Below are 72,089 nucleotides of genomic sequence, written 5' to 3' on the forward strand. Positions count from 1 at the left end.
TCTCTGTATCAGTTATCACAGTACCTGGCCGTCCGTTATAATACATTAGATTCTGTCACAGTTACTACTGAACTAGACGCTGCCTCTATTTATATTACCATACACCCAGTTTCTGTCAATATTTCACTAGTCCTTGTGCTGTTTATATTACACTAGACTCTGTCTCAGTTTACATTGCACTAGAAAATGTTAACGTTTATAATACAATAGATCATGTATTAGTTATTATTACAACAAGATATCCTTTATTATGTTATGTTGAACCGTGACACAGTTTATATTATTCTAGCCACTGTCTCTTTATAATAGATTGGCCCTGCCTCTGTTTATATTATACTAGACCCTGTCTCTGTTTATATTACACTAGCCCCTGTCTCTATTTTTATTCACTAGACCCTGTCTCTGTTTATATTGTACTAGAACCTGTTTTTTTTTATTAAACTCGACACTGCCTCTGTTTATATTAAACTAGACTCCGTATTTTTTATGTTACACTGGACCCTGTATCTGTTTATATTACACTAGACGCTGCCTCTGTTCATATTACACTAGACGCTGTGTCTGCTTATTTTACACTAGACCCTGTCACTGTATACATTACACTAAATGCTCTCTCTGTCTATGTTACAATTGGACCTGTCTCGGTTATTACTACACTGCAGCTTGGGGTATAGATGTGTCTACATAGTTCAAATTGAACAATCCGAGTCGCTGAGGGTCATAGGTCGCATTAATGTAGCTATGGCGACCAAGTCACGTTGATGACGCTGCATTGTTGTGAACAATGATGTCACCCATTGTTTACGTGTTGCTGACGTGAACATGTCAAACAGGCAAAAACGAAATGCAAGTTTCAGGAAGGTGCACTGATAATAACATTTTTCTGGGATAGTGATGTCACACTGTGCCATCAAACATTCCCAGGGCACGTACAGCGCGGGTCTATGCAGAGTAAAGCTCCCTCAATGCTGTCCCAGCAAACACTCCCAGCGCAGTTACAGCATGAGTCGAGAAACAGTAAAGCTCCCTCTACATCGTCCCATCAGACACTCCCAGTGCAGGTACAGCACGGTTTAGATAGAGAGTAAAGGTTGTTCTGCACCGACCCATCAAACTCGCCCAGGGCAGGTATAGCACTGGTCTATGCAGAGTAAAGCTCCCTCCACATTGTCCCATCAAACACTCCCAGGGATGGTACAGAACAAGTTAGCTACAGAGTAAAGCTCCCTCTACCCCATCTGATCAAACACACCCAGGGCAGGTACATCAAGGGTTAGATGCAGAGTAAAGGTCTCGCTACAGAGTCCCATCAAACACCCCCAGATCATTGAGTTCACACAATATATTTTATTATAATGCTGCCTCTCCGCACACCCACCAATTTGGTTTGAGGCCTGGAAATAGACCTTAGGGAACATTTTTGTTTGACATTGACTTCGTATTGTGAGGTAAAGATAATGACGCATTCTTTAGAGGCAAGGCAGAAGGTGGGGATAGCAGAGAGAAGCAGAGAGGGAGGGGAAACAGGGAATTGCCACTAATACATTGAGCTGTCACTATATACGGTGACTAGAATCTTTCCCCATTCTGACCGTGGATATCATCGTTGATTTGTTTACTAATAACTGAAAGAAATCTCCGAAACATCAATTGTTGCTGGAATCCGTTGAGACATTAGCATTTCTCTCTCTGTTTATTTCTATTCTGTATTGATGAGGAAACATGTATTGTGTTTCTATCATTCAATACTCTAATCTGGGACTTATATTTATGTGTTTATTTACATAAACACCTCACTGGTTTCCATGACGTGTTCATGGCAGCAAGACCAGATCCACAAAGTCATTAACTGATTAGTTTAACTCACAGCACGGGTTTATTTTATGAATATTGACAGTTGGTATAAATAAATGGAAATATCTCCAGCAGTGACATCGGTTTTTGGTTTGTTCAATTAGAAGAGATGTGATTTATATCAAAGGGAAAATATTAAAATAAAAAATTCAATTCTGAATATTCTGCTACCAAAGTCAGTGGATCTTCTCTGAACAATCAGTAATTCACTGGATGTCCATTTAGCATAAGATTCCAGCCATTTAAACTAAACAAGTTAAAACTGCAACAAGAGGAGTAACCCATTGCAAAGTGTATTTAAATGTTGACATTTAGAAATAACTTTCACAACTTTCACGTCCTCGGACTGTCCAAAAGCACTTTACAATGAAGTACATTTGAAGTGTAGTCACTTTTGTAATGTAGGAAACGTGGAGTTAAATTGCGCACAGGAAGCTCCCACAAACGTAATGTGATAATAACCACAGAATCTATATTTTAGTGATGCTGGTTAATGGATAAATATGTGTAATGGACATCGGGTTGAACTCCACTGTTATTTAAAATCGTGCCATTCAATCTCTTACATCCAACTGTGAGTGAAGACTCAGCAGATGTAACGTCTCATCCGAAAGACTGCACTACCGAGAATATACCCTCTCCCCCCCCCCCCGCCACCCCGGTACTGGTACCAGGAGTGTCAACCGAGATTATGTGCTCAGTCTTTGGAGAGGGGTTTCAACCCACAGCCTTCTCACTCAGAGGCTACTGTAATTCCATTATAGCGGGGCTTTAGTACACCACAGCTTTATTTTTTAGATATTGTAATTTAGTTCCGAGTGTCCAAAGTTCAGTGCCTGAGACTAGTCCTGCACAGTCGGTTTATTTCCCGGGGATAATGCTCTTATCTTGCCTGGGATGATATTCCGGCACTTGTAAAATGTGATTTCCATATCAAATCTTAGCGACTTCGCATCTGGATGTCCGTGAGGTGCATCAGTCGAGCAGCTGGAAACTGGGACGGTGCTCCTTAGATCCGAGAATGTTAAGGGTGATTTAATAGGGGTGATCAAAATTATGAGGAGCTTTAATCGAGTAAATAGTTAGAAATCTTTTCCACTGGTAGGACGTACATTAACCACAAGCCAGAGATTTAAAATGTATTACTGCACTAGATCATGTCCCTGCTGAGATTACACTAGATCCTATCCCTGTTTACATTATTCGAGACCCTGTCTCTGTTTATATTAACTTGGACCCTATCTCTCTTTACATTACACTGGATATTGTCTCTGTTTATAGTACACCAGGTCCCGTTTCTGTTTATGTTACACGAGACCCTGTCTCCGTTTATATTTCACGAGACTCTGTCTCAGTTTTTACTCCACTACACCATGTCTCTGTTTATATTACACTAGACCCTGTCTCTGTTTATATTACGCTAGAACCTCTCGCTGTTTATGTTATACTAGACCCTGTCTCTGTTTATATTTCACCAGACCCTGTCTCTGATATATTACACTAGACCCTGTCTCTGTTTATATTACCCTAGAACCTGTCTCAGTTTATATTGCACGACCCTGTCTCTGTTTATATTACACTAGACTCTTTCCCTGGTTAAGTTACACTCGCCCATATATCTCTTTATATTACACTAGAACCTGTTTCTTTTTATGTTGCACTAGAGCCTGTCTCTGTTTATCTTGCACTCGGCCCAGTCTCTATTTAAATCACTCTAGACGCTGGCTCAGTTATAATTCATTGCAACTTATCTATGCTTATATTAGGCCTTACATCTCAGATGGAATATTATTGACAATTTTGTGCACCACATTTCCATAACGATGTACAGACACTAAAAAGGGTACTGAAGAGGTGTAACTGGTTGTTACCAGCGATGAGGGACTTCAATTAGAGAGTTCAAAAGTTAGAGCTGTTCTCCTGTAAAAGAGAAGTTTAACTAGCGACCTAATAGATGTCTTCAACATGATAACTAGTTTTCTAATGTAGAGGAAATATGATGGGACATGTCTTCACCGAGAGGGTGGTGGGGGTCGGAAACGCACTATATGAAATATTGGTAGAGGCAGGAATTCTCACCATATATAAAAGATTCTTGAATGTTCAGTTAATGTGTCGTAACCTGCAGGCTACTGAACACGAGCTGGAAAGTGGGATTAGGCAAGATAGCTCTTGGTCGGCTGGCACTATACAATGAGTTGAAATGGCCTCCTTCCATGCTGTCAATTTCTAAGATTCTATGATATATTATATTGGCTCCCACTAAGCAGAGGTCCTAGATTTAAAAGCATTGACATAAGATCAGGAGCGGAGAAGAGCAGAATTGGTTTTCACTCAGGGTCAGCAGAGGCACGATGGACCGAATAGCTTCCTTTAAGCTGTAATTGTCTGTGACACTATGAAATCACAGCAGATTGTTTCTCAGTTTTTACTCCACTACACCCTGTCCCTGTTTATATTACACTAGACCCTGTCTCTCTTTATATTACGCTAGACCCTCTCGCTGTTTATGTTACACTAGACCCTGTCTCTGTTTATATTGCACCAGACCCTGTCACTGTTTATATTACACCAGACCCTGTCTCTGTTTATATTACACTAGACCCTGTCTCTGTTTATATTACCCTAGAACCTGTCTCAGTTTATATTACACGACCCTGTCTCTGTTTATATTATACTAGACCCTTTCGTTGGTTATGTTACACTCGCCCATATATCTATTTATTTTACACTAGAACCTGTCTCTTTTTATGTTACACTAGAGCCTGTCTCTCTATATCTTGCACTAGGCCCAGTCTCTATTTAAATCACTCTAGACGCTGGCTCAGTTATTAATTCATTGCAACTTATCTCTACTTATATTAGGCCTTAGACCTCAGATGGAATATTATGGGCAGTTTTGAGCACCACATTTCCATAAAGATGTACAGACACTAAAAAGGGTACTGAAGAGGTTTAACCGGTTGTTACCAGCGATGAGGGACTTCATATAGAGAGTTCAAATGTTAGAACTGTTCTCCTGTAACAGAGAAGTTTAACTAGCGACCTAATAGATGTCTTCAACATGATAACTAGTTTTCTAATGTAGAGGAGATATGAGGGGACATGTCTTCACCGAGAGGGTGGTGGAGTCTGAAACGCACTATATGAAATATTGGTAGAGGCAGGAAATCTCACCATATATAAAAGATTCTTCAATGTTCAGTTAACGTGTCGTAACCTACAGGCTACTGAACACGGCAGGATAGCTCTTGGTCGGCTGGCGCTATATAATGAGCTGAAATGGCCTCCTTCCATGCTGCAAATTTCTAAGATTCTATGATATATTATATTGGCTCCCACTAAGCAGAGGTTCTAGATTTTAAAGCATTGGCATAAGATCAGGAGCCGAGAAGTGCAGAATTGGTTTTCACTCAGGGTCAGCAGAGGCACGATGGACCGAATAGTTTCCTTTAAGCTATAATTGTCTGTGACACTATGAAATCACGGCAGATTGTTTCTCAATTTTTACTCCACTACACCATGTCTCTGTTTATATTACACTAGACCCTGTCGCTCTTTATATTAAACTAGACCCTGTCTCTGTTTATATTACACTAGACCCTGTCGCTCTTTATATTACACTTGGCCCTGTCTCTGTTTATATTACGCTAGACCCTCTCGCTGTTTATGTTACACTAGACCCTGTCGCTCTTTATATTACACTAGACCCTGTCTCTGTTTATATTGCACCAGACCCTGTCTCTGTTTATATTACACCAAACCCTGTCTCTGTTTATATTACGCTAGATGCTCTCGCTGTTTAAATGACACTAGACCCTGTCTCTGTTTATATTACACCAGACCCTGTCTCTGTTTATATTACACCAGACCCTGTCTCTGTTTATATTACACCAGACCCTGCCTCTGTTTATATTATAATTAGACGCCGTCTCTGTTTATATTACACCAGATCCTGTCTCTGTTTATATTACACTAGACCCTATCTCTTTATATTTCATTAGACCCTGTCTCTGTCTACATTACCCTCGACCCTGTCTCTGTTTACTTTACACTAGACCCTGTCTCTGCTCATGCTACACTGGATCCTGTCTGTGTATATAATATACTAGAGCCTAACTCTGTTTATATACCATGCCTCTGTATACATTACATGAGGCCCTACCTCTGTTTATATTACACCAGGCCCTGTCTCTGTTTATATTACCCTAGTCCATGTCTCTTTATATATTACAGTAGAGCCTGTCTCTGTTTACATTATACTAGACCCTGTATCTGTTAAATTAGACTGGACCATGTCTCTTTATATATCACACGAGACCCTGTCACTGTTTATTTTACACCAGATCCTGTCTGTGTTTATATTGCACTGGATCCTGTCTCGATTTATATTGCACTGGATCCTGTTTCTTTTTATATTACACTAGACATTGTCACTGTTTAAATTACCCTAGAACCTATCTCTGTTTATATTACACGAGATCCTGTGCGATTTTAAAAAGGAGACTGCAAAAAGCAGGAAACTATAGGCTAGTTAGCCTAACATCTGTCGTTGGGAAAATACAGGACTCCATTATTAAGGAAGCAGTAGCGAGATATTTGGAAATGCATAATTCAATTAAGCAAAGTCAGCATGGTTTTATGAAAAGGAATTCATGTTTGACATATTTGTTTGTGTTCATTGAGGATGTAACGATTAGGGTAGATAAGGGAGAACCAGTGGATGTGTTATATTTGGATTTCCAGAAAGCAATCGATTAGGTGCCACATAAAAGGTTCCTGCACAAGATAAAAGTTCAAGGGGTTGGGGCGAATGTCTTAGCATAGATAGAGCTTTGGATAACTAACAGAAAACAGAGAGTCGGGATAAATGGGTCATTTTCCGGTAGGGAAACAGTGACTAGTGGGGTGCCGCAGGGATCGGTGCTGTGTCCTCAAATTTTACAATCTATTTTAATGTCTTGGATGAAGGGACAGAGTGTAATGTAGCCAAGTTTGCTGATGATAAAATGATGGGTGGGAAAACAAATTGTGAGGAGGACACAAAATATCTGCAAAGGGATATAGACAGGCTAAGTGAGTGGGCAAAAGTTTGGCAGATGGAGTATATTGTGGGAAAATGTGAGGTTATCCACTTTTGCTGGAAAAATTAGAAAAGCAAATTTTAATTTAAATGGAGAAAAATTGCTAAGTGCTGCAGGACAGAGAGACCTGTGTGTCCTTGTGCTTGATACACAAAACGTTAGTATGCAGGTACTGCAAGTAATCAGGAAGGCAAATGGAATTCTGGCCTTTATTGCAATGGGCATAAAGTATGTAAGCAAAGGAGGCCTGCTGCAACTGTACAGGGTATTGGTGAGGCCACACCTGATGCACAGCGTACAGTTTTGGTCTCTGTATTGAAGGAAGGATATACGTGCATTGGAGGCTGTTCAGAGAAGATTCAGTAAGTTGCTTCCGGATATGATGCGGATGACTTGTGAAGATAGGTTGAGTAGGTTGGGCCTATACACATTGGAGTTAAGTACAATGAGAAGGGATCTTATCGAAACGCATAAGGTAATGTGGGCCTCGACAAGGTGGATGCAGAGAGGATATTTGCACTAATCGGGGAAAATAAAATTTGGGACATAGTTTTAGAATAAGGGACTGCCCATTTAAAGCTGATATGAGGTGGAATTTCTTCTCTCAGAGGATTGCAAATCTGTGTAATTCGCTGTCCCAGAGAGCTGTGGAGGCAGGATCATTGATTATATTTAAGGCGGAGATCGGCAGATTTTTGAGCGATAAGAGAAATAACGGTTATGGGGAGCGGGCAGGGAAGTGCAGCTCTGTCCCTGGTCAGATCAGCCTACACCTGCTCCTATTTCTTATGTTCTTCTGTTCTTACGATTCTATGACAATGTTTACACTGGCAGGAGGGCTATTATCCGGAGGACACAGCTATTACTGCCCAAGACCATGCCTCAGGTTATATTGTACTAGGCAGTGTCTTTGTTTTGATTTTATTAAGACCTGTCTCATTTATTACTGCACAGGGCCCTGACTCCGTTGATATTATATTAGACCCTGTCACAGTTATTTCTGCACTAGACTCTGTCTTTGTTTATATTAGATCAGAGCCTGTTTCTCTTTTTATTATATTAAACCCTGTCTCAGTTATAACTGCACTAGTCCAGTCTATGTTTACATTACACAGAACCTTTCTCTGATTTCAGGGCTGTAGGCACAGACGCAGTTACCGTTTTGCTAAACAATGTTTCTCTTTATATTACATTCAACCGTGTCTCTGTTTATATTACATTGGGCCCTCTCTCAGTTATTACTGTACTAGGCCCGTTTTTTTAAAATATTACACAAGATCTTTCTGTTTATATTGTACTAGATCCGATCTCTGTTAAATTACACTAGATCCTGTCTCTGTTTATATTACACTAGACCCTGTCTCGTTTATATTACACTAGATCCTGTCTCTGTTTATACTACGCTCGACCATGTCACTGTTTATATTACTCTACATCCTGCCTCTGTTTATATTACACTAGACCCTGTCTCTGTTTATACTACGCTAGATCATGTTACTGTTTATATTGCACTATATCATGTCTCTGTTTATATTACACTAGACCACGTCTCTGTTTATATTACAAGAGATGCTGTCTCAGTTTACATTATACTACAACCTGTCTCTGTATATATTACACGCGACCCTGTCTCTGTTTTTATTACACTAGACCATGTCTCTTTTTATAATACACTCGACCCTGTTTCTGGTTATATTACACTAGACTTTCTGTCTCTGTTTATATTACACTAGACCACGTCTCTGTTTATAATGCACTAGATACTGTCCGTATTTATATTACACGAGAACATATCTCTTTTTATATTACACTAGATCCTCTCTCGATTTATGTCACATTAGACCCTGCCTCTTTTTGTATTAAACTCGAACCTGCCTCCGTTTATTTTACACTAGACGCTGCCTCTGCTTATATTACATTACACCCTGTCTCTGTTTATGTTACATTAGGCCCTGTCCCTGTTTACAATACACTAGACCATGTCCCTGTTTATATTACACTCAAATCTGTCTCTGTTTATGTTAAATTAGACCCTGTCTCTTTTTAAAGGCCTCTAGGCCCTGTCTAAGTTACCATTCTGCTAAACCATGTTTTATTTTACATTACATTCAACGCTATTTCTGTTTATATAAAGTAGGGCCCTGTCTTAATTATTACTGCACTAGACCCTGTCTTTTGTTATATATTACACGAGCCCATTTCCCTGTTTATATTACACTAGACCCTGCCTATGTTTCTTTTACACAACGCCTGTCTCTGTTTATATTCCACTAGACCTTGTTTCTGTTTATATTACACTAGAAGTTGTCACTGTTTATTTCATGCTAGATCCTGTCGCCATCTAAAAAAGGACGTAGACAAAAGCAGTAAACTATAGACCAGTTTGCCTAACATCTGTCGTTGGGAAAATGCTGGAGTCGATTATTAAAGAAGCAGGAACGGGCATTTGGAAAAGTATAATTCAATCAAGCAGAGTAAACATGGTTTTATGAAAGGGAAATAATGTTTGACAAATGTGTTGGATGTCTTTAAGGTTGTAACGAGCAGGCTGGATAAAGTAGAACAAGTGAATGTAGTGTATTTGCATTTCCAGAAGGCAATCGATTAGCTGCTACATAAAAGGTTCCTGCACAAGATAAAATTTCACAGGGTTTGGGGGTGATATATTAGCATAGATAGAGTATTGGTTAAATAACAGAAAACAGAGAACTGGCTTAAATGGGTCATTTTCCGGTTGGCAAATAGTGTTGTGTGGTGCCGCAGGGATCGTGCTGTGGCCTCAACTATTTACATTCTATATTAATGGCATGGATGAAGGGACTGAGTGGAATATAGCCAAATTTGCTGATGATAGAAAGATGGATGGGAAAGCAAACTATGAGGAGAATACAAAAGATCTGCAAAGCGATATAGCCAGGCTAAGTGAGTGGTCAAACATTTGGCAGATGGAATATAATGTCGGAAAATGTGATGTTATCCATTTTGGCAGAAAAAATAGAAAAGCAAATTCTAATATAAATGAAGAAACATTGCAAAGTGCTGCAGTACAGTGGGACCTGGGTGTCCTTGTGCATGAAACACAAAAAGTTAGCATGCAGTTACAGCAGATAATCAGGAAGACAAATGGTATGTTGACCTTTATTGGTACTGTACTAGACTCTGCTTATGTTAATATTGCACAGTGCCCTGCCTCATTTATTATTGCTCTTGACCCGGTGTCTAGTTATATTGCACTATGCCCTGCATCTGTTCATATTACACTGGGCCATGCCTCAGTTATTACTGCACTAAGCCATGTCTTTGTTTATATTACACAATGTTCTCTCTGTTATACTGCATGAGAACACGTCTCTCTTCATAATACAGTAGGCCCTGTCTCAGTTATTATAGCACTGCGCTGTGCCCCTTTTCATATAGTCTTATATTAAATACTGTCTCATTTGTTGCTGCCCTCTGGTATGTATCTCTCATATTACATGAAACCTTGCCTCAATTATAATGTACTAAGCAATGTCTATGTTTATAGTACACTGGGTACTCTCCGTTATTACAATCGATACCATCTCTCTAGTTATATGACATTCGGCACTGTCACAGTTAATACTACACGAAACGACGTCTCCTCTTTATATTGCTCTAGTTTTTGTCTCTGTTAATAATGCATTAGACCATTCTTCTCTTTAAATTACACGATACACTTTCTCAATTAGTACTGAACTATGCCATGCCTCTATTCAATTAGATGACGGATGATCGACATCTTAACTCCATCGACCAGCTTTGGTTCCGTCACCCGTAATCTCCTAACCGAACCAAAATGTACCAATCAATCTCTGGCAGCAATTAGAAAATAATGCCTCTGCCTGTTATAGCCTTCCTTTTATGAAGGGATTTGATACGGTTAAAAGTGAGACAGTGTTTACACTGACAGGAGTGTCGGTAACCAGAAGATACATTTTTAAGATCATTTGCAACAAAAAAACAGAAGGGAGATGTGGAGATGTTTTAATGTAGCAAGTGGTTCTGATCTGGAATGCAGAAGATATACACTATCGTTCGTTTTTATGAATAGAGATATAGGGTGCAAATGCAAGGAACATACAGCTAAGCATCTGTAAAATATTGGTTATACTCCAGCTGGAGTATTGTGTTTAATTCTGAGAGCCACATTTAGGAAAGATTGAACGGCCTTGGAAAGGGTGCTTGGGGAATTTACTAGAATAGTACCTCGGATAAAATACTTCAATTCAGTGAAGACACTCGGGGCATTGAGATTGTTGTCATTAGAGCGGAGAAGGTTAAAAGGAGCTTTTACAAACATGTTCAAGACCGTGAATGATTCTGACACTTGAAATAAGAAGACAATTTTGCAGTGGCTGACGGGTCTGTAACCAGATGACACACACTTAAGGAATTGGCAAAAGAGCCCGAGGCGAAATGAGGAAAAAGAAATACACAATGAGCTGTTATGATCTGGAATACTCTATCTGATAGGGTGCTGCTTTCGGTAATAAATTTCAAAAGTGAATTGGATAAATAATTGAACTGGAAATAATGCAGGGTTATTGGGAAATAGCAGGGGTAGTGGGACCAATTGGTTAGCTGTTTCAACTCAGTCAGGGATAGGCACCAGAGAGCTGAATGTGCACGGTGTGTGCTGTATCATTCTTCCATTCTGCGTTTCTATATCTACATCATCTCTCGGTTCATATTACACTAAGACCCCTCTCGGTTTATAAAACACTGGTTCCTGCCGCAGTTATTATTGCATTGGTCAAGGCATTTTTTTATATCACGCTAAGACTTTGGAACAAAAGAACATAAGAATATAAGAAATAGGAGCAGGAGTAGGCCATTTGTCCCCTCGAGCCTGCTCTGCCATTTAATAAGTTAATGGCTGGTCTGATCATGGACTCAGCTCCAATGCCCTGCCCGCTCCTCCTAACCCTTTAATCACTTATTGCTCAAAAATTTGTCCATCTCTGCCTTGCATACATTCAATGACCCAGCCTTCACACCTCTCTGTTGCAGAGAATTACACAGATTTACAAGCCTCTGAGAGAAGAAATTCCTCCTCATCTCAGTTTTAAATGGCAGCACCTTATTCTGAGATTAAGCCTCCTAATTTTAGTTTCCCCTGTGAGTGGAAATGTCCTCTCTGCATCCACGATCTCGAGCCCCTTCATTATGTTATAAGTTTCGATAAGATCATCTCACATTCTTCTGAACTCCAACATGTATAGGCCCAACCTACTCAACTTTTCTTCATACATCAATCCGCTCTTCTCCGGAATCAACCTAATGAACCTCCTCTGAAAAGTCTCCAATGGATGTATAACCTTCCTTAAATTCGGAGAACAAAACTTTACGCAGTTCTCCAGCTGTGGCCTCACCAATACCCTGTAGAGTTGTAGCAGGACGTCTCTGCTTTTGTACTCAATTCCCTCTGCAATAAAGGCCAACGTTCCATTTGCCTTCCTGATTACTTGCTTTACCTGCATAGTAATATTTTGTGTTTCATGCACAAGTACACCCAGGTCCCTCTGTACCGCAGCACTTTGCAATTTATCTCCATTTAAATTATAACTTGTTTTCTTATTTTTTTCTGCCAAATTAGATAATCTGATATTTTCACCGTTATAATCCATCTGCCAAATTTTTGTCCACTCACTTAGCCTGTCTATATCACCTTGCAGATTTTTTTAGTGTCTTCATCACAATTTGCTATTGCACCCAAAATGTATTTTTACCCAACCACTTGAATGGCCCCATTAACTCCGTGTTGTGGTCAGTTTAGTCATCCTCCCAGCAGTCCCTCTCGTGGTTATCTATGCCCTGGACCCTGTCACAGTTATTACTGCACTAGACCCAGTCTCTGTTTATATTACACTGGACTCTGTCTCTGTTTAATTAACACACGTCCCTATCTCTATTTATATTATACTAGACCTTGTCTCTGTTTATATTACATTAGACCCTGCCCCTGTTTCTATTACACCAGAACCTGTCTCTGTTTATATTACACTAGCCCCAGTCTCTGTTTATATTACACTAGACCCAGTCATGGTTTATATTACACAAGCCCCTGTCTCTGTTTATGTTACACTAGGCCCTGTCTCTATTTATATTACACTCGTCCCTATCTCAGTGTATATTACACTAGACTCGTTCCTTGTTTATATTACACTGGACCATGGCTCTGTTTATATTATGCTAGGCACTGTCTCAGTTATTCCTGCCATAGACCATGTCTGAAATATATTATAATAAATTCCTGTCTCTCTTCATGTTACTTTGGATCTTGTCTAAACTATTAGTGCGCTGGATCCTGTCTCTATTTCTTATACCATAGAACCTGCCTCAGTTATTACTGCACTTGCACATGCGTCTGTTACATAAGCAGACGATAAAAAGAGAGATCGATAGATATTAATATAAATAAAGATGTGTATATGTGTAGGTGTGAGGATGCAATACTTTTTTGTTTGGAAGTATATGTTTAGATTTGTTAACAGCTATCAACACGTGTGTGCAATCTCTAATTGATCTGGTATTATGACGGTAATATTTGCGTTGAGAGGATGGGGTGAATCTTGTAACAATCTCCCAGTGATGGACTGGGATTGAGGGACAGGACGGAAGGTGTGCACTTTGAACTACTGGCAACATCCGTGTGTTGGAGGTTACTAAATCACAATGTGTTTTCCTGTGTCTATTTCTCCAAGTTCTTTAACGTTAACGATTGTTTTTCATCCAGTATTTTCTATTTAGCTGTGACGTGACCGACTGAGTATGTCAGACAGAGCCTGGAACCGTGACCTCAGAGCACGGCCGGATGGGCGGCCGCAGGGTCCTAATATCCACCGGAAATAAATTCTCACCTTGTGAAATGAACAACTGAAAAGAGAACACATAAAGTGCTGGGTATATGTGTATGTGTGTTTGTGTATATGTACGTTTGTGTGTTTATGAATGTGTGTGTGTGTGTGTGTGTGTGTGTGTATGTGTGTGTGTGCGTGCGTGTGTGTGTGTGACTGTATGTGACTGTGTACAAAACAATTGCAGACATTCATAATGTGTGCAAGTGCATTCCACAAAGATAAATGATTAGCTTCAGCCAATATTTTCCAGCATTTTACTTTATTCAAAATGCAATCACAGGTCGTTTAATAGCTTTAAAATGTATTGATAACCCATTCTCTTGCTTGATCTTGTTTAGAAAATGATGTCACTCTGACCATTCTGTTACCAGATGACCATTTCTGTCAGCAGTATTCAGTGTGAAACGGGATTAAATCACACCTAGGATAATGAGCATCCAGACGCCAGTCTCTGCGCTTTATCGTCTTGTAATCACCTCATCATCACCCAGCAAACGCTGATGTACTCCTTGAGGGAGCGCAGCCAAAGTTCACAAAACTGATTTGCGGGATGGCAGGATTGACATATGAAAAAATATTGGATTGACTAGCCTTATATTCGCTGGAATTTAGAAGAATGAGAGGGGATCTCATAGAATCATATACAATTCTGACGGGATTGGACAGGTTAGAAGTAGGAAGAATGTTCCCGATGTTGGGGAAGTCTAGAACCAGGAGTCACAGTCTAAGGATAAGGGGTAAGCCATTTAGGACAGAGATGAGGAGAAACTTCTTCACCCAGAGAAATGTGAACCGATGGAATTCTCTACCACAGAAGGTTTTTGAGTCCAGTTAGTTGGATATATTCAAAAGGGAGTTAGATGTGGCCCTTACGGCTAAAGGGATCAGGGGGTATGGAGAGAAGGCAGGAGTGGGGTACTGAAGATATATGATCAACCATGATCATATTGAATGGTGCTGCAGGTTCGAAGGGCCGAATTGCCTGCTCCTACACATATTTTCTATGTTTCTATACTACTATGATTAGTGCCCATGATGGTAAAAATGAAACTGCACCTGTACCTGGCAGGAGGTTAATAAATCCGTAATTATCTGGCATTATTTCTCTCATTACACCAGATCCCGACCCCGTCGCAGGTTTTATTGCACTAGACCCAGTCTCAGTTTATACGGTTTATGTGGTGGACTTCTAAAAGTTGTTTGATAAAGTGCCATAAAAATTTAAACCCATAGAATAAAGTGGACAGTGACAGCATGACAGAGTAGTGGTTACCAGTTATTTTTTGCTGGACTGGGGGAAGGTATACTGTGATATTCTGCAGCGTTTGGTACGAGGAATACTGCGTTTCTTCATTTATATTCATGACTTAGACTTAGGAGTACAGGATAAAATTTCGAAATTTGCAGATGATACAAAACTTGGAAATAGAGTGAACAGTGAGGAGGATAGTGATGACTTCAAGAGGACATAGACATGCTGATGGAAGGGGTGCACTCGTGGCAAATGAAACGGAGAAAAGTGTGCAATTAATCACTTTTATAAGACGAATGAGGAGAGGTAAAATAAACCAAAGCGTACAATTCTAAAGGAGTTGCATGAACACAGTAACCTGATGGTATATGTGCACAAATCATTGAAGGTCGCAGGGCCGGTTGAGAAAATGGTCAAAAAAGCTTACATGATCCTGGGCATCAAAAATACACACATAAAGTACAAAAGAAAGGAAGTTATGATGAACGTTTATAAAACACTGGTTAAGCCTCACCTGGAGTATTGTGTCCAATTCTTTAGGAAGGATATAAGGCCTTAGAGAGGATTCAGAAAATATTTACAATTGTGGTTCCAGTGACACAGTACTTCGTTTAAGTGGATAGTCTGGAGAAGATGGAATTGTTCTCCTTGGAGCAGGAAGGTTGAGATGAGATTTCATAGAGGTGTTCAGAACATAAGGGGACGAGACAGAGTAGATATCGAGAAACTGTTCCCATTGGTGGAAAGACCGAGAACAAAGGGCACAGATTTACGGTGATTAGCAGATTGGAAAACTGCAAATATAATGCCCATATTTGCAGGCAAAAAGCTGGAAACTATAAACCAGTTAGTCTAACAGCTGTGCTTGGGAAAATGTTGGAATCCATTATTAAAGAAGCAGTGGCAGAATATTTGGAAAATAAAAATTCGGTCAGGCAGAGTTAGCATGGATTTATGAAGGGGAAGTCATGTTTGACACATTTTCTGGAAATCTTTGAGGAAGTAACACACAGGGTGGATAAAGAGGAACCAGTGGATGTGATGTATTTGGGCTTTTAGAAGGCATTTGACAAGGTGCCACATAAAAGGTTACTGCACAAGATAAACAATCACGGGGTTGGGGCTGATATTATAGCAAGGACAGAGGATTAGCTAACTGACAGAAAACAGAGAGTCAGGTTCAATGGTTCATTCTAGGGTTGGCAATCAGTAAATTTTGTGGTGCTGCAGGGATCAGTGCTGGGAACCCATCTGTATACAATCTACCGACTTTGAAGAAGGGATCGAGAGTAACATAGCCAAGTTTTATGATGATACAAAGATGGGAGAAAAAGCAATGTGTGACGAGGACACAAAAATACTCCACTACATCTCAGTAGACCATTCTCAAGTTTATTTTACCCTATCCATCACGTTAAATATTCCCTCCCTCTTCCAACGGTGCAGCATGCCTGCAATGATTAAAATCGCCAAGATGCTTTGCAGCAACTCCCCAAGACATCCTCGACAACCCTTTCCAGACCTACGACCTCTTCCACCTGGAAGGGCAAGGGCAGCGTGGTCATGGGAACACCATCATCTCCATGTATCCCTCCAAATCACACATCAACCTGAGTTGGAAACTTATTACCGTTCCTTCATAGTCGCTGGGTCAAATTCGTGGAACCCCCTCCCGAACAATGTGGGGGGTTCCATCACCACATGGACTGCAGCTGTTCAAGGTGGCAGCTCGGCCAATTCGGGATAGACCATCAATGTTTGCCTTGTCAGCGACACCCACACCCATATGCAAGGAGCGAATAAAGAAATGTCCCTGTATCAGTAATCCTGCACGGGGCCCTATCTCAGTTATTACTGCACTAGAACTATTAATATTGTACTCGGCCCGGGAGCAGATATTACTGGAATATGTCATGTCTTTGTTCCTATTACACAAGACCCTGTCTCTGTTTATATTAAACTAGACCAGGACATGGATTCTATTACACTAGCCCCATCCTTTTACATTATTAAACTAGACCATATCTCTGCTTATATTCCACTGGACCCTGTCTCAGTTATTACTGCACTAAACTCTGTAACTTCAAGGCCAGGTTCAGCATGTGTTAGCTACATAATAAAGCGCCCTCTACACTGCACCATCAAACATTCCCAGGCCAGGGGCAGCATGTGTCAGGTACAGAGTAAAGTACCCTCTATTCTGCCCCATCACATACTCCCAGGGCAGGTATAGCACGTGTTAGATACAGAGTAACGCTCCCTCTACTATGTCCCATTACACACTCCCAGGGCATGTATAAACCTCCAGTATCACATTAGTGATGTTGCTGTACATGCTGACGAGAAGGAATATTTTCCTTTCTTTCCGTCTGTATCATCTTACCTTTATTCTAATAAAATTTAGTGAAATGTACCAAAAAACAATTGTTGCGAGTCTGTTGAGAGATTTGCATTTCTATCTATCTTTATTTCTATGGTGTGTTGGTGGGGAAACATTATTGTGTCTCTGTCGCTCAATACTCTAATCTGGGACATCTATTTCTGTGATTATTTACATAAAGGCCTGAATGGTTCCTATGAATTTTTCATGGCAGCAAAATCATGACAACAGAGTCACTTATTGATTAGTCTCAACTCACAACAAGGGCATATTTTAAGAATATTGACTGTGGGTACACAGCAGTAGCAATATGTCGAACGGTGACGTTGGTTTCAGCTTTGTTTAATTCGAACAGATGTGATTTATATCAAAGGGAATAAATATTAAAATGAATAATTCAGTTCTGAAAGTTCTGCTGCTGAAATCAGTGGAACATCTCTGAACACGCTGCTATTCCACTGGATCTCCATTTCGTGGAAGATTAAACGCATTGAAACTAAGCAATTTCAACGGGTGACCATCAGTAATATCTGAGCGTTTCACGTATCGCAACTTCTATTTAAGAATGTTGACATTTAGAAAAGCTAGCATTTATATAGCGCCCTTCGTGACCTCATGATGTCCCAAATTCTTTACAGCCAATGAATTACTTTGGAAGTGTTGTATTGTTGGAAATGTGGCAACCATTCTGTGCACAGCAAGATCCCATACACAGCAATGAATAATGATCAGATCATCTGTTTTTCAGATGTTGTTTGAGGGACAAATGTTTTCCGTGGAAACCCTGGAGAACTCCTCAGCTGTTTAAGATATTGAAATTATTCCTTTAAATCCACCTGAATGGGAAGATGGGGCATCAGCTTAATGTTTGCCCCAAAAGACGGCAGCTCTGACCGTGCAGCACACCCTCAGTACTGGCATCGGACATATGGCACATATTATGGCCTCAGGTCGCTGGAGTGGGGTTTAGTATCTGTGAACTTCTGAGTCAGAGGCGAGAGTGATCCCAATGAGCCGAGGCTTGAACATATCACAGCTTGTATTTTAAAATGTTGCCATTCAGTTCATCTTGCCTGAAGTTCAGGGCCTTATCACAGTCTTACTCCGATCAGTTTATTATCATGCGTGAGGTCTTTTATCTTGTCCGGGATGTCATTTCCACACTGAGGTTTCCACTGGGTCTATATAAAAGTGCCAGCGATTCCACAAGGAACATCTGGAAGTGCCCGAGGCAGAAGGACTCACGGAACTTGAGTTTTACACTGTGTGAGCTGCAACATCAGAGCAGCTGAAAGCTAGGATTGTTCTTCTTAGAGCCGAGTAGGTTATGGGCCACTTATTCGAGGTGCTCAAGAATATGAAGAGTTTTGATCGGGTAAAATGGGAGATACTCCATCACTCCCTCCCACTATCCTTCCCTCCTACCACCTGTCTCTCCTTCCCTCCCACCCATCATCCCTCTCTCCCTCCATCCCTCCCACCCTCCACCCATTTCTCCTTTCCTCCCTCCCTTCATCAATCCGTCCCACCATCCCTGCCACCCTCCTTCCATTTCCAGCCCTCCATACCTCCATTGCTCCCCACTTCAATCTCTCCCTCCCCGCACCCATCCCTCCCACCGTCCAACCATCCCTCCACCCCTCCATCACACCACCCCGCCCATGCTCCACTCCTCCCTACCTCCATACCTCCCTCAGCTCAGCCGATTCTTATTTTCCCTTTGCAGTGTTTCTGCTTCCAACGATGAGGATTCCTGAGCTGGAATGTTCTGCACCCAATTCCTCCACCGGGCTTTCATATATATTAATAAATAAGAGAGAGAGCGACAGCAAATGGATATATTTAACTGATGAGAAATAAAATGGTGACCTTTCCAGAGAGGGAGTTGGCTGTGGAAATGGCACTAGGTAGAAATTCTAGTTGGGGCAGTCGGGATAATTTTCCTTTATATAAATAAAAAAAAATATGGGTAACATCTTTAAAAATTGTTTTAAGTCATCGTCGACTTTCAGCTTCTCGTTTTCCCTCCCCATTCTCGCTGTTGAGGATGGGTCAGTGCCCGCCTGGAGCTTGTTGCCATTGTGTGTATGGCATGGTAGCTCGCAAGCTCTCGCTACATGGACAGACTTGGAGAAGCTGGGGCTGTTCTCCATACAGCAGAGAAGGGTGAGGGGAGATTCAGTAGATTGGTACCTGCATGAGGGACTTCAGTTAAAGTGGAGACTGGAGAAGATGGGATTGCTCACCTTGGAGGGGGCAAGATTGAGGGCATCTGTAATAGAATGGTACCAGGGATGAGGGACTTCAGTTAATGTGGCGAGACATGAGAAGATGGTATTCTCCATTTAGAGGATGAAAGTCTAAGAGAAGATTTGATGGACGGTTTTGAAATCATCAATGGATTAGACAGAGTATATCAACAGAAACTGTTTCAGAGTGATGGCGATTGACAAAAGAACAAGAAGTGATATGTAGACGAAATTCTCTATGCAACCACGAATTAGGATTTAGAATGTACTGCATGATAGGGTGGTAGATACAGATTCAATAGTAGCCTTCAAAAGGAAATTGTGTAAATATTTGAAGGAGAAAAAATGCAGTGATATAGGGAAGGAGCGTGGGATTGACATTAACTGGATTATTCTTCGAAAGAGCCGCCACAGACTATATCGGCTGAATGGCCACCGTCTATGCTATACTAATCTATGAGTGACCATAACATGGTTGAATTTCACATTCAATTAGTGGAGGGTGGGGTGGGTGGAGCTGGTGGGTGAGAGTTGGTTCACAAACCAGCGTCCTAAGTTTAAATGAAGGATACTATGAGGGCAGAGTTGGCGAAAGTGGACTGGGAAAATAGATAAAGGGATGGGACAGATGATGAGCAGTGGCAGATATTTAAGGAGATATTTCATAACTCGAAACAAAAATATATCCCAATGAGAAGGCAACACTGCATGAGATAGGGATAACCATCCGTGGCTAACTAAGGAAATAAGGGAAGGTATCACATTTAAGACTAGTGGGAGGTCAGAGGATTGGGAAACTTTTAAAAGCTAGCAAATAAATAACAAATGATAAAGAGAGGGAAGATAGATTATGAAAGTAAACTAGCATGAAATATACAAACAGATAGTAAGAGTTTCTACAGGTGCATAAAAAGGAAAAGTTTGGCTAAAGTAAATATTGGTCACCGAGACGATGAGACTGGGCAATTAATTACGGAGACCAAAGAAATGGCAAAGTCGTTGAAGAAATATGTTGTATTTGTCTTCACGGTAGAATACATTAAAAACATTCCAATAGTGGAACATCAATGGCTATAGGGAGGGAGGAAGTTATTACAATCATGATCACTAATGAAGTAGTACTTGGTAAAATAATGGGACTCAAGACGGACAACTCCCCTGGAGCTGACGGCTTACATCTTCGGGTCCTAAAAGTAGTGACTGCAGAGATAGTGGATGCTTTGGCTGTAATCTACCAAAATGTCCTGGATTCTGGGGCGGGCCCAGCAGATTGGAAAATTGCAAATATAACGTCACAATTTAAAAATGAAGGCAGACAAAAAGCAAGAAACTATAGATCAATGAGCCGAACGTCAGCCATTGGGAATAAAGTTGGAGTCCATTCAGGAAGCAGTAGCGGGACATTTGGAAAAGCATCATTCAATCAAGCAGAGTCAGCATGGTTTAATGAAAGGGAAATCATGTTTGACAAATTTGCTGGAGTTCTTTGAAGATGTAACGAGCAGAGTGGATAAGGGGGGACTAGTGGATGTGGTGTATTTGTATTTCCAGAATGCATTCGATAAGGTGCCATATAAATGGTTATTGCACAAGATAAAAGTTCACGGGGTTGTGGTTAATATACTAGCATGGATAGCGTATTGGCTAACTAGCAGATCGGTTAGTCGGGATATTTGGGTCATTTTCTGGTTGGCAAACAGTGACTAGTGGGGTGCCGCAGGGATCGGTACTTCGTCCTCAATTATTAACAATCCATAGTAATGACTTGGATGAAGCCACTGAGTGTAATGTTGGCAAGTTTGCTGATGATACAAAGATGGGTGAGAAAGCAAATTGTGACGTCGACACAAAAATCTGCAAAGGGATTTAGACAGGCTAAGTGAGTGTGCAGAACTGCAGAGGATATTGTACGAGAGTACTGCGTAAGGTTTTGGTCTCCATATTTAAGGAACGATATACTTACATTGGAGGCTGTCCAGAGAAGGTTTACTAGGATGAGTCCGGAGATGAGGAGGCTGACTTATGAAGATAGGTTGAGTAGGTTGAGCCGATACACATTGGAGTTCAGAAGAATGAGAAGTGATTTTACTGAAACATAGGATAACGAGGGGGCTCAACAAGGTGAATCCAGAGAGGATATTTCTTATTTTTTATGTACTTATGTTTTTATATTTATATTGCACTGGGCACAGTAGCTGCTTATATTACACTAGACCTTGTCTTTATAATACACTAGACCCTGTCTCTGTGTGTATTACACTGGGCCCTGCCTCTGTTTATATGACACTAGACCCAGTCTCCCTTCATGTTGCACTAGGTCGTGTATCATTGCACTTCACAAGAAGTCCCAGCAGATTGGAAAACTGCAAATGTAAAGCGCCTATTTAAAAAAGGAGGAAGCCGGAAAGCAGGAAACTATAGACCAGGTAGCCTAAAATCTGTGTTTGGGAAATTGTTGGAGTCCATTATTAAATAAGCTTTAGCAGGATATTTGGAAAAGCATAATTCGGTCAGGCAGAGGCAGCATAAATATATGAAGAGGAAGTCATGTTTGCAAAAATTGCTGGAAATCTTTGAGGATGTAACGAACAGGGTGGATAAAGGGGAACCAGTGAGTGTGGTTTATTTCGACTTCCAGACGGCATTTGACATGGTGCCACATAAAAGGTTACTTCACAAGATAAACCTTCACGGGGTTGGGGGTAATATATTAGTATTGATAGAGGATTGTCTAATTAACAGAAAACAGAGATTCGGGCTAAATTGTTCATTCTCGGTTTGGCAATCAGTAAATGGTGGCGAGCCGCAGGGATCAGTGCTGGGGTCCCAGCTATTTACAATCTATACTAACGAATTGAATGAAGGGACCGAGTATAACACAGAGAAGCTCGTTGACGATAGAAAGATGTGAGGAAAAGCAATATGTAAGGAGGACTCAAAATATCTGCAAAAGACATAGACAGGCCATGTGAGTGGGAAAAAATTTGACAGATGGAGTATAATGTAAGAAAGTGTGAGATCATGCACTTTGGCATTACAAATCAAAGAGCAACGTTTTAATTAAATGGAGAAATATTGCAAAGTGCTGCAGTACAGCGGGACCTGGGGGTACTTGTGCATGAAACACAAAAGGTTAATATGCAGGTAAAGGAAGTGATCAGGAAGGTAAATGGAATTTTGGCCTTTATTACAAAGGGGATGGAGTATAACAGCAGGTTGGTCTTGCTACAGTTGTACAAAGTATTGGTGAGGCCACACCTGGAAAAATGCGTACAGCTTTGTTTGCCACATTTACGAAAGATTATACTTGCTTTGTAGGCAGTCCAGAGAATGTTCACTAGGTTGAATGCGGAGATGAGGGGCTTGACTTACGAGGAATGGTTGAGGAGGTTGGGCATCTACTCATTGGAATTCAGAAGAATGAGTAGTGATCTTATCGAAAAGGTGGCTACAGAGAGGATCTTTCCAATGATAGGGTAGACTAGAACTCGGGGCATAATCTTAGAATAAGGGGCCGACCAGTTAACACTGAGATGAGGAGGAACTTCTTTACTCAGAGGGTTGTAAATCTGTGGAATTCATTGCCTCAGAGAGCATTGGATTCCGAGAAATTGAATAATTTTAAGACAGAGATAGACAGTTTGTATGCGATAAGAGATTAATGGGTTATGGCGAGCACACAAGGAATTGTATCTGAATCCATGATCGGATCAGCCATGATCGTATTGAATGGCGGAGCAGGCTCGAGGGGCCGTATGGCCGACTCCTGCTTCTATTTCTTATATGCTTATGGTTTTCTAATGTTACAATGTCTGTTTGTGTCGGCCTAGGCTCAGTGTGTCTCACTTCGCTCCGGTCTCAGAAAGTTTTGGGATAAACTCACACGCCAAGGAATGTATCTCTATTTATTGTAGAACAGACCCTGTCTTCGTTATTTGTGCACTTGACCATGCGTCTGTTAGATAGACAGAAGATATATAGACGGTGGATAGATATTAATAAAAATAAAGATATTTATGGTGTGGGTGGGAGGATGCAATACTTTTTTGGATAGAACATAGGTTTAGTTTCACTAATAGGTAACAAGAGTTGTGGGCAATGTCAAATTGATCTGGTATTGTGTCTGTAATATTTGTATGAGCGGATGGGGTGAACATTGTAAAAATCTCCCAGAGATGGACTGGGATTTAAAGACAGGACTGAAGGGGAGCAATTAACTGCACTTTGCACTACTTAGTGGCACTCGGTGTGTTAAAGATTACTAATTCACACTTGTGTTGTCCTGTGCCAATTGCTCCCAGTTCTTTAATGTTAAGGATTGTTTTTCCTGCAGTATTTTCTATTGAGCTTTCACGTGACCCATTGATTGTGTCGGACCGAGCCTGGAACCGTGATCTCAGAGTACCGCCGGATGTGCGGCCGCAGGGTCCAAACATCCACCGGATAATAAATCATCTGCTTAAGACGAACAACTGAAAAGAGCACACACACAGTGTTTGCTGTGTGTGTGTGTGTGTGTGTGTGTGTGTGTGTGTGTGTGTGTGTGTGTGTGTGTGTGCGTGTGTATGTATGTGTGTGTATATGTACGTGTATGTGTGTGTATGTGTATGTATGCGTGTGTATGTGTGTGTGTATGTATGTGTGTGTATATGCGTGTGAGTGTGTGCATGTGTGTGTGTATATATGTGTGTGTTTGTGTGTGTGTGTATGTGCAAAGCACATCATTCATAACGTGTGCAAGTGCATTCCACAAAGGTAAACTATTATCTCCAACCATTATTTTTCAGCATTTTATTTTATTCAACAGCTAATTGCAGATCGTTTAATACCTTTAACATTTATTGATAACGCATTGTCTTGTTTGCTCTTCTTTAGAAAGTGATGTCACACTGACAATTCTGTTATCAAGTTGACCATGTATGTCCGCAGTATTCAGTGGGAAAGTGGATTAAATCACATCGAGAATAATGAGCATCCAGCCACCAGTCTCAGCGCTTTATTGTCCAGTGATCACCTCACCATCACACAGAATCCGCTGATATACACCTCAACTGTATGATTATTGGTTCAAGTGATGGTAAACATGAAACTTCACCTGTACCTGGCATGGGTTAATAAATCTGTAACTATCTGACTTATTGTCTCTCTCAATACACCAGACCCCATCGCAGTTTTTACTGCAGTAGACTCAGTCTCAGTTTTTTGGTTGATGTGATGGACTTCCAAAAGGCATTTGATAAAGTGCTTTGATAATATCCTTGCCAGCAAAGTTAAAGCTCATAGAATATAAGGGACAGTGGCATCCATGGATATGAAATTGGCTGAGTGACAGGAGTCAGAGAGCTGTGGGTTTTTTTTGGACTGGAGGAATGCATACAGTGGTGTTTCGCAGCGGCTGGTTCTAGGAACACTGCTTTTCTTGATTTATATTCATGACCTGGATTCGGGTGTACTGGGCACAATTTCACCATTTTCAAACGATTCAAAGCTTGGAAGTTTAGTGAACAGTGAGGAGAGGAGGATAGTGATGACTTCAAGAGGACAGCGACATGCTGGTGGAATAGACGGACACGTGGCAAATGGAACGCAGAAAAGTGTGAAGTTATACATTTTGGTAGGAAGAACGAAGAGAGTAAAATTAACTGAAGGGTACAATACTAAAAACTGTGATGAACGCAGGGACCTGGGGGTCCAAATGCAAAAATCTTTGAAGGTGGCAGGGCAGGTTGAGAAAGTGTTTTAAAAAGCATATGGGATCCTGGGCTTCATAAATAGAGGAATTGAATATATAAGCAAGGAAATTATGATGAACCTGTGTAAAACACGGTTTCGACGTCAACCTATTACTGTGTCAAATTCTGGGCACCGTACTTTAGGAAGGATGTGAACGCCTTAGAGCGGGTGCAGAAAATATTTACTTGTGGTTCCAGGGATAAGGTACTGCAGTTATGTGGATAGACTGGAGAAGCTGGGGTTGTTCTCATAGAGCACAGAATTTTGAGATGAGACAAAATAGAGGTGTTCAGAATCATAACGGGTCGAGACAGAGTAGCTGGAGAGAAACTGTTCCCATTGGCGGAATGGTCGAGAACAGGATACAGAATTATCACAATTGCAGAACAACCTAAATTTACATGTGGAAAAATTACGATCTGGAATGCACTGCCTGAAAGATTGGTGGTGACAGATTCAATCTTGGCATGGAATTGGATAAGTTCCTGAAGGATAAACAATCATAGGGCTTCGGGAAATGGCAAGGGAGTGGACACGCTGAAATACTCTTGCAGAGAGCGGCATGGTCTATATAGGCCGAATGACTCTTTTCTGTGCTGTAATTCTATAGTTCTATAATACACCAGGAACTGTCTCAGTTATTACTATACTCGACCCTGTTCCAGTTTATATTACCGCAGCCACCACGTTAAATATTCCCTCCCCCCACACCAGCGCTCCATGTCTGCAGTGATTACTATCCACAAGATGCATTGCAGAAACTCGCCAAGACATCTTCGACAGCACTTTCCAAACCTACGACCTCTTTCACCTAGAAGAACAAAGGCAGCAGGCTCCTGGAAACGCCATCACTTCCAGCTTCGCCTCCAAATCAAATACCATTCTGACTTGGAAATTTATTACCATTGTTTCATAGTCGCTGGTTCAAATTCGTGGAACCCGCTCCCTAACACTGTGAGAGTGGCTTCACCACACGGTCGACAGCGGGACAAGGCGGCAGCTCACCACCTGCTTCTCAAGATCAATTAATATAGACAATTAATGTTGGCCTTGATTGCACTGCCTGAATGAGTGGTGGAGGCAGATTCAATCATGGCATGGAATTGGATAAGTTCCTGAAGGAAGAACAATCACAGGGCTACGGAAAAGTGCGGGTGGGTGGACTAGCTGAAATACTCTTGCAGAGGGCGGCATGCTCTATATGGGCCGAATGACTCTCTTCTGTGCAATAATTCTATAATTCTATACTACACCAGGGACTGTCTCAGGTATTACTATGCGAGACCCTCTTCAAGTTTACATTACCCCAGCCACAACGTTAAAAATTCACTCGCTCCACCACCAGCGCTCCATGTTTGCAGTGATTACTATCCACAAGGTGCATTGCAGCAACTCGCCAAGACATCTTCGACAGCACTTTCCAAACCTACGACCTCTCTCACCTAGAAGAACAAAGGCCGCAGGCTCCTGGGAACACAATCACCTCCAAGTTCGCCTCCAAATCGCACACCATCTTGACTTGGAAATTTATTACCATTGCTTAATAATCGCTGGTTCAAATTCGTGGAACCCGCTCTCTAACACTGTGGGAGTGCCTTCACCACACGGTCTACAGCGGGTCAAAGGGGCAGCTGACAACCTGCTTCTCAAGACCTATTATGGATAGGCAATTAATGTTGGCCTTGATTGCACTGTCTGAATGATTGGTGAGACAGATTCAATCATGGCATGGAATTGGATATGTTCCTGAAGAAAGAACAATCGCAGGGCTACGTGAAAGGGCAGTCGAGTGGACCAGCTGAAATACTCTTGCAGAGTGCGGCATGCTCTATATGGGCCGAATGACTCTCACCCCCGCATGACAGGAACGAATAAAACAATGTCCCTGTATCAGTAATTACTGCACTAGGCCCTACCTCAGTTATTATAGTAATAGAACTATTAATATTGTATTAGGCCCTGTCTCTTATATTACTGGAATAGGCAATGCCTTTGATCCTATTACACAAGTCCCCGTCTCTGTTAATATTAAACTAGACACGGACACTGTATATATTACTCTAGCCCCATCATTTCACTTTACTAAAATAGACAATGTCTCTGTTTCTGTTAAATTTGACCCTGTCACCGTTATTAATGCACTAAACACTGTAACTCACAGGTCAGGTACAGCATGTACCAGATACAGAGTAAACCGACCTCTACACTGTCAAATCGAACATTCCCAGGACAGGTAAAGTCCGGGTTAGATACAGAAAAATGGACTCTATACACAGTCCCATTAAATACTTACAAGGTAGGTACAGTACAGGTTACATACAGTGTAAAGCTCCCGCGACTCTGTCCCATCAAACACTCCCAGGGCAGGTGCAGCACGAGTCTGATCCAGAGTAAATCGAGCTCTAAACTGTCCCATCAAACACTGGGGCAGGTAGAGCACAGTTTAAATACTCCCAGGTAGTTTAATGCACAGGTCACATCTTGGTTTAAAGCTCCCTCTGCGCATTCCAATCAAGTTGATTCGAGGCGTAACATTAGGGTTCAAGGAAAACATTTGTTAGATTTTAATATCTAGTTGTGGGAGATGGCTAATTATCCATTCTTGAGAGACAATAGGAAACGTAGAAATAGGAGAGGGAGAGGATACAGGGAATCTCCACTGACACATTTGTGATGTTACTATATACGGTGAATAGGATCTTTCCCCATTCTGTCCATGGGTATGATTTACTTTATTCTCCTATAATTTAGAGAAATGCGCCCCAAAAAAATTTCTACTGGAATTCGTTGAGAAATTTGCATTTATTTCTCTGTTTATTTCTATGCTGTGTTGGTGGGGAAACATTTAAATTGTTTCTGTCACTCAATACTCTAATCTGGGACTTCTATTGCTGTGTTTATTTACATAACCGACACACTGGGTCCCATGAAATGTTCATGGCAGTAAAATCAGATCAACAGAGTTATTTATTGATTCCTCTCCTCTCACAACAAGTGTTTATTTTAAAAATATTGACAGTTGGTACAACATTAATAGAAAATTCTCCCAACAGTGAGGTTTGCTTCAGTTTTGTTCAATTAGAACAGATGTCATTCATACCAAAGGAAGATATAGTAAAATGAATAATTCAGTTCTGACAGCTCTACTGCCAAAATTAATGGAACATCTCTGAAAAGGCTGCTATTCCACTGGATCTCCATTTAGTGGAAGATTTAAACCATTGAAACTAAACAAGTAAAATGGGTGAGCAGAGGAGTGTCCTACAATCACATTAATATCTGAGCTTTTCACATATCGCAACTTGTATTTACAAATGTTGACATTTAGAAACACCTTGCATTTATATAGTGACTTTCTTGACCTCATGATGTCCCAAATTGCTTTACAGCCAATGAATTACTTTGGAAGTGTGCTCACTGTTGTAATGTAGGAAACGCGGCAGCCAATGTGTGCACAGCAAGCTCCAACAAAGAGCATGAAATATTGATCTGATAATTTGTTTTTCAGATGTTGGTTGAAGTGTAAATATTTGCGCTGGAAACCCTGGAGAACTCATGTGCTCTTCAGTATAGTGCCAGGAATCCCTTAAATCCAACTGAGCAGAAAGTTGAATCCTCAACTTATTGTCTGCCCCGAAAGACATTATCTCTGACAGTGCAGCACTCCCTCAGTACTGGCGCCGGGCGTGTCGGCATAGATTATTGGCTCAGGTTTCTGGAGTGTGGATTAATATCTGTGACCTTCTGATTCGCAGGCCAGAGTGAACCCACTGAGCCGAGGCTTGAACATATCACAGCGTGTACTTTAAAATGTTCACATTCAGCTCATCGTGTCTGAAGTTCAGGGCCTGAGCCCAGTCTAATAGCGATCTATTTATTTTCAGGGGCGAGTTCTCTTATTTTGCCTGGGATGTCATTCTCACACTGGGATTTCCACTGGGTCGATATAAAAGTGACACCGACTCCGCAGGGAACATCTGGATGTGCCTTAGGTAGAAGGACTCACGGAACTTGAGCTGCACCATCAAAGCAGCTGGAAGCTAGGATTGTTCTCCTTAGAGACGAGCACGTTATGGGCCACTTAATAGAGGTGTTCCAATTCATGAAGAGTTTTGATGGGGTAAATTGGGAGATACTCCATCACTTCCCCCACCATCCCTCTCGCCATCCACTCGTCTCTCCTTCCTTCCCTCCCTTCATTCTTACCTTCGTACATACCTCCATCCCTCCCTCTATCAATCGCTACCTTCCTGCAGCCATCCCTCCCTCCCTCCGTCCATCCCTCCACCGTTCCATCACTTCATCCCTCCCTTGCTCCAATCCACCCTCCACTCTTTCCTCCCTCAGTCCAAACGATTATTATTGTTCCCTTTGCAGAGTTTCTGCTTCCATCGATGACGATTCCCCAGCTGGAATTTTCTGCACACAATTCCTTCAGCGGGTTTTCATATGTATTAACAAATAAGAGACAGAGCGATGGCAAATATATATATTGAAGCCCCCACCCGAAAAAAACTGACAAGAAAAAAAATGCTTACCTTTCAGGAGAGGTAGTTGGCTGGGGAACTGTCACTGGGTCGAAGTTCTGGCTGCGGCAGTCACGATATATTTCCTTTTGTAAATAAAAAAAATAAGTTAACAATTTTTTAAAAATTTCAAGATATCGTCGGCTTTCAGCTGCTCTTTTTTCCTCCGCCATTTCGCTGTTGAGGACTGGCCAGCGCCCGCCTGGAGCTCGCTGCATTGTGTGTACGGGATGGTAGGACGCAAGCTTTCACTACGTGGCCAGACTTGGAGAAGCTGGGGTTGTTCTGCTTACAGCAGAGAAGGTTGAGGGGAGATTTACCAGATTGGTACCAGGGATGAATGACTGGAAACACTAGTTCAGCCCCAGCTAGAGTATTGTGTCTAAATCTGGGCACCATACTTTAGGTAGGACGTGAAGAATTCCGAGAGGATCTAGAAGAGATTTACTGGAAATGTATCAGGGATGGGGGATTGAAATTATATGGTGAGACTAGAGAAACTGGAGCTGTTCTCCTTAGACCAGAAAAGGTTAAGAGGTGATTTAGTAAATGATAAGAACATAAGAACATAATAAAAAAGAGCTGGAGTCGGCCATACGGCCCCTCGAGCCTTTTGCGCCACTCAATACAATCATGGCTGATCTGACCATGGACTGATCTCCACTTCCCCGTCCGCTCCCCATAAACCCTTATCCCATTATCGTTTAAGAAACGATCAAATCTGTCTTAAATTTATTCAATATCCCACTTCCACAGCTCTCTGCAGCAGCGAATTCCACAAACTTACAACTCTCTGAGAGAAGAAATTTCTCCTCATATCTGTTTTCAATGGGTGCCCCCATTCTAAGATCGTGCCCTCTAGTTCTAGTCTGCCCCATCAGTGGAAACATCCTCTCTGCATCCACTTTGTCAAGCCCCTTCATAATCTTATACGTTTCGATAAGATCACCTCTCATTCTTCTGAATTCCAATGAGTAGAGACCCAACCTAATCAACCTTTCCTCATAAGTCAAACTCCTCATCCCCAGAATCAACCTAGTGAAACTTCTCTGAACTGCCTGCAAAGCCAGTAAATCCTTTTGTAAATACGGAAACAAAAACTGCACGCAGTATTCCAGATGTGGCCTCAGCAATACCTTACATAGGTGTAGCATGACTTCCCTGCTTTTATACTCCATCCCCTTTGCAATGAAGACCAAAATTCCATTGGCCTTCCTGATCACTTGCTATACCTGCATACTATCCTTTTGTGTTTCATGCACAAGTAACCCCAGGTCCCGCTGTACTGCGGCACATTGCAATCTATCTCCATTTAAATAATAATGCTGTTTATTTTCTTTCGGCCAAAGTGCATGACCTCTCATTTTACAACATCATACTCCATCTGGCAATTTTTTTCTCACTTACTTGGCCTGTCTATGTCTTTTTGCAGATTTCTTGTATCCTCCTCACACACTACTTTTCCTTCCATCTGTTTATCGCCAGCAAACTTGGCTACCTTACACTCAGTCCCTTATTCCAAGTAGCAAATGTTGATTGTAATTAGTTGAGGTCGCAGCACTGATCCCTGCGGCATGCCACTAGTTACTGGTTGCCAACCAGAGAATGGACCATTTGTCCCGACTCTCTGTTCTTTGTTCCAATCCTCTATGCATGGTAATATATTACCCCCAGCCCCGTGATCTTTTATCATGTGCAGTAACCTTTTATGTGGCACTTTGTCAAATGCTTTCTGGAAGTCCAAAGAACCCTATCCAATGGTTCCCCTTTATCCGAGAGGCAGCGGGAGTTCGTGGTCGCTGAGGCGTGAGTCCGGGGATCGGCAGAGGCCTATCAAAGGCCGCGAGAGGCAGCGGAAGTTCGTGGTCGCTGAGGCGTGAGTCTTGGGATCAGCAGCGCCTTATAAAAGGCCGCGAGAGGCAGCGGGAGGTCGTGGTTGCTGAGGCCTGAGTCCGGGGATCAGCAGAGGCCTATCAACGCCGCGAGAGTTCGTGGTCGCTGAGGCGTGAGTCTGGGGATCAGCAGAGGCCTATAAAGACCGCGAGAGTCAGCGGGAGTCCGGGGATCAGCAGAGGCTTTTAAAGGCCGCGAGAGGCAGCGCGAGTCCGCGGATCAGCACAGGCCTATAAATGCAGCGGGAGTCCGTGGTCACTGAGGCGTGAGTCCGGGGATCAGCAGAGGCCTATACAGGCGTACTTGTACAGCTACAGGGAGAAGGAAAAAAAGGAACAGAAATTTGATGTCACAGCCTAGGAGGTAAGTGATTGACTGGTGATTGGTGAGTAGCTTTGCTTTTTCTTTTTTTTTATCAGTCAGTAACTTATAACATTGTTGTTGACAATTTAAGTGTATCTAAGTGTTAATTCATGGCAGGAGAGCTCGCTTGGGTGTAATGCTCCTGCTGTACCATGTGGGAACTCAGGGACACTTCCGGTGTCCCTGACGACTATGTGTGCGGGAAGTGTAACCGCCTCCAGCTCCTGAAGGACCGCGTTGCGGAATTGGAGCTGAGGGTGAATTCACTCTGGAGCATCCGCGATTCTGAGAATGACGTGAGTAGCACGTGTAGCGAGTTGGTCTTACCGCAGGAGAAGGGTCCACAGCCAGATAGGGAATGGAAGACCAGCAGGAAGAGTAGTGCAAGGAAGGTAGTGCAGGGGTCCCCTGTGGTCATCCCCCTGCAAAACAGATATACTGCTTTGAGTGCTGTTGGGGGGGATGACTCATCAGGCGAGGGCAGCAGCAGCCAAGTTCATGGCACCGTGGCTGGCTCTGTTGCACAGGAGAGCACGAAAAAGAATGGGAGAGCGATAGTGATAGCGGATTCGATTGTGAGGGGAATAGATAGGCGTTTCTGCGGCCGCAACTGAGACTCCTGGATGGTATGTTGTCTCCCTGGTGCAAGGGTCAAAGATGTCTTGGAGAGGGTGCAGGACATTCTAAAAAGGGAGGGAGAACAGCCAGTTGTCGTGGTGCACATTGGTACCAACGACATAGGTAAAAAGAGGGATGAGGTCCTACGAAACGAATTTAAGGAGCTAGGAGCTAAATTAAAAAGTAGGACCTCAAAAGTAGTAATCTCGGGATGCTACTAGTGTCACGTGCTAGTCAGAGTAGTAATCGCAGGATAGCGCAGATGAATACGTGGCTTGAGCAGAGGTGCAGCAGGGAGGGATTCAAATTCCTGGGGCATTGGAACCGGTTCTGGGGAAGGTGGGGCCAGGACAAACCGGACGGTCTGCACGTGGGCAGGACCGGAACCAATGTCCTCGGGGGAGTGTTTGCTAGTGCTGTTGGGGAGGAGTTAAACTAATATGGCACTGGGATGGGAACCAATGCAGGGAGACAGAGGGAAACAAAAAGGAAGCAAAAGCAAAAGACAGAAAGGAGATGAGGAAAAGTGGAGGACAGAGAAACCCAAGGCAAAAAACAAAAATGGCTACTGTACAGCTAAATTCTAAAAGGACAAAGGGTGTGAAAAAAACAAGCCTGAAGGCTTTGTGTCTTAATGCAAGGAGTATCCGCAATAAGGTGGATGAATTAACTGCGCAAAAAGATGTTAACAAATATGGTGCGATTTGGATTACGGAGACGTGGCACCAGGATGATCAGGGCTGGGAACTCAACATCCAGGGGTATTCAACATTCAGGAAGGATAGAATAAAAGGAAAAGGAGGTGGAGTAGCATTGCTGGTAAAAGAGGAGATTAATGCAATTGTTCGGAAAGACATTAGCTTGGATGATGTGGAATCTATAAGGGTAGAGCTGCAGAACACCAAAGGGCAAAAAACGTTAGTGGGCTTTGTGTACAGACCTCCAAACAGTAGTAGTGATGTCGGGGAGGGCATAAAACAGGAAATTAGGGGTGCATGCAATAAAGGTGCAGCAGTTATAATGGGTGACTTTAATATGAACATAGATTGGGCTAGCCAAACTAGAAGCAATACGGTGGAGGAGGATTTCCTGGAGTGCAGAAGGAATGGTTTTCTAGACCAATATGTCGAGGAACCAACTAGGGGGGAGGTCAGCTTCGACTGGGTGTTGTGTAATGAGAGGGGATTAATTAGCAATCTCATTGTACGAGAACCCTTGGGGAAGAATGACCATAATATGGTGGAATTCTGCATTAGAATGGAGAATGAAACAGTTAATTCAGAGACCATGCTCCAGCACTTAAAGAAGGGTAACTTTGAAGGGATGAGGTGTGAATTGGCTAGGATAGATTGGCGAATGATACTTAAGGGGTTGACTGTGGATGGGCAATGGCAGACATTTAGCGACCGCATGGATGAACTACAACAATTGTACATTCCTGTCTGGCGTAAAAATAAAAAAGGGAAGGTGGCTCAACCGTGGCTATCAAGGGAAATCAGGGATAGTATTAAAGCCAAGGAAGTGGCATACAAATTGGCCAGAAATAGCAGCGCACCCGGGGACTAGGAGAAATTTAGAACTCAGCAGAGGAGGAGAAAGGAGTTGATTAGGGCAGGGCAAATGGAGTACGAGAAGAAGCTTGCAGGAAACATTAAGGCAGATTGCAAAAGTTTCTATAGATATGTAAAGAGAAAAAGGTTAGTAAAGACAAACGTAGGTCCCCTGCAGTCAGAATCAGGGGATGTCATAACTGGGATCAAAGAAATGGCAGACCAATTAAACAGGTACTTTGGTTCGGTATTCACTAAGGAGGACACAAACAACTGTCCGGATAAAAAAGGGGTCAGAGGGTCTAGTAAGGAGGAGGAACTGAGAGAAATCTTTATTAGTTGGGAAATTATGTTGGGGAAATTGATGGGATCGACGGCCGATAAATCCCCAGGGCCTGATGGACTGCATGCCAGAGTACTTAAGGAGGTGGCCTTGGAAATAGCAGATGCATTGACAGTCATTTTCCAACATTCCATTGACTCTGGATCAGTTCATATCGAGTGGAGGGTAAATAATGTAACCCCACTTTATAAAAAAGGAGGGAGAGAGAAAACAGGGAATTATAGACCGGTCAGCCTGACCTCAGTAGTGGGTAAAATGATGGAATCAATTATTAAGGATGTCATAGCAGCGCATTTGGAAAGAGGTGACATGATACGTCCAAGTCAGCATGGATTTGTGAAAGGGAAATCATGATTCACAAATCTTATGGAATTTTTTGAGGATGTTTCCAGTAAAGTGGACAAGGGAGAACCAGTTGATGTGGTATATTTGGACTTTCAGAAGGCTTTCGACAAGGTCCGACACAAGAGATTATTGTGCAAAGTAAAAGCACATGGGATTGGGGGTAGTGTGCTGACGTGGATTGAGAACTGGTTGTCCGACAGGAAGCAAAGAGTAGGAGTAAATGAGTACTTTTCAGAATGGCAGGCAGTGACTAGTGGGGTACCGCAAGGTTATGTGCTGGGGCCCCAGGTGTCTACACTGTACATTAATGATTTAGACGAGGGGATTAAATGTAGTATCTCCAAATTTGTGGATGACACTAAGTTGGGTGGCAGTGTGAGCTGCGAGGAGGATGCTATGAGGCTGCAGAGTGACTTGGATAGGTTAGGTGAGTGGGAAAATGCATGGCAGATGAAGTATAATGTGGATAAATGTGAGGTTATCCACTTTGGTGGTAAAAAGAGAGACAGAATATTATCTGAATGGTGACAGATTAGGAAAAGGGCAGGTGCAACAAGATCTGGGTGTCATGGTACATCAGTCATTCAAGGTTGGCATGCAGTACATCAGTCGGTTAAGAAAGCAAATGGCATGTTGGCCTTCATAGCGAAGGGATTTGAGTACAGGGGCAGGGAGGTGTTGCTACAGTTGTACTGGGCCTTGGTGAGGCCACACCTGGAGTATTGTGTACAGTTTTGGTCTCCTAACTTGAGGGACATTCTTGCTATTGAGGGAGTGCAGCGAAGGTTCACCAGACTGATTCCAGGGATGGTGGGACTGATCTACCAAGAAAGACTGGATCAACTGGGCTTGTATTCACTGGAATTCACAAGAATGAGAGGGGACGTCATAGAAACGTTTAAAATTCTGACGGGTTTCGACAGATTAGATGCAGGAAGAATGTTCCCAAAGTTGAAGTCCAGAACCAGGGGTCACAGTCTAAGAATAAGGGGTAAGCCATTTACGACTGAGATGAGGAGAAACGTATTCACCCAGAGAGTGGTGAACCTGTGGAACTCTCTGCCACAGAAAGTTGTTGAGGCCAATTCACTCAATATATTCAAAAGGGAGTTAGATGGAGTCCTTCCTACTCGGGTGATCAAGGGGAATGGCGAGAAAGCAGGAATGGGGTACTGAAGTTGCATGTTCAGCCATGAACTCATTGAATGGTGGTGCAGGCTAGAAGGGCTGAATGGCCTACTCCTGCACCTGTTTTCTATGTTTCTATGTTTCTATCCACCCTGTTCGCTACATACTCAACGAACGCCGGAAAATTTGTCAAACACGACTTCCCCTTCATAAATCCATGGTGACTCTGCCTCACCGAATTTTGTTTTTCCAAATGTACTGCTACTGCTTCTTATTTAATGGACTCCGACAATTCCCAACCAATATTAGACCCAAGCATGAGGGACTTCAGTTAATGTGTAGAGACTGCAAAATATGGGATTGTTCTCCTTGGAGGAGCGAAGTCTAAGAAGAGATTTGATAAAGCTGTTTAAAATCATCAACGGTTTAGATATAGAGAAAATAAATATAAACTGTTTCAGATGTATGGTGATTAACAAAAGAACCAGAGGCGATATTTGGACGAAATTTTCGATGCAACCACTGGTTAGGATTTGTAATGTACTGCCTGATAGGGTGGTAGATACAGACTCAATCGTTTCCTTCAAAACGAAATTGTACAAATACTTGAAGTAGGAAAAAAGCAAGGGATATAGGGAACATGTCGCCAAGAAACTTACAAACTCGAATTTTGCTGTGCAACTCGAGGTGTCCACCGACATTAGTGATCAATGTTAGCATTTGCTCGCTTCATTCATGAAAACGAGATATTTAACCGATTTCTGTGCTGAATAGAACTCCCGGAAAATACTAGAGGTGAAGACATATTTGATTCCGTGAATTCTTATTTAGAAGACTTGGACATTTCATGGGACTCATGTGTTGGAATCTGCATGGACGGTGTTCAGTCTATGGTGGGATTTGTCAAAGGATTCATTACGCTTGCAAAAAAACATAATTCAAATATATTATTCACCCAATGCTTTTTGCATAGAGAAGCACTTGTTACAAAGACATTACTGCTAGAATTAAAATCTCTGTTCGATCAAGTTGTTAATATCATAAATTATATGAAATAAAGACCTTTAAAAACTTGCATGTTTAAACAGCTCTGCAAAGTGATGGATGCAGAGCACGAATGTTTACTTTTGCATACAGAGGTAAAATGGCTTTCAAGGGGAAAAGTCTTAAATCGTGTATTTGAACTTAAAGAATAATTGTCAGTATTATTTGAAAAAGAAGGAAATGATACATTTTGCAAATACCTTAAGAGTGAAATGTGGTGTGCTAAGTTGGCATATTTGGCAGCTATAGTTAATTGTGGAAAAGCGTTAATACCAGTATGCAAGGGCGAAATGAAAATATTCTCACCTCCACAGACAAACTATTAGCTTTTCAGAAAAACATTTCTACCTAGAAAAAGATAGCAACAGAAACAAAATCTTGAAATGTTCCCTTTGATACCAAATCACAGTGTTAAAAAGGTTGCACCTATTGTGATAGAGCATTTGGCATCACTGGAAGACAACATCAAAAAATATTTTCCATCTTTGGATGTAGAGAATATGATTGGGTAAGAAATCCACTTTCTCCAACTAGCACGTCAGAGTTTGATTTTACATTGCAAGAAGAAGAAAAACTGACTTCCATTTCGACAGACATAGCCTTAAAATGAAACCTTCAGATATGTCTCTTGATGCTTTCTGGATTTCTATTAAAGAAGAATATCCTGCAATATTAAAAAAAGCTTTGATAATTCTGATGCAGTTTTCAACGTCTCTGCGAATTAGGATTCTCAACTCTTACGAATATCAAATGCAAAAAAAGGGAAAAACTTAGCGAACTTGAACACGAAATGAGAGAGGCCTTATCGGTTATATGCCCTAATATTAGTGACATATCCAAAAAAACGTCAGGCACAAGTATCATATCAAAATACTAATTAATCTCTAATTAACGTGAGTAATTATTATTATAGTTTATTATTTTATTGTTACATTCAGAATAAAAAATAATTAATAACATACATGTGTACAATGTTGTATATCTTCATATACTGTGATTAATAAAATGTTTTTTAAATTTTCTGAAACTTGCTTATTTTAAACTTTGTGTTCACATTTTAAGCCCTTCAAGTGTGCCACCAAAAATTCTAGTATACAAAAGTGTGTCGCTAACACAAAAAGGTGGAGAACCACTGGTTTAGATAGAGTAAATTAATAGAAATGGATTCAGATGTAAGGTGATTGACAAAAGAACCAGAGGCGATATTTGGACGAAACGTTCCATGCAACCACTGGTTAGGATTTGGGTTGTACTGCCTGATAGGGTGGTAGATATAGATTCAATAGTTGCCCTTAAAATGAAAGTGTACAAATACTTGAAGGAGGAAAAAATGCAGGGATATAGGGAAAGTGCGCGGGAGTGGGGCTAACGGGATTGCTCTTCGAAAGAGCCGGCGTAGACTCTATGGGCTGTATTGTCACCTTCTGTGCCATACTAATCTATCAGTGACCAGAACACGGTTGAATTTCAAGTTCAGTTAGAGAGTGCGAGAGTTGGTTCTCAAACCACTGTACAAACCTTAAAAAAAAAGGAGGCTACAAAGGTCTGAGGGCAGTAATTGCTAATGCGGACTGGGAAAATAGATAAAAGTATGGGACGGTTGATGAGCAGTGCCAGACATTTAATTGGATATTTCATAATTCGCAACAAAAAGATATCCCAATGAGAAGGTAAGACTGCAAGAGAGTAGATAACAATCCGTGGCTAACTAAGGAAATAAGAGATGGTACCTAATTGGAAACAAAGGAATACAGTCTGGCCAAGACTAGTGGGAGGCCAGAGGATTGGGAAACTTTTAAAAGCCAGCAAAGAACAACTTAACAAATGATAAAGTGAGGGAAGATAGGTTATGAAAGTAAACTAGCGCAAAATAGAAAAACAGATAGTAAAAGTTTCTACAGGTACATTACAAGCAAAAGTGAGGTTAACGTAAATGTTGGTCATCAAACGGATGAGACTGGGGAATTAATAATGGAGAACAGGGAAATGACAGAGACGTTGATCAAATATTTTGTATCGGTCTTCATGGTAGCAGACACTGCACACATCCAAATTGTGGAAAATCAAGGGGCTATATGGAGGAAGGAATTTATTACAATCTCTATCATTAATGAAGTCATACTCGGTAAAATAATGGGACTAAAGGCGGACAAGTCCCCAGGGCCTGATGGGTTACACACCATGGTCCTAAAAGAAGTGGCTGCAGAGATAGTGGCTGCATTGGTTGTAATCTACTAAAATTTCTTAATTCTGCGGCGGTCCCAGCGGATTGGAAAACTGCAAATGTAGTGCCCCTATTTAAAAAAAAAAAAAAATAGTCAGACAAAAAGCAAGAAACTATAGACCAGTGAGCGGAACATCTGTCATTGAGACAATGGTGGAATCTGTTAAGGAAGCAATAGCGGGAAATTTGGAAAAGCAAAATTCAATCAAGCAGAGTCAGCGTAGTTTCATGAACGGGACGACATGATTGAAAAATTTGCTGGAGATCTTTGAGGATGAAACGAGCAGGGTGGATTAGGGGGATCCAGTGGATGTGGTGTATTTGGATTTCCAGAAGTCTTCGATATGGTGCCACATAAAAGATTACTGCACAAGATAAAAGTTCTCGGGGTGGAGGGCAATATATTGGCATGGATAGATGATTGGCTAACTAACTGATTGGAGGGTCGGGATAAATGGGTCAATTTCCGGATGGCAAACATTATCTCGTGGTGTGCCGCAGGCATCGGTGGTGGAACCTCAACTATTTACAATCGATAGTAATGAATTGGATGAAGGGACCTAATGTAATGTAGCCAAGCTTTGAGACGATAAAAAGAAGGGTGGGAAAGAAAATTGTGAGGAGGGCACCAATAATCTGTAAAGGGATATTGATAGACTAAGTGAGTGGGCAATAATCTGCAGGATATTGGTGAAGCCACATCTAGAGTACTGCATCCAGTATTGGTCTCTGTATTTAAGGAAGGATGTACCTGCATTCCAGCGAAGGTTGATTCGGGAGATGAGGGTGTTGAATTATGAAGATAGTTTGAGTAGGTTGGGCCGATAGACATTGGAGTTCAGAAGAATGAGAGGTGATCTTATTGCAAATTATAAGATAATGAGCGTACTCGACAACGTGAATGCAGAGAGGATACTTCCACTTATAGGGGAAAACAAAACTAGGGGACATAGTCTTAGAAAAACTAGCTGCGCATTTAAAACTGAGCTAACGGGGAATTTCTTCGCTCAGAGGGATGTAAATCTATGGAATTCTCAGCCCCAGAGAGTTGTGCAGGCTAGGCCATTGAATATATTTAAGGCGGAGATAGAAAAGTCTTTGAGTGATAAGAGAATAAAGGGTTATGGGGATCGGGCAGCGAAGTGGAGCTGAGTCCATGATCAGATCAGCCATGATCTTATTAAATGATGAGCAGGTTCGAGGGGCCAGTGGCCTACTCCTGTTCCTATTTCTTATGTTCTTTTGTTTACATTACACTCGGCACTGTTTCTCTGAAATTGCACTAGACCCTGTCTCTGTTTATATTACACTAGACCCTGTCACTGTTTATTTACACTAGACCCTGTCTCTGTTTGTATTACACTAGACACTGTCTCTGTTTATATTACACTAGACCCTGTCGCTGTTTAAATTACACTAGACCCTGTGTCTCTTTCCGATATGATAGACTCTGTCTCCCTTTGTTACACTAGGCCCTTTATGTTAGACTGGGCCATGTAGCCGTTGATTTCACAAGACAATGTCTGTTTGTGTCAACCGAGGGTCAGGATGTCTCATTTTCTCGTCGGTCCCAGATAGTTTTGGGATGAACTCCCTCTCCAAGGATTATATTTCTATATATTGTACAACAGACCCTGTTGTAAGTTATTTCTGCCATGCGTCTGTTAGAGAGACAGAATATATATAGACGGTAGATAGATAGTAATATAAATAAGATATTTATGTGTGTGGGTAGGAGGATGCAATACTTTTTTTTGGTTGGAACACACGTTTAATTTCGTTAATAGCTATCAAGAGTTGTGTGTAATGGCGTATTGATCTGGTATTGTGTCGGTAATACTTGTGTTGAGAGGATGGGGTGAATCTTGTAATAATCTCCGAGATAGACTGGTATTGAGGGACCGGACTGAAGGTGAGCAATAATGCATTTTACACTACTTAGTAGCAAACTCTGTGTTAAAGGTTACAAATTCACACTTGTGTTGTCCTGTGCCAATTGCTCTGTTATTTAATGTTAAGTGTTGTTGTTTCTATTGAGCTTTCACTTGACCCACTGATTGTGTCAGAGAGAGCCTGGAACCGTGATCTCACAGCACCACCGGATGGGCGGCCGCAGGGTCCCAATATCCACTGGAGATCATTCTCTCATCCGGTTAAGACGATCAACAGAAAAGAGAACAGTGTTTTCTATATGTGTATGTATGTGTGTATGTGTGTACGTGTGTGTGTGTGTGTTTATGTGCATGTTTGTATGTGTGTGTACAAATTAGAATGTGTGCAAGTACATTCCACAAAGAAAAATGATTAGCTTTTCAGCATTTTATTTTATTCAACAGCTAATTGCTGATCCCTTAATACCGTTAACATTTATTGATAACACATTGTCTTGCACGCTCTACTTTAGAAACTGATGTCACACTGACCATTCTGTTATCATGGTGACCATGTCTGGCCACAGTATTCACTGGGAAAAGGAATTAAATTACACCGAAGATAATGAGCAGCCAGCCACCAGTATCTGCGCTTTATTGTCCAGCAATCATCTCAGCATCACACAGAATCTCCTGATATACACCTCAAGTTTATGATGATTGGTGCAAGTGAAGGTAAACATGAAACTGCACCTATATCTGGCATGAGGTTACTAAATGTGTAATTACCTCACTTATTTCTCTCATTACTGCACTAGACCCAGGCTCAGTTTATATCGTTGATGTGGTGGACTTACAAAAGGTGTTTGATAAAGTGCCTTGATAATATCCGTGCCAGCAAAGTTGAAATTCATAGAATAAAAGGGTGAGTGGCAGTCTGGATATGAAATTGACTGAGTGATAGGAATCAGAGAGTAGTGGGTTTTTTGGACTGGACGAAGGTATACAGTGGTGTTCTGCAGCAGTTGGTATGAGGAATACTACTTTTCTTGATTTATATTCATGACTTAGATTGTGTAAGGGCATAATTTCAATATTTGCAGATGACTCAAAGCTTGGAAGTATAGTGAACAGTGAGGAGAATTATTATAGACTTTAAAAGGACATAGTTTTTCTGCTAGAATAGACGAATACATGGAAAATGAAACACAGAAAAGTGTGAAGTGATACATTTTGGTAGGAGGAACGAGGAGAGGCAAAATGAACCAAAGGGTACAATTCTAAAGGGTGTGCTGAACACAGAGACCTCAGGATATATGTGCATAAAACATTGAATGTGGCAGGGCAGATTGAGAAAGTGGTTTAAAAAGCAGATGGGATCATGGGCTTCATAAATAGAGACATAGAATACAAAAGCAAGGAAATTATGATGAATAAGTATAAAACACTGATTCGGCCTTAACTGGAGTATTGTGTCCAATTCGGGGCACCGCACTTTAGGAAGGATGTGAAGTCCTTGGAGAGGGTGTAGAAAAGATTTACGTGTGGTTCCAGTGATAAGGTACTTCGGTTATGTGGTCTAGTCTGGAGAAGCTGGGGTTGTTCTCATTAGAGCAAAGAAGTTTGAGATGAGATTTGATCGAGGTGTTCAGAATCAAGGGGTCCAGACAGAGTAGCTGGATAGAAACCTTTCCCATTGGCAGAAGGGTCGAGAACAGAGGAGACAGATTTAATATGATTGGCACAATCAAAGGCGACATAAGGAAAACGTTTGTATGCAGCGAGTGGTTATGATCTGAAATGCAATGCCTGAAAGGGAGGTGGGGGGAGATTAAACCATGGCATTCCAAAGGGAATTGGATAAGTACTTGAAGGAAGAAAATATCACTGGGCTATGGGAAAGGGCGGAGGACTGGACTAGTTGAAATACTCCTGCAGAGAGCGACACGGGCTATATGGGCCAAATGGCCCTCTTCTGTGCTGTAACCATTCTATGATTCTATAATACACCAGAGCCTGTCTCAGTTATAACTACACAAGACACTGTTCCAGTTTATATAACCATACACACCATGTTAAATATTCACTCCCTCAACCACCTGTGCACCATGTCTGCAGTGATTACTATCCACAAGATGCATTGCAGTAACTCGCCAAGACATCTTCGGCAGAACTTTCCAAATCTACAACCTCTTCCACCTAGAAGGACAAGGACAGCAGGCTCATGAGAACACCGTCATCTCCACATAGCCCTCCAAATCACACAGCATTCTAGTTTTGAAATTTATTATCTTTCCTTCATAGACACTGGGCCAAGTTCTTCAACACCCTCCCTAACACTGAGTACATTCTTCACACGGTCTGCAGCGGTTGAAGGTGGCAGCTTACCAACTGCTTCTCAAGGCCAATAGGGAAAGACAACAATGTTGGACTTGCCAGCGACACATACACCCACATGTCAGGAACCAATATACAATGTCCCTGTATCAGTCGTTAAATGCTAGCCACTACCTCCGTTCGTACTGCACTTGAACTACTAATATTGTACTAGGCTCTGTCTCAGATATTAATCGAATATGCCATGCTTTTGTTCCTATTACAAAAGACCCTGTCTCTGTTTATATTAAACTAGACAAGTACGTTGCTTATATTGCAGTAGCCCCATCCTTTCACATTGCTGCATTAAACCATGTTTCTTTTTATATTGACTAGACCCCATCACCGTTATTACTGCACGAGACCATGTCTCTCTTTATATGACACTACACGCTATGTCAGTTATTACTGCTCTAGACCCTATAACTCCCAGGGCAGGTACAGCATGTGTCAGATACTGAGTAAACCTCCCATTATACTCTCCCATCACACATTCACAGAACAGTAACAGCACGGGTTAGATACAGTGTGATGCTCCCTCTAAACTGTCACATCACACACTGCCATGACAGGTATAGTACGGTTTAGGTGCAAAATAATGCTCCCTCGACAACATCCCATCAAAAAACACCCAGGGCAGGTAAAGCATGCGTTAGATACAAGAGTAAAGATCCCTCTAAACTCTCACATCAAAAACTCCAATGTCACTTAATGCATAGGTCACATTTTGGACTAAAACTCCCTCTGTGCACTCCAATCAATTTGGTCCGAGGCATATCCTTATGGTTGAGGGAAATCTTGCGTTACATGTTGACATCTAGTTGTGGGGAAATGTCAATGACCTATTCTTGAGAGATAGGAGGAAAATGGAAAATTGAGAGGCAGATGATAGACAAATCTCCACTATCACCTTTGTGATGTTGCTGTACATGCTGACGAGAAGCAATCGTTCCCCATTCTGTCCGTGGGTATCATCTTCACGTTACACTCCTATAATGTAGAGAAATGTACCAAAAAACAATTGTTGCTGGAATCTGTTGAGAGATTTGCATTTCTCTCTGTCTTTATTTCTGTGCTGTGTTGGTGGGGAAACTGTTATTGTGTCTCTGTCGCTCAATGCTCTAATTTGGGACTTCTATTTCTGTGTTTATTTACATAAACGGCTCACTGCTGGTCATGAAGTGCCCATGGCAGCAAAATCAGATCAACATAGTCACTTATTGATTCGACTCAACTCACAGCAATGAATTATTTTAAGAATATTAACAGAAGTAGAAATATGTCGAACAGTGACGTTAGCTTCAGTTTTTTTCAATTGCAACAGATGTGATTTATATCAAAGTGAATAAATATTGCAATGAATAATTCAGTTCTGAAATGTCTGCTGCTGAAATCAGTGGAACATCTCTGAACAGGCTGTTATTCCACTGCATTTCCATTTAATGGAAGGTTTAAATAACTGAAACTAAACAATTTAAACCAGTGACCAGAGGAGTGCCGACAATCACAGGATTATCTGAGCATTTCACATATCGCAACTTCTATTTTGAAATGTTGATATTTAGAAACACTTTGCATTTATATAGCGCCTTTCATAATCTCATGGTGTCCCAAAATGATTTACAGACAATGAATTACTTTGGAAGTGTGGTCACTGTTATGTACGAAACGTTGCAGCCAATTGGTGCACAGCAAGATCCAGCAAACAACAATGAAATAATGATCAGATCATCTATTTTTCAGATATTGGTTAAGGGATAAATATTTGCGCTGTAAACCCTGGAGAACTCCTCTACATTTCAATATAGTGCTACGCGTCCTTTAAATCCACCTGAGTGGGAAGACGGGGACTCAGTTTAATGTCTGCCCCAAAAGACATTGCAGCACTCCCTCAGTACTGGCACCAGACGTGTCAGCATAGATTATTTGCTCAGGTCTCTGGAGTGGGGTTTAGTATCTGACCTTCTGAAGCAGAGGCGAGAGTGATCCCACTGAGCCGAGGCTTGAACATATTACAGCATGTATTTTAAAATGTTGCCATTCAGCTCATCGTGTCTGAAGTTCAGGGCCTGAGCCCAGTCTTACTCCGGTCTGTTTATTATCAGGGGCGAGTTCTCCAATCTTGCCTGGGATGTCATTTCCACACTGGTATTTCCACTGGGTCCATGTAAAAGTGTCAGCGATTCCGCAAGGAACAGCTGGAAGTGCCTGAAGCACAAGGACTCACGGTTTACACTAGTTTTACACTGTGTCAGATGCACTATCAGAGCAGCTGGAAGCTGGGACTCTTCTGCTTAGAGCCGAGCAGGTTATGGGCCAGTTAATAGAGGTGCTCAAAATCGTTAAGAATTTTATTCGGGTAAATTGACATAGACTCCATCACTCCGTCCCTCCAGTCCTCCCATGCTCCACCCGTCTCTACTCCACTCCCTCCCTTTATCGCTTCCTTCCTCCATCCCTTCCACCCTCCACCGGTCTCTCCTTCCCTCCCTCCATCAATCTCTCCCTCCCTGCACCCATCCCTCCCTCCCTCCGTCCATTCCTCACCTCTCCATCACGCCACCCCTCCCTTGCTCCACTTCTCCCTCCCTCCATCCCTCCCTCAGCCCAACCGATTTTCTTTTCCTTTCCAGTTTTTCTGCTCCCATCGATGAGTATTCCTCAGATGGAATTTTCTGCACCCAAGTCCTTCACCGAGCTTTAATATATATTAACAAATAAGAGAGAGAGCGATGGCTAATATATATATTTAATACCACCCCCCCAAACAAAAACCTGACAAGAAATAAAATGGCAACCTTTCCGGAGAGGGAGTTGGCTGGGGAACTGGCACTGGATAGAAATTCTAGACAGGGCAGTCAGGATATTTTTCCGTTATGTAAATAAAAAAATTAAAGATAATAATTTTAGAAATTGTTTTAAGATATCGTCGACTTCAGCCGCTCATTTTTCCTTCCCTTTCTCGCTGTTGAGGACGGGCCATTGCCCGCCCGGAGCTCGCTGCCATTCTGTGTACCGGACGGTAGCATGCAAGCTCTCGCTATGCGGACAGATTTGGAGAAGCTGGGGCTCTTCTCCTTACAGCAGAGAAGTGTGAGGGGAGATTTACCAGATTGGTACCAGGGATGAATGACTATTAACACGAGTTCAGCCCCAGCTAGAGTATTGTGTCCAATTCTGGCCACCATACTTTAGGAAGGACGTGAAGACTTTCGAAAGCGTGCAGAAGAGATTTACTGGAAATGTATCAGGGATGGGGATTAAAATTATGTGGAGAGACTGGAGAATCTCGGGCTGCTCTCCTTACAGCAGAGAAGGTTGAGAGGAGAATTAGTAAATTATAAGAACATAAGAACATAAGAAAGAGGAGCAGGAGTAGGCCATACGGTCCCTCGAGCCTGCTGCGCTGTTCAATAAGATCATGGCTGTTCTGATCATGGACTCAGGTCCACTATCGCGCCCGCTCCCCATTAACCAATATCCCCTTATCATTTAAGAAACTGTCTAGTTCTGTCTTAAATGTGTTCAACGTCCCAGTTTCCACAGCTCTCTGAGCAGGGAATACCACAGATTTACCACCCTCAGAGGAAATTTCTCCTCATCTCAATTTTTCATGGGCGACCCCTATTCCAAGATCATGCCCTTTAGTTCCAATCTCCGCCATCAAAGGAAACATGCTCTTTGCATGCACCTTTACAAGCCCCCTCATAATCTGATACATTTCGATAAGATCAACTCTCATTTTTCTGAATTCCAATGAGTAGCGGGCCAACCGACTCAACCTTTCCTCATAAGTCAACCTCCTCATCCCCAGAATCAACAGAGTGAACCTGCTCTGAATTGCCTCCAAAGCAAGTTTATCCTTTTGTAAATATGGAAACCAATACTGCACGCAGTATTCCAGGTGTGGCCTCACTAATACCGTATATAGCTCTAGCAAGACTTCCCGCTTTTATACTTCATCCCCTTTGCAATAAAAGCCAAGATACCATTGGCCATCTTGATCACTTGCTATACCTGCATACGATCCTTTTGTGTTTCATGCACAGTATCCCCACGTCCCGCTGTACGGGGGCACGTTGCAATCTTTCTCCATTTAAATAATAACTTGCTGTTTGATTTTTTTTCTGCAAAGTGCATGACCTCCCACATTCCAAGATTATATCCATCTGCCAAATTTTTCCCATTCACTTAACCTGTCTATGTCCTTTAGCAGATAGTGTGTGTCCTCCTCACACATTGCTTTTCCTCCAATCTTTTTATCGTCAGCAAATTGGCTACGTTACACTCAGTCCCTTCTTCCAAGCCGTTAATGAAGATCGTAAATAGTTGGGGTCCCTGCACTGATCCCTGCAGCATCCCATAGTTTCGCGTTGCAAACCAGAGAATGAACCATTTATCCCGACTCTCTGTTCTCTGTTAGTTAGTCAATCCTCTGTCCATGCTAATATATTACCCACAACCCCGTGAACTTTTATGTTATACATAGAAACATAGAAACATAGAAAATAGGTGCAGGAGTAGGCATTTCGGCCCTTCTAGCCTGCACCGCCATTCAATGAGTTCATGGCTGAACATTCAACTTCAGTACCCCATTCCTGCTTTCTCGCCATACCCCTTGATCCCCCTAGTAGTAAGGACCTCATCTAACTCCTTTTGGAATATATTTAGTGAATTGGCCTCAACAACTTTCTGTGGTAGAGAATTCCACAGGTTCACCATTCTCTGGGTGAAGAAGTTCCTCCGCATCTCGGTCCTAAATGGCTTACCCCTTATCCTTAGACTGTGACCTCTGGTTCTGGACTTCCCCAACATTGGGAAAATTCTTCCTGCATCTAACCTGTCCAACCCCGTCAGAATTTTAAACCTTTCTATGAGGTCCCCTCTCATTCTTCTGAACTCCGTTGAATACAAGGCCAGTTGGTCCAGTCTTTCTTGATAGGTCAGTCCCGCCATCCCGGGAATCAGTCTGGTGAACCTTCGCTGCACTCCCTCAATAGCAAGAATGTCCTTCCTCAGGTTAGGAGACCAAAACTGTACACAATACTCCAGGTGTGGCCTCACCAATGCCCTGTACAACTGTAGCAACACCTCCCTGCCCCTGTACTCAAATCCCCTTGCTATGAAGGCCAACATGCCATTTGCTTTCTTAACCGCTTGCTGCACCTGCATGCCAACCTTCAATGACTGATGTACCATGACACCCAGGTCTCTTTGCACCTCCCCTTTTCCTAATCTGTCACCATTCAGATAATAGTCTGTCTCTCTGTTTTTTCCACCAAAGTGGATAACCTCACATTTATCCACATTATACTTCATCTGCCATGCATTTGCCCACTCACCTAACCTATCCAAGTCGCTCTGCAGCCTCACAGCAGCCTCACAGCATCCTCCTCGCAGCTCACACTGCCACCCAACTTAGTGTCATCTGCAAATTTGGAGATACTACATTTAATCCCCTCATCTAAATAATTAATGTACAGTGTAAACAGCTGGGGCCCCAGCATAGAACCTTGAGGTACCCCACTAGTCACTGCCTGCCATTCTGAAAAGTACCCATTTACTCCTACTCTTTGCTTCCTGTCTGACAACCAGTTCTCAATCCATGTCAGTACACTACCCCCAATCCCATGTGCTCTAACTTTGCACATCAATCTCTTGTGTGGGACGTTGTCAAATGCCTTCTGGAAGACCAAATACACCACACCCACTGATTCCCTTTTATCCACTCCGTTCGCTACATACTCAAAGACCTCCAGCAAATTTTTCAAAGCTAACTTCACCTTCATAAATCCAAGCTGCATCTGCCTGACCGAATTTTGCTTTTCCAAATGTCCTGCTACTGCTTTGTTTATAATGGAATCGAACATTTTTCCAAGCAAGATTAGTACGAGGCATTAGGCACTTCAGTTAATGTGGAGGGAATGGAGAAGATGGGAATGTTCTACTTGAAGGAGAGAAGTTAAAGTGGAGATTTGATCGACGTGTTTAAAATCATCAAGGGTTTAGATCAGTGGTTCTCAACATTGGTGTGCCGTGAACCCTTCACAGGTGTGCCAGCGAATTGTGTAAAAGTATGGTGGACTTTAGCTGATTTCTCAATGAAACACAAACCATTTCACTCTGAAACAGAAGGAGAGGGGGAGAGAGCGAAACAGACAGACACATATGTCATTTACCTATATGTATGACGCCACTGCTGTAGTAAACATTGCCACTATTGACAAATAACTATCTATTTATCTCTACTATTATCATAAAAACTATGTTCTAGAGTTGTACAAGTAATAATGACAAGAGATATCACACAAAAACAATTTAAATGTCCATACTCAGAACAAAGTCCATTCGCAAAATATGTTTCCTTTGAGTACTCGACACCACACACCCCCACCCCACCACCCCATCTCTCTCATTCCCTTACTCCCTCCCATTACTGATAGAGAAATGCGAGTGCCTACCATCGACTGAGACTCTGTGTGTGTGTGTGTGTGTGTGTGTGTGTATGTATAAGCGTGTGCTTGTGTGTGTATGTGCGTCTGTACCAAAGCCTACCCAGTAGGGCAGTTGGGTCATGGCCACGCCCAATCCAAAATAATAGTATTACATTATTCATGTGAAAAGCTTAAAATGTCATTATTATATTGGATGAAAGAAATGAAAGAAAAGTCTAACACATATGCAGTAAAACGTGTAGTTTTTATAATAAAATGTCAAAACCTATTTAATTGCATTTAACCACATTCTTATTTATATTTTGATATTTTTGTTCATTGATGTGCAGCTTGATGTGTGGCCGGGACTGGCGGCATCTTTGACGCTTTGACCTGATATAGCACCAATTAGCGGCTCCTTTGATGCAGGCCACATCCAATTTGACCTGGTCTCGCCATCCTAGCGGTTACTTTGATTTCTGACCGTTTGCTTTTAGCATATTTTGACCACAGTCAAAATCAAAACTTCCTGTTCAACTCGAGGTTCGTTTCTGTCTGGACTTCCGGAGTTTGGAAATTGGAAGACTCAGTTCGTATCTGTCTGAAGTTTGGATCATTCAGAAGAACAAAGTTTGTCTCCCCAATGGAAAATTCATCATAAGAAAACGTAAAAAAGAGCAAGGAGATATCAATGACAATGCCACTACAAGTAGCGTTAGTAGGCTTACAACCAACGCCAGTACAAGCGGCGCTGAACCGAATCCTAAAAAATCCAAAATTCATCGTCGATATATCGAGGATTATTTGAGGTTCGGTTTTTCATGGACAGGAGAAGAAGAATGCCCCATTCCATTGTGTGTTTGTGCGGCAAAAAACTGTAGAACAGTGCAATGGTTCCGAGCAAATTGAAACGTCATTTTACTATGAAACATGCACATCTTTCAACAAAAGAACAGAGTTATTTTAGGAGATTGATAGCAACGCAATCAAAATTAGTGAAATATTTTGAAAAAATGTTAAGATGTCAGGTGAGGTTCAAATTGCTTCTTATGAAGTTGCTGAATTAATAGTGCAGAGAATGAAGTCTCATACTGCAGCTGAGTCACTTATTTTGCCTGCATGTCGTAAAATTGCCAAAAGCGGAACAAGAAATTGCAAATATTTCGCTGTCTGACGATACAATTTGGAGAAGCATAAATGAAATATCACCTAACATTGAAGAACATATAGCCAAGAAACTTACAAACTCGAATTTTGCTGTGCAACTCGACGTGTCCACCGACATTAGTGATAAATGTTAGCATTTGCTCGCTTCATTCATGAAAACGAGATATTTAAACGATTTATGTGCTGAATAGAACTTCCAGAACATACTAGAGGTGAAGACATATTTGATTCTGTGAATTCTTATTTAGAAGACTTGAACATTTCATGGGACTCATGTGTTGGAATCTGCATGGACGGTGTTCAATCTATGGTGGGATTTGTCAAAGGATTAATTACGTTTGCAAAAAAACATAACCCAAATATATTATTCACCCAATGCTTTTTGCATAGAGAAGCACTTGTTACAAAGACATTACTGCTAGAATTAAAATCTGTGTTCGATCATGTTGTTAATATCATAAATTATATGAAATAAAGACCTTTAAAAACTTGCATGTTTAAACAGCTCTGCAAAGTGATGGATGCACAGCACGAATGTTTACTTTTGCATAGAGGTAAGATGGCTTTCAAGGGGAAAAGTCTTATGTCGTGTATTTGAACTTAAAGAATAATTGTCAGTATTTTTTGAAAAAGAAGGAAATGATACATTTTGCAAATACCTTAAGAGTGAAACGTGGTGTGCTAAGTTGGCATATTTGGCAGCAACAGTTAATTATCCAAACAGCGTTAATACCAGTATGCAAGGGCGAAATGAAAACATTCTCACCTCTACAGACAAGCTATTAGCTTTTCAGAAAAACATTTCTACCTAGAAAAAGAGAGCAACAGAAACAAAATCTTGAAATGTTCCCTATGATACCAAATCACAGTGTTAAAAAGGTTGCACCTATTGTGATAGAGCATTTGGCATCACTGGAAGACAACATCAAAATATATTTTCCATCTTTGGATGTAGAGAATATGATTGGGTAAGAAATCCATTTTCTCCAACTAGCACGTCAGATTTTGATTTTACATTGCAAGAAGAAGAAAAATTTACTTCCATTTCGACAGGCCACAGCCTTAAAATGAAACCTTCAGATATGTCTCTTGATGAATTCTGGGTTTCTATTAAAGAAGAATATCCTGCAATATCAAAAAAAGCTTTGATAATTCTGATGCAGTTTTCAACATCTCTGCGAATTAGGATTCTCAACTCTTACGAATATCAAATGCAAAAACGGGAAAAACTTAGCGAACTTGAACACGAAATGAGAGAGGCCTTATCGGTTATATGCCCTAATAGAAACATAGAAACATAGAAAATAGGTGCAGGAGTAGGCCATTCGGCCCTTCTAGCCTGCACCGCCATTCAATGAGTTCATGGCTGAACATTCAACTTCAGTACCCCATTCCTGCTTTCTCGCTATACCCCTTGATCCCCCTAGCAGTAAGGACCTCATCTAACTCCTTTGAATATATTTAGTGAATTGGCCTCAACAACTTTCTGTGGTAGAGAATTCCACAGGTTCACCACTCTCTGGGTGAAGAAGTTCCTCCGCATCTGGGTCCTAAATGGCTTACCCATTATCCTTAGACTGTGACCCCGGGTTCTGGACTTCCCCAACATTGGGAACATTCTTCCTGCATCTAACCTGTCTAACCCCGTCAGAATTTTATATGTTTCTATGAGGTCCCCTCTCATTCTTCTGAACTCCAGTGAATACAAGGCCAGTTGATCCAGTCTTTCTTGATAGGTCAGTCCCGCCATCCCGGGAATCAGTCTGGTGAACCTTCGCTGCACTCCCTCAATAGCAAGAATGTCCTTCCTCAGGTTAGGAGACCAAAACTGTACACAATACTCCAGGTGTGGCCTCACCAATGCCCTGTACAACTGTAGCAACACCTCCCTGCCCCTGTACTCAAATCCCCTTGCTATGAAGGCCAACATGCCATTTGCTTTCTTAACCGCCTGCTGCACCTGCATGCCAACCTTCAATGACTGATGTACCATGACACCCAGGTCTCTTTGCACCTCCCCTTTTCCTAATCTGTCACCATTCAGATAATAGTCTGTCTCTCTGTTTTTACATCCAAACCCTGGATAACCTCACATTTATCCACATTATACTTCATCTGCCATGCATTTGCCCACTCACCTAACCTATCCAAGTCGCTCTGCAGCCTCACAGCATCCTCCTCGCAGCTCACACTGCCACCCGACTTAGTGTCATACGCAAATTTGGAGATACTACATTTAATCCCCTCATCTAAATCATTAATGTACAGTGTAAACAGCTGGGGCCCCAGCACAGAACCTTGCGGTACCCCACTAGTCACTGCCTGCCATTCTGAAAAGTACCCATTTACTCCTACTCTTTGCTTCCTGTCTGACAACCAGTTCTCAATCCATGTCAGTACACTACCCCCAATCCCATGTGCTCTAACTTTGCACATCAATCTCTTGTGTGGGACCTTGTCGAACGCCTTCTGAAAGTCCAAATATACCACAGTGACATATCCAATATTAGTGACATATCCAAAAAAACGTCAGGGACAAGTGTCATATCAAAATACTAATTAATCTATAATTAACGTGAGGAATTATTATTATAGTTTATTATGTTATTGTTACATTCAGAATAAAAAATAATTAATAACATACATGTGTACAATGTTGTATATCTTCATATACTGTGATTAATAAAATGTTATTTAAATTTTCTGAAACTTGCTTATTTTAACCTTTGTGTTCACCTTTTAATCCCTTCAAGTGTGCCACCAAAAATTCTAGTATACAAAAGTGTGTCGCTAACACAAAAAGTTGGAGAACCTTTGGTTTAGATAGAGTAAATAAATAGAAATGGATTCAGATGTAAGGTGATTGACAAAAGAACCAGAGGCGATATTTGGACGAAACGTTCCATGCAACCACTGGTTAGGATTTGGGCTGTACTGCCTGATAGGGTGGTAGATTTAGATTCAATAGTTGCCCTTAAAAGGAAAGTGTACAAATACTTGGAGGAAAAAATGCAGGGATATAGGGAAAGTGCGCGGGAGTGGGACTAACGGGATTGCTCTTCAAAAGAGCCGGCGCAGACTCTATGGGCTGAATTGTCACAATCTGTGCCATACTAACCTATTAGTGACCAGAACACGGTTCAATTTCAAATTCAGTTGGAGAGTGCGAGAGTTGGTTCTCAAACCACTGTACAAAGCTTCAAAAAAGGAGGCTACAAAGGTCTGAGGGCAGTGGTGGATAAAGCGGTCTGGGAAAATAGATAAAAGTGTGGGACAGTTGATGAGCAGTGGCAGACGTTTAAGGAGATATTTCATAATTCGCAACAAAAATATCTCGCAATGAGAAGGCAAGACTGTAATAGTAGGGATAACCATCCTTGGCTAACTAAGGAAATAAGGGATGGTATCAAATTGGAAACAAAGCCATACAATGTGGCCAAGACTAGTGGGAGGCCAGAGGATTGGGAAACTGTATAAAGCCAGCAAAGGACAACTAAACAAATTATAAAGAGAGGGAAGATAGATTATGAAAATAAACCAGCACGGAATATAAACACAGATATTAAGACTTTCTGCAGGTACATAACAAGCAAAAGAAATGCTGAACTAAATGTTGGTCACCAAGAGGATCAGACTTGGGAATTAATAATGGAGAACAGGAAATGGCAGACACGTTGAACATATATATTGTATCGGTCTTCACGGTAGCAGACACCAAAAACATCTAAATAGTGGAAAATCAAGGCACTACATGAAGGGAGGAAATGATTACAATCACTATCACTAAGGAAGTAGTACTAGGTAAAATAATGGGACTTAAGGCGAACAATTCCCCAGGGCCTGATGGCTTACATCCAAAGGTCCTGAAAGAAGTGGCTGCAGAGATGCTGGATGCATTGGTTGTAATCTACCAAAATTCCTTCGTTTCTGGGGCGGTCCCAGCGTATTGGAAAACTGCAAATGGAGTGCCCCTATTTAAAAAAAAAAAAAATAGGCATACAAAAAGCAAGAAACTATAGACTAGTGAGCCGAACATCTGTCATTGGGAAAATGCTGAAGTCCATTAAGAAAGCAGTCGCGGGACATTTGGAAAAGCATAATTCAATCAAGCAGAATCAGCATGGTTTCATGAACGGGAAATCATGTTTGACAAATTTGGTGGAGATCTTTGAGGATGTAACGAGCAGGGTGGATTAGGGTGAGCCATTGGATGTAGTGTATTTGGATTTCCAGAATGCATTCGATAAGGTGCCACATAAAAGTTTACTGCACGGTAAACGTGCACGGCGTTTGGGTTACCTTATGGATAGAGGATTGGCTAACTAACAGATCGCAGAGTCGGGATAAATTGGTCAATTTCCGGTTGGCAAACAGTAACTCATGGTGTGCCGCTAGGTTCGAGGCTGGAACCTCAACTATTTACAATCAATAGTAATGACTTGGATAAAGGGCTGCAGCGTAATATAGCCAATATGCAGATAATACAAAGATAGATGCGAAAGAAAATTGTGAGAAGGACACAAAAAATCTGCAAAGGGATATGGACAGACTAAGTGAGTGGGCAAAACTGTACAGGATATTGATGATGCCACACATAGAGTACTGCGTCCAGTTTTGGTCTCCGTATTTAAGAAAGGATACACCTGCATTGGAGGTATTTCAACGAAGATTGATTCCGGAGATAGGTTGAGTAGGTTGGGCGTATGCACATTGGAATTCAGAAGAATGAGAGGTGATCTTATTGAAACTTATAAGATAATAAGGGTGCTCGACAAGGTGGATGCAGAGAGGCTATTTCCACTCATAGGGGCAATTAGAACTAGTGGACATATTCTCAGAATAAGGAGCCGCCCATTTAAAACTGCGATGAGGCGGAATTTCTTCGCTCAGAGTCTTGTAAATATGTGGAATTCGCAGCCCCAGAGATTTGTGGAGGCTAGGTCATTGAATATATTTAAGGTGGAGATAGAAAGGTCTTTGAATGATAAGAGAATAAAGGGTTATGGGGATCGCGCGGAGAGTTGGAGCTGAGTCCATGATCAGATCATCCATAATAGTAAATTGCAGAGCAGGATCGAGGGACCAGGTGGTCTACTCCTGCTCCTATTGCTTATGTTCTTTTGTTTACATTACACTAGGCACTATCTTTGTTGAAATTACACGAAACCTTTTCGTTGTTTAATTACACTAGACCCTGTCTCTCTTCAGATTGCACTGCGCCCTGTCTATCTTTATATTACACTCGACCGTGTCTCTGTTTAAATTACACTAGACCCTGTCTCTGTTTAAATTACACCCTGTCTCTGTTTATATTGCATTAGACCCTGTCTCTGTTGATATTACACTGGGCCCTGTCTCTGTTTATATTACACCAGACCCTTTCTCTCTTTATATTACACAGGACCCTGTTTTTCTTTATATTACACTAGACCCTGTCTCTTATTATAAAGAGAGACAGGGCGCAGTATAATATATTACTCTAGGCTCTGCCTCTCTTTTTATATTGCATTAGGCCCTGTCATTGTTTATGTTACACTAGACCCTGTCTACCTTTAAGTTACACTAGGCCCTGTCTCTGTTTATATTACAGCTGTCCCGGTCTCTCCTTATATTACACTGGACCCTTTCTCTCTTTATATTACACTTGGCCCTGTCTCTCTTTAAATTACACTGGACCCTGTCTATCTTTATATTGCACTCGGCCCTATCTCTGTTTATGTTACACTAGACCCTGTATCCCTTTATTTTACACTAGATCCTGTCTCCCTTTATGTTACACTCGACCCTGTCTCTGTTTATATTACACTGGACCTTTTCTCTCTTTATATTACACTAGACCCTGTTTCTCTTTATATTACACTAGACCTTGTCTCTTATTATATTATGCTGGGCCCTGTCTCTCTTTATATTGCACTAGGCCCTGTCTCTGTTTAGATTGCACTAAACCCTATCTACCTTTATGTTACACGAGGACCTGTCTGCCTTTATGTTAAACTGGGCCATGTATCCATTGACGTCACAAGACAGTGTCTGTTTGTGTCAACCGGGGCTCAGTATTTCTCACTTTTGCCTCAGTATTAGATAGTTTTTGGATACACTCCCACTCCAGGGACTATATCTCTATTTATTGTACAACAGACACTGTTGTCAGTTACTTCTGCACGCAGTCATGCGTCTGTTAGATAGACAGAAGCTACATAGACGGTGGATAGATATTAATATAAATGAAGATATATATGTGTGTGGGTGGGAGGATGCAATACTTTTTTCGATGGAACATACGTTTAATTTCGTTACTAGCTGTCAAGAGTTGTGTGCAAAGTACTTTAGATCTGGTATTGTGTCGGTAATATTTGTGTTGAGAGGATGGGATGAATCTTGTAACAATCTCCCAGAGATGGACTAGGATTGAGGGACAGGATTGAAAGTGAGCAATTCACTACACTTTGCACTACTTAGTGGCACTCTGTGTGTTAAAGGTTAATAATTCACACTTGTGTTGCACTGTGCTCATTTCCCCCAGTTATTTAATGTTAAGGAGTGTTTTTCCTGCAATATTTTCTATTGAGCTTTCACTTGACCGACTGGTTGTGTCAGAGCCTGGAACCGTGACCTCACAACACCACCGGATGGGCTGCCGCATGGTCCTAATCTCCACCGTATACCTTCACATTATGACGATCAACTGAAAAGAGCACACACAAAATGTTTGCTATATATGTGTGTGTGTGTGTGTGTGTGTGCGTGTGTGTGTGTATGTGCAAATTTATGTGTGTGTGTCTGTGTGTGTGAACAAATCATAATATGTGCAATTGCATTCCACAAAGATAAATGATTATCTTCAACCATTATTTTTCAGCATTTCATTTTAATGAATAGCTATTTGCAGATCGTTTAATACCTTTAACATTTATTGATACCACATTGTCTTGAAAACTCTGCTTTAAAAGTGATGTCACGCTGACCTTTCTGTTATCAAGGTGTCCATGTCTATCCACAGTATTCAGTAGGAAAGGGGATTAAATCACACCGAGGACAATGAGCAGCCTGCCACCAGTCTATGCACCTTATTGTCCCCAGTGATCACCTCACCATCACACAGAATCCACTGATATGCACCTGCCGTGGGTGATGATTACTGCAAATTTTCTTAAACATGAAACTGCACCTGTACCTGGCTTGAGGTTAATAAATCTGTAAATAGCTGACTCATTGTTTCTCTCATTACACAGACACCGTCGCAGTTTTTACTGCAATAGACCAATTCTCAGTTTATATCGTTGATGTGGTTGACTTCCAAAAGGTGTTTGAAAAAGTGCCCTGACAATATCTTGGCCAGCAAAGTTGAAGTCCATAGAACAAAAGGGACAGTGGCAGCATGGATATGAAATTGAATGAGTGACAGGAATCAGAGAGCAGTGTTTTTTTTGTACTGGAGGAAGGTATAAAGTGGTGTTCTGCAGCAGTTGGTGCTAGGAACACTGCTTTTCTTGATTTATATTCTTGACTTAAATTTAGGTGTAATGGCACTTTTTCAAATTGCAGATGACTCAAGCTTGGAATTATAGTGAACAGTGAGGCGGATAGTGAGAGATTTCAAGAGGACATAGAGATGCTGGTGGAATAGACGGACCCGTGGCAAATAAAAAGCAGAAAATTGTGAAGTGATACATTTGGTAGGAAGAACGAGGAGAGGCAAAATAAACTAAAGGATACAATTCTAAAGGATGTGATGAACACAGAGATCTGGGGGTATATGTGCACAAATCATTCAATTGGCAGGACAGGTTGAGGAAGTGTTTTAAAAAGCATACTTTATCCTTGGCTTCATAAATATAGCCATAGAATACAAAAGCTTGGAAACGATGATGAACCTGTATAAAACACTGATGAGCCCTCAACTGGAGTATTGTGGCCAATTCTGGGCACCGCGCCTTAGTAAAGATCTGAAGGCTTTAGAGAGGGTGCAGAAAATATTTACATGTGGTTCCAGGGATAAAGTACATTGGGTATGTGAATAGACTAGAGAAGCTGGGGTTCTTCTCCTTAGAGCAGAGAAGGGTGAGATGAGATTTGATCGAGCTGTTCAGAATTATAAGGTGTCTAGACAGAGTAGTTGGCGAAAAACTTTTCCCATTGGCGGAATGGTTGAGAAAATAGGACACAGATTTAAGGTGATTGACAGAAGAACCAAAGGCGATATAACGGAAATATTTTAATGTTGTGAGTGTTTAGAATCTGAAATGTGGTAGGGGCAGATTCAATCATGGCATTGCAAAGGGAATTGGATAACTACATGAAAGAAGAAAATTCACAGGGCTACGCGAAAGGGCGGGGGAGAGGAGTGCTGAAATGCTCTTGCAGAGAGTGGCACGAACTATATGGACCGAAAGACCCTCTTCTGTGCTGTAACCATTCTATGATTTTATAATACACCAGAGCCTGTCTCAGTTGTTAGTGAACTAGACACTGTTCCAGTTTATATAACCCCACACACCAATTTAAATATTCACTCCCTCCACCACCGGCGTACCATGTCTGCAGTGATTACTATCCACAAGATGCTTTGCATTAACTCGCCAAGACATCTTCGACAGCTCTTTCCAAACCTACGACCTCTTCCAACTAGAAGGGCAAGGGCAGCAGGCTCATGAGAACAACATCATTTCCACGTACCTGTCCAAATCACACACCATCCTGACTTGGAAATGTATTATCGTTCCTTCATAGTCACTGGGTCAAATTCGTGGAACCCCCTCCCTAACAATGTGCAAGGACCTTCATCACACGGTCTGCAGCCGATCAAGGTGGCAGCTCATCACCTGCTTATCAAGGCTAATTATGGATAGACCATCAATGATGGCCTTGCCAGCGACACCCACATGCCAGCGACCAATTAACCTACTAATATTGTACTAGACACTCTCTCGGATATTACTGGAATATGCCATGCCTTTGGTCCAATTACAAAAGACCATGTATCTGTTTATATTAAACTCGACAAGGACATTGTTTATATTACATTAGCCCCATCTTTTCACATTACTGCACTTGACCATGTCTCTGTTTGTATTAGACTAGACCCTGTCACCGTTATGACTGCATTAGGTTATATCCTTGTTTATATTAAGCTAGACGCTGTCTCAGTTATTACTGCTCTAGACCATGTAACTCCCAGGGCAGGTACAGCATGTGTCAGATACAGAGCAAACTCCATCTATCCTGTCCCATCACACACTGCCCGGGCACGTACAGCACGGTTTAGGCACAGAATAATGCTCCCTTTACAAAGTCCCATCAAACAATCCCAGGGCAGGTACAGCACTCGTTAGATACAGAGTCAAGCACACCCTACAATGTCCCATCAAACAATATCAGGGCAAGTACAGCACGGGTTTGATACAGAGTACAGATCCCTCTACACTGTCCCATCAAATACTCGCATGCCATTTAATGCACAGTTCACATTTTGGATTGAAGCTCCCTCTGTGCACTCCAATCAATTTGGTCCGAGCCATATCCTTCTGGCTGAGGGGAATCTTTTGTTATCTGTTGATATTTATTTGTGGGGAAATGTCAATGAACAATTCTTGATAGATGGAACAGAAAATGGAAATAGGAGAGGGAGACGATACATGTGATGTTGTTCTATATGCTGACGAGAAGGAATTTTTCCCCATTCTGTCCGTGGGTTTCATCTTTACTTTATTCTAATATAATTTAGTAAAATGCACCAAAAAACAATTGTTACTGAAATCTGTTGAGATATTTCCATTTCTCTCTATCTTTATTTCGATGCTGTATTGGTGGGGAAATATTTATTGTGACTATGTCGCTCAATACTCTAATCTGGGACTTCTATTTCTGTGTTTGTTTACATAAACGCCTCACTGTTTGCCATGAAGTGTTCATGGCAGCAAAATCAGAACAACAGAGTCGCTTATTGATTAGTCTCAACTCATAACAATGGCTTATTTTAAGCATATTGACAGTGGGTACACATAAGTAGAAATATGTCGAATAGTGACGTTGGCTTCAGTTTTGTTCAATTACAACAGATGCGATTTATATCAAAGGGAATACATATTAAAATTAGTAATTCAGTTCTGAAAGTTCTGCTGCTTAATCAGTGGAACATCTCTGAAGAGGTTGGTATTCCATTGGATCTCCATTTAATGGAATATTTAACCAACTGAAATTGAACAAGTTTAACGAGTGAGTGGAGGAGTATTCGACAATCACAGTAATATCTAAGCTGTCACATATCGCAACTTGTATTTTGAAATGTTGACATTTAGAAATACCTGGCATTATGTAGCGCCTTTCATGACCTCATGATGTCCCAAAGTGATTTACAGCCAATGAATTACTTTGGAAGTGCGGTCACTGTTGTAATGTAGGAAACATGGCTGTCAATTGGTGCACATCAAGATCCCGCAAGCAGCAATGAAATAATGATCAGATAATCTATTTTTCAAATGTTGGTTGAGGGATAAGTATTTGCGCTGAAAACCCTGGAGAACTCCTCTACTCTTTAATATAGTGCCATGAGTCTTTTAAAGTCAACCGAGTGAGAAGATGGGCCTCAATTTAATGTCTGCCCTGAAAGACGGCAGCTCTCACCGTGCAGTACTCCCTCAGTACTGACAACGGGCGAGTTGGTGTAGATTATGGATCAGGTTTCTAGAGTGGGATTTAGTATCTGTGATCTTCTGAGTCAGAGGCGAGAGCGATCCCATTGAGCCGAGGCTTGAACAGGTCAAAGGTTGTATTTTAAAATGCTGCCATTAAAATCATTGTGTCTGAAGTTCAGGGCCTGAGCACAGTCTTACGCTGCTCCATTTATTATCAGGGGCCTGTTCTTTTATCTTGCCTGGGATGTCATTCCCACACTGGGATTTACATTGGGTCCATATAAAAGTGTTAGCAATTCCGCGGGGAACATCTGTAAGTGCATGAGGCAGAAGGACTCACCGAACCTGAGTTTTACACTGTGTGAGCTGCACCCTCAGAGCGGCTGGAAGCTGGGACTGTGCTCGTTAGAGCCGAGCAGGTTATGGCCCACTTAATAGAGATGTTCAAAATGGTGAAGTGTTTTGATCGGGTATAAGGGGAGATATGCCATTACTCCCACCCACCCTCCACCAGTATCTCCTTCTCTCCCTCCCTTCATCCCTCCCTACATCAATTGCACCCTCCCTATACCCAACCCTCCCTCCCGTTATCCCTCGCTCCAACCCTGCTTCACTCCACCCCGCCCTTGACCCACTCCTTTCACCCTCCATCCATCCCTCAGCCCAAACGATTCTTTTTTTCCCCTTTGCAGTGTTTCTGCTTCCATCGATGGGGATTCGTCAGCTGGAATTTTCTGCAGCAAAATCCTTCACCGGGATTTCATATATTTTAAGAAATAAGAGAGAGAGCGATGCTAAATCTATACATTTAATCCCTCCACCCTCCCCTAAAAAAGTGATGTGAAATAACATGTTGACCTTTCCGTAGAGGGAGTTGGTTGGAAACAGGCGTTGGGTAGAAATTCTAGTTGGGGCAGTCAGGATATTTTTACCTTTTTTAAATAAAAAAAATAAATTGTTACAAGACATCGTCGACTTTCAGCTGCCCTTTTTTCCACCCCCTTCTCGCTGTTGAGGACGGACCAGTTCCCGCCTCAATCTCGCTGCCATTGTGTATGTGGGATGGTAGGACACACGCTCTCACTACGCGGACAGACTTTGAGAAGCTGGGGCTGTTCTCCTTACAGCAGAGAAGGGTGAGGGGAGATTTACCAGATTGGTACCAGGGATGAATGACTAGAAACACGAGTTCAGCCTCAGCTGTAGTATTGTGTCCAATTCTGGGCACCACACTATAGGAAGGACGTGAAGTCTTTCAAGATGGTGCAGAAGGAATTTACTGGAAACGCATCAGAGATGGGCGATTACAAATATGTGGAGAGATTGGAGAAGCCGGTGCTGTTCTCATTAGAACAGAAATGATTAAGAGGAGATTTAGTAGATTAGTACCTGTACAAATAATTTCATTTAATGTGGAGAGACCGGAGAAGATGGGATTGTTCTCCTGAAGCAGAAATGGTTAAGTGGAATGTAGTAGATTAGTATCATGTATGAGAGACTTCAGTTAATGTTGAGTTGAGGTCGAAGACCAGCCATGCTCTTCCTGAATGGCGGAGCAGGCTTGAGGGGCCGAATGACCTACTCTTGCTCCTAATTTTTATGTCATTATGTTCTTAAACTGAGACAGTGTGTAGTGCAATATAACTCAGACAGGACCTAGTGTAATATAAACCAGGTCATGAATTTTATTAACCGAGAAATATCTGTTTCAGTAATATTTGATATAGAGACTTATGTAATATAAACAGATATATGGTCAGATATAATTTAAATGAAATATATTCTGGTGCAGAAATAACTGGGACTGGGCCATGTGAAATATAAACAGGCACATGGTCCAGTACAATATAAACTAAGACCAGGTTAAGTACACTAATAACTTAGACAGTTATGCCCTGCTGAAGTTACACTGATCGAGAGAATGCCTCTGTTAAAAGTACAGTAGGACATGTCTTAGTTTTTGTTGCAAAGGAACTTGTCTCTGTTTATGTTACAGTAGGTCCAGTCTCTGTTTATATTACAGTCGACAATATCTCAGTTTATATTACAGTAGACAAGTGCTCAATTTATAATACACTGGACAATATCTCTGTTTATATTACACTAGACAATGTCTCAGTTTATATTACACTCGACAATGTCTAAGTTTATATTACAGTAGACAATGTCTCAGTTTATATTACACTAGACAATATCTCTGTTTATATTATACTAGACAATGTCTCTGTTTGTATTGTACTAGACAATGTCTCTGTTTATATTACACTAGAAAATTTCTCTACTTATATTACGCTAGACAAGGTGCATGTTTACATTGTCCTGGAGAATGTTTCTGTTTATATTGCACAAGACAATCTCCCTGTTTACATTACACGAGACAATGTCTCAGTTATTACTGCACCAGACCATATCGCTGGTATCTTCCACTAGGTCCTGTCTCCGTTAGTACTCTACTAGACTCTGTTTCTGTTAATATTGCACAATGTCCAGCCTCATTCATCATTGCACTTGACCCGGTCACTAGATATATTACAATATGTTCTGCATCTGTTCATATTACACTGAGCCATACCTCAGTTATTACTGTACTAAGCCATGTCTCTGTTTATATTACACAAGGCTCTCTCTATTAGTACTGCATGAGAACACGTGTCTCTTTATATTACACTAGGCTCTGTCTCAGTTATCGCTGCACTAGAACCATGCATGTGATTAAATTACAATCAGCCTTGTCTCAGTTTACATTAAACGATGCCTTGTCTCAGTTATTATTGTTATGGACCGTGCCTATGTTCATGTCGTCTTAGGTTAAGTACTGTCTCATTTATTGCTGCACTCGGCTATGTATCTCTCATATTACACGAAATCTTACCTCAGTTAAATTGCACGAGGCAATGTCTATGTTTATATTACATTGGTCACTCTCAGTTATTACAATCTATTACATGTCTCTATATATGTTACACTAGGCACTGTCGCAGTTTTTACTATACTAGACGATGTCTCCTCTATATATTGCTCTAGGTGTTGTCTCTGTTATTAATGGATTAGAACATTCCTCTGTTTAAATTTCACGATACGCTTTCTCAATTAGTTCTGAACTATACCATGCATCTACTCAATTCGATGACGGATGATCGGCATCTTAACTCCATCGACCAGCACTGGTTCCGTCACCCGTAATATCCTAACCGAAACAAAATCTACCAATCAATCTCTGGCAGCAATCAGAACATAATGTCTCTGCCTGTTATAGCCTTCCCTTTATGTAGGGATTTGATAGCTTTAATAGTGAGACACTGCTTACACTGACAGGAGTGTCGGTAACCAGGGGGCACAGATTTAAGATCCTTTGCAAAAAAAAACAGAAGGGACATGAGGAGATGTTTTAATATAGCAAGTTGTTCTGATCTGAATTGCAGAAGGTATACACTGTCTTTCGTTTTTAAAAATAGAGATATAGATGCAAATGCAAGGAACTTATTGCTAAGCATCTGTAAGGCATTGTTTATTGTGAGCGCCACATTTTAGGAACGATTGAACGGCCTTGGAAAGGGTGCAGCGGAAATTTACTAGAATACTACCTTGGATGAAAGACTTCAGTTAAATGAAAACACTCGGGGCATTGGGATTGTTATTATTCGCGCAGAGAAAGCTAAAGTGAGCTTGATAAACATGTTCAAGATCGGGAATGGGTCTGACACTATAAATGCGAAGATAATGTTTCATTGGCTGACCGGTCTGTAACCAGAGAACACAGGTTTAAGCAACTTGGCAAAAGAGCCAGAGGCGAAATGAGGAAAAAGAAATACACAACGAGCTGTTATGATCTGGAGTACACTACCTGATAGGGTGCTGGAAGTAATTCCGGTAATAAGTTTCAAAGGGGAATTGGGTAAATAATGTATTTGAAAAAATGTAGGGATATTGGGAAACAGCAGGGGAAGTGGGACTAATTGATTAGCTGTTTCAGCTTAGTGTCAGCACAGGCACAACTGGGCTGAATGTGCACATTATCTACTGTATCATTCTTCGATTCTGTGATTCTATAACTACATCATGTCTAGGTTCATATTACACTAAGACCCGTCTCTGTTTATAAAACACTAGATCCTGCCGCAGTTATTATTGCAATGGACAAGGAATATTTTTAAATCACGCTAGGACTAAGAATATAAGAACATAAGAAATAGGAGCAGGATTAGGCCATTTGGCTCCTCGAGCCTGCTTTGCCATTTAATCATGGCTGATCTGATCATGGACCCCGCTCCACTTCCCTGCCCGTTCCCCATAACCCTTTATTCCCATATCGCTCTAAGATCTGTCCATCTCCGTCTCACATATATTCAATGACCCAGCCTCCACAGCTCTTTCTGGCACAGAATTCCACAGCTTTACAACCCTCTTAGAGAAGAAATTCCTCCTCACCTCAATTTGAACTGGGCAGCCCTTATTCTGAGAATACGCCCCATAGGTTTAGTTTCCCCTATGAGTGGAAATATCCTCTCTGCATGCATCTTGTCGAACCCCCTCATCATCTAGTATGTTTCGATAAAAACACCTCTCATTCTTCTGAATTCCAACAAGTATAGGCCCAACCTGTTCGACCTTTCTTCATAAGACAACCACCGCATCTTCGGAATCAACCTAGTGAACCTGCTCTGAACAGCCTCCAATGCAAGTATATCCCTCCTTAAATGCGGAGACCCAACCTGTAAGCAGTACTCTAGGTTTGGCCGCACCAATACAGTGTACAGTTGCAGCAGGACATCTCTGCTTTTATACTCTATCCCCCTTGCAGTAAAGGCCAACATTCCATGTGCCTTCCTGCTTATTGCTGTATCTGCATACTAACTGTTTGCGTTTCATGCACAAGGACCCCCAGGTCCTTCTTTACCGCAGCACTTAGCAATTTTTCTCCATTTAAATTATAATTTACTTTTTTAGTTTTTCTGCCAAAGTGTGCCAAATTTTTGCTCACTCACTTAGCCTGTCTATATCATCTTACATATTTTTTTAGTGTCTTCCTCACAATTTGCTTTCCCACCCAACATTTCGTTTTACTCCCCCCACTTGAATGGCCCCCTTACCTCGGTTCTGTGGTCAGTTTACTCATCTACCCTGTAGTCCCTGTCTTGCTAATTGAGGCCCTGGACCCTGTCACATTTAGTACTGCAATAGACCCAGTCTATGTTTATATTACACTCGACCCTGTTTCTGTTTATATTACATTAGTCCCTGTCTCTGTTTCTATCACACTACACCGTTCACTGTTAATATTATATTAGACCCTGTCTCAGTTTAATTTGCACAAGGCCCTGTCCCTATTTATATTACAGTATACCCTGTCTAGGTTTATATTACACAAGGCCCTTTCCCTGTTTATTTTACAGTAGACCTTGCCGCTCTTTATATTACACTCGGCTTTGTCCCTGTTTATATTACACTATACCTTGTCTCTCTTTATATTACACTAGACCCTGTCTATGTTTATATTACACTAGCCCCTATCTCTGTTTATATTACATTACACCCTGTATCCGTTATTCCTGACATAGACCATATCTGAAATATATTATATTATACCCCGTCCCGCTTCATATTGCACCAGACAATGTCTAAAATATTAGTGCACTGGACGCTGTCTCTATTTATTGTACAACAGACCCTGCCTCAGTTATTTCTGTACTTGACCATGCGTCTGTTACATAGGCAGAAGATTTAAAGAGGAATCGATAGATATTAATATAAATAAAGATGTATGTGTGTGTGGGTGTGAGGATACAATGCTTTTTTGGTTTGAAGTATATGTTTCGTTTTGTTAACAGCTATCAACAGCTATGTGCAATTACTAATTGTTCTGGTATTGTGTCGGTTATATTGGTGTCGAGACGATGGGTTGAATTTTGTAACACTCTCCCAGAGATGGACTGCGATTGAGGGACAGGATTGAAGGTCAGCGATTCACTGCAGTTTGCACTACTTAGTTGCACTCTGTGTGTTAAAGGTTCCTAATTCACACGTGCGTTGTCCTGTGCCAATTGCTCCCTGTTCTTTAATGTTAAGGATTGTTTTTCCTCTAGTGTATGCTATTTAGCTGCCACGTGATACATTAATTGTGTCAGACAGAGCTAGGACCGTGACGTCACAGCACTGTCGGATGGGCGGCCGCGTGGTCCTATCATCCACCCGAAAAAAATGTCTCAACTGGTTAAGATGTACAACTGCAAAGAGTATGTGTGTCTGCATGTGTGTGTATGTGTGTGTACAAAACACGTCATTCATAATGTATGCATTCTACAAAGATAAATGATAAGCTTCAACCATTGCTTTTCAGCATTTTATTGTATTCAAAATGCAATTGCAGGTCGTTAATACCTTTACCATTTAATGATAACCCATTGTCTTGTCAGCTCTTGTTTAGAAAGTGTTGTCAGACTGATCATTCCTTTACCAAGGTGACCAAGTCTGTCTGCAGTATTCAGTGGGAAAGTGGATTAAGTCACACCGAGGATAATGAGCAGCCACCCACCTGTCTCTGCGCTTTACTGTCCAGTGATCACCTCACCATCACACAGATGCTCCTGAGATTTACCACAATGTGTAAGTGATGGTAAAAATGAAAATGCACCTATACCTGGCATGAGGTTAGCAAATCTGTAATTATCTAACTTATTGCTTCTCTCATTAAAACAGACCCCGTCGCAGTTTTTACTGGACAAGACCCTCAGTTTATATGCTTGATGTGGTCCACTTCCTTACCAGCAAAGTTGAAGCCAATAGAATAAAAAGGACAGTGGCAGCATGGATATGAAATTGGTTGAGGAATCAGAAGTAGTTTTTTTTGGACTAGGGGAAGGTATACAGTGGTGTTCCGCAGCAACTGGTACTCGGAATTCTGCTTCTTTTGATTTATATTCTGACATGGATTTTGGTATATGGGGCACAATTTCAAAATTTTCAGATGACTCAAAGCTTGGAAGCACACTGAACAGTGAAGAGGATAGTGATGACTGCAAGAGGACATAGATGTGCTGGTGGAATGGATGGACACGTGTCAAATAAAAGGGAAAACATTTTGATTTGATACATTTTGGTAGGAAGAAGGAGAGGCAAAATAAACGGAAGAGTAGAATTCTAAAGCGCGTGATGAACAGAGCTACCTGGGATATGTGTTCACAAATTATCGAAGGTGGCAGGGCAGGTTGAGAAAGTTGTTTAAAAATCATACGGAATCCTGGGCTTCATTAATAGAGGCATAGAATTCAAAAGCAATGACCAACCTGTATAAAACACTGGTTAGTCCGCAACTCAGTATTGTGTCCAAATCTGGACTCCGCACTTTAGGAAGTATGTGAAGGTATTAGAAAGACTGCAGAACAGATTTACGTGTGTTTCCAGGGATAAGGTTCTTCAGTTTTGTGGATAGACTGGAGTGGCTGGGATTGTTCTCCCGAGACCAGAGAAGTTTGAGATGAGATTTGAGAGAGGTGTTCAGAATCATTCCGGCTCTGGACAGAGTAGCTGCAGAGAAACTGTTCCCATCGGCGTAAGAGTCGAGAACAGAGGACACAGATTTAAGATGATTGTCAGGAGCACCAAACGCGACGTGGGGAAAGTGTTTTAAAGCAGCGAGCGGTTAGGATCTGGAATGCACTGTCTGAAAGGGTGCTGGATCCAGAGTCAATCATGTCATTGAAAATGGAATTGGATAAGTAGCTGAAGGTAGAAAATTCACAGGGCTGCGGGAAAGGACGTGGGAATAGACGAACTTAAATACTCTTGCAGAGAGCGGCACGGGCTATATGGGCCCAATGGCACTTTTATGTGCTGTGACCATTCTATGATTGTATAATACACCGGAGCCTGCTCAGTTATTACTATACCAGACCCTGTTCCTGTTTATATTACGTCATCGATTAAAAAGTCACTCCCTCAACCACCAGCGGACCATGTCTGCAGTGAGTAGTATCTACAAGATGCATTGCAGCAACTCGCCAAGACATCTTCGACAGCACTTTTCAAACCTTCGACCTCTTCCGCCTAGAAGGACAAGGGCAGCGGGCTTGTGGGAACATCATCACCTCCACGTAACCCTCCAAATCACACACCATTCTGACTTGGAAATTTATTCGGGTTCCTTCATAATTGTTGGGTCAAATTTGTGGAACCCTCTCCTTAACACTGTGGGAGTACCTTCGCCACACGGACTGCAAGCGGTTCACGGTCGCAGTTCAACACCTGATTTTCAAGTCCAATTCGGGTTAGGCATTCAATGTTGGCCTTGCCAGCGACACCCACATGCCAGGCATGAATAAAACACTGTCCCTGTATCAATAATTACTGCACTAGGTCCTACCTCAGTTATTACTGCACTAGAGCTACTAATATTGTACTATGCCGTGTCTCAGATATTACTGGAATATGCCATGCCTTTGTTCCTATTACTCAGGATCATGTCATTTGGAACACTGATATATAGATATCTCGAACTTTGACGTTGTCTTCATTTTTGTTCAATTAGAGCAGATGTCTTATGTATCAAAGGGAATACATTGCAAAATGAATAAGTCAGTTCTGAAAATTCTGCTGCTGAAATCAGTGGAACATCCCTGAACAGGCTGCTATTCCACTGGAACTCCATTTATTGGAAGATTTAACCCATTAAAACTAAATAAGTTTAAACAGATATTACTGGAATATGCCATGCCTTTGTTCCTATTTTCAGGATCATGTCTCAGATTATAATAAACGAGACAAATACACTCTTTTTATTACACTAGCACCATTCTTTCATGTTAAAAAACTAGGCTATGCCTCTGTTTATATTAAATTAGACCCTGTCTCAGTTATTACTGCACTATACTCTGTAACTCACAGGGCAGGTACAGCATGTGTCAGAAACAGAGTAATGCTAACGCTACAACGTTCCATCAAACACTCCCAGGGCAGATACAGCTCGGGTTAGATACAAAGTAAAGCTCTCTCCACTGTCCCATCAAACATTCCCAGAGCAGATACGGCACGGGTTAGATACAGAGTAAAGCTCTATCTACACAGTCCCATCAAACACGCTAAGGGCTGGGACAGCACGGGTTTGATGCAGTGTAAAGATCTCTCTACATTATCCCATCAAAAACTCCCAGATCAATTCAAACACATGTCACATTTTGGATTAAAGCTCCCTCTGCGCACTATCATCAACTTGGTTCGAAGCATTTCAGTAGGGCTCATTTGTTAGATGTTGACATCTTGTTGTGGTGGGAACGCCAATTATCCATTCTTGAGAGACAAGATGGAAAGTGGAAACAGGGGAGGGAGAGGATACAGGAAATCTCCACTGTCACATTTGTGATGTCACGATATACGGTGACTAGAATCTTTCCCAATTCTGTCCGTGGGGATCATCTTTACTTTATTCTCCTATAATGTAGAGATGTACCAAAAAACAATTGTTGCTGGAATCTGTTGAGAGATTTGCTTTATTCTATCCTTATGTCTATGCTGTGTTGGTGGGGAAACATTTATTCTGTTTCCGTCACTCAATACTCTAATCTGGGACTTCTATTTCCGTGATTATTTACATAAACGACTTACTGGTTCTCATGAAGTGTTCATGACAGCAGAATCAGATCAACAGAGTCAGTTTTTGATTAATTTCAACTCACAACAAGGAATTATTTTAGTAATATTGACAGTTGATACAACATTAATAGAAATATGTCGAACAGTGACGTTTGCTTTAGTTTTGATCAATTAGAACAGATTTGATTTTTATCAAAGGGAATAAATATTAAAATTAATCATTCAGTTCTGAATATTCTGCTGCCAGGATCAGTGGACCATCTATGAATAGGCTGCTATTCCACTGGATCTCAATTTAGTGGAAGATTTAACCTTTGGAAATTAAACAAGTTAAAACAGTAACCAGAGCAGTGTCCTACAATCACTTTAATATGTGAACTTTTCACGTATCGCAACTTGTATTTTCAAATGTTGAAATTTAGCAACAGCTTGCATTTATATATCGCCTATCATGACTTCATGTTGTCCCAAAGTGCTTTACAGCCAATGAATGACTTTGTAAGTGTGGTAACTGTTGCAATGTAGGGAATGGGGCAGCCAATTTGTGCACAGCAA

The sequence above is a fragment of the Pristiophorus japonicus genome, chromosome 23, assembly GCF_044704955.1.
Source record: "Pristiophorus japonicus isolate sPriJap1 chromosome 23, sPriJap1.hap1, whole genome shotgun sequence".
Classification (NCBI taxonomy): domain Eukaryota; kingdom Metazoa; phylum Chordata; class Chondrichthyes; family Pristiophoridae; genus Pristiophorus; species Pristiophorus japonicus.